Here is a 72,089-nt window from a genome sequence, read left to right on the forward strand (position 1 = left end):
TCGGCGAGTTAGGAGTCCAACTCGTCGAGTAGAGGAATTATTTATGGACGTGGGATCGGGACCTACTCGTCGAGTCGGAAGACCCGAATCAGCGAGTAGGAGCTGTAAAGGAAAACCCTAATTTGAGGGTTTGCACCCTATATAAGGATCATAATATGCCCCTCGTGTCCTCTTTTAGCACTTTACTACACAAAGAAAGTTGTTTTAGGCCATGAACTTACTTGATGTGTTGGAGAAGGAAGTTGGAAGAAGGAACAAAAAAAGGGAAGCAGTGGATCCGTTTTTGGGGAAAAATGGAGTCAAACTTGGATCTGGACCTATCACTAGGATATGGTTCCAGATTTGGACCCCTTTAGGTCCCTGATGGCATAAAGCTGCTCACTTTGTGTAATTTAGCCACTTTCCATGCACAAAAACCTTGAAAGGAGCCTAGTTTCGAAGATATAGCCTTGGGACACCTTGCATGCCTGTAAAGTTTGCAACTTTACGTGGTTTCTGCACTAGGAGAGCTTGGATTTGGAGTTTGGGACCTTAGATCCCACTGAAAAGGACCAAACATGAGAGAACTGAAGGAACTCATCGAGTTCCTTATCTTACTCGGCCAGTCAGGAGGGGTTTTCCCGTTTTCGGGATCCAGGGTGTTTTCGGTGGAGAACAGGGTTTTCGGCCATATGAGTTTTCGGCCCGAGTAGGGTTTTCGGCTGGATGGATTTTCGGTTCAGGGTTCATGAGTTTTCAGGGGACTCGGCGAGTTACCTAAGTAACTCGGTGAGTAGATGAAATACTTATAGAACTCGAAAAGTTGCTGGATGCACTCGACGAGTAGAGGTTAACATGGATTGTTGACCTTGACTGTTAACTGGGGTTGACCAGAGCTGACTTTGAGGGTGTCTACGGGATTCGACGAGTTATTCATATGATGATTATATGTGGTTGAATTGGATTAGCACGTGGGGATTATCTAATCTAAACCCGTCAAATTCTACATTCATGAGAGGCGAGTCTTCTCACCATACCAATGGGTCTAAGGCACCAAGGGCGCCCATATTATGATATGTGGATTGTCGTTTGACTATGCGTTATGTTAGTATGGCATTGTATGGAAGACCCCGGGGGATTCCCGTAACAATAGGCTAAAACCACGTAGGGGTTCCCGTGGCATTTGGTATAAGACCTTGGAGGGTTTTCTTGGCATCCTAGTGTATTTACATGATTGGTTGTATGATATATGCTTGGTAGGAAGACCATGTGGGGGTTCCCATGACAAAAAGACCATGTGGGGGTTCCCATGGTAGGAAGACCATGTGGGGGTTCCCATGGCAAGTAGTAAGACCACGTGGGGGTTCCAGTGGCATTATGTGTAAGACCTTAGAGGGTTTCCATGGCTTTCTTGCACGTTGTATGCATGGCTTATATGATATATGTAGCTTTATAGCTAATGTGATATATGTTATGTGAATTGTGTGTAGGGTATGCTCTGGGGAACTCACTAAGCATTAGCTTACAGTTTGTGGATTTATTTTAGGTACATTTCAGCCCAAGGGAAAGGGCAAGGCGTGATGGCGCGACGTGCACTCTTTTTATGACAATTGTTTGGATGGGACACTCTGATGTTTGTAATAAAATGTTAATGTTATGGATTTTGAAAACAACGATTTATATTACTACACATTTTATGGAAATAATTGGTTAATTAAAAATTAAAAATTTATTTGAAAATTTGGGATGTTACAGCTTCGGGCTTACAGTTTTGGATTTTGTTTCAGGTACTTCAGATGTTCGCGGGAAGACGAAGGCGTGATCATGCACCTCCTCACATTTTATAAATTTGATTTTTGGGATACTCTGATATGAAACTATTTTGAAAACACTTTGTAATAAATAATGGTTTTTGAATGGTTGAAAAAGTTTTAAATTTTCATGAGTTTTTGGATGTTACAGTAACTTTCGCATATGAACTCCGTTTTCATAACTTTGTCATCCAAGGTCCGTTTTTGACCGTCTTTATATCTTTGAGCTCCTATTAATGAGATTTTCAATTATCATTTAGGTGGTCTAGGCTAAAAATCGATCGATCTAAAATTCGATTTTCCGGGCTGTGTACTATTATGCTAAATCTTAGAATAACCACAACTTCCTCAAACGAAGTCAAATTTGGACGTTTTTTTATGTACGTTCTCAATTTAACGTATACTACGACTTTCATTTAGATTTATAAGGCTAAAATGTACTTTTTTCAAAAATTTACTTTTTACGATACGCGGAGTCGTGCCGGTTTTGTAGCAAAACTTCGACGAGTCATAACTTCTTCGTTATAAGTCAGATTTTAGCGTTCTTTATATGTACGGAATCATTGTGACATATACTATAATTTGGTTAAGATTATTTATTCTAAATAATCTTCAATCAAAAATTCATTTTTTACGCTTATTATCTCTAAATTAACTAGCCAGAATCTGCGGACATTACATAAACAATAAGAACTAGATGAGTCGGATCCACCTTTCGCAGCATAGCATCAGGGATGCAAGCCACTATCGGAAACACAACTAGATCATCTTCAACGGTTTTTGGATGTTGATAGATATTAAATGCTGCCCTTGGACCATCAGATGGAACCAAGATGCCTTCTTTCACATACACATCTTGTAGAATTAAGCTCCAATATCGCGCACAAGATACACCATTCGAAACATTTGTATGAGAAATACCCGTGCCAAACTCTTCCCACAACCATGTTACATAATCTACATTAAGAACATAATATAACCCAACAATCAAGACATATATCTCCAATTTGGCTTTGTCAAGACCAACACTTCGGCATGTGAGACAACGTAGAAAAATTCCAAACAAAAAATTTCAGATACAAGGTAGAGCAGACTTGCGAAAATGACTTATTCCGGTGAGTAGGGGTTGGTGACTCATCTCATTAAATGTATGAACTACCTGTTCATTGGTAACCTCGTAAAACGGAGCAATATAGGGAAGCTTCAAGATTTGTGCAAACTACTTCTTTATGAGTTTGTACTTATTGTCGTTCGTTAATTGGAACATCACCACCTTGGAAGTTTTGTTAAACACCGTTGTAGAACTAGCCAAAGATAACCAAGTCATAGGCACGTAGAAAGAAGCAATTATCACAGCTGAAAGAACTAAATGATTGAGAGCAATGATCAACATCTTCAATTCTTCAAGATACTTCGGGACATCAGGTTGAACTCGATAATTAGAGTTTTGAATCTTCAATAAGGGTTGTGATGTTGCAGCTTCAGTTGTATGAGTTTGATCAACATGATCAGGTTGTGCCGCCGTTGCTAGGGTTTTGAAGAATTGCTTTGAAGTAATGAGCAGAAGAAAATAAGATTTTGGGAAAAATTAAACTACATTGCGTAAAGGTTTAATTTTAGTTCACCAAATTCCTTTTATACTAAATGTCGAGTTTTGAATTTGAAACGGCCACCAATGAAAATTTGCCACGTGGAGTCTTAGATAGTGGACCAGTTGCCGTAAAAGTCGTCACATCTAAAAAGTAATGAACATTTTTTCCTGAAAAATCGTAAAGTAACTAAACCGTCACATCCAACAAACTGTTCGTTTGCCCCAAAAGGATAAGAGCCGCCATTTGACCTTCGTTTCGAGGCAGGCTTCATTCGCTTTTAGAATGAGAAGCAAATCATAGTCAAACTAATATTTATGATGAATCTAAATTAATAATTAATCGTAATAAATAATAGATTAAAACTTAATAATAATGATACTAGGTTTGTGGGATATGGAAGGGAAAGGTGGTTGAGATTTTTTTTTTTTTTTTTAATTAAATAGTTAAATAATAATAAAAAAGGAAAAAAGATAAAAAGAGAAAATCTGTCATTTTAAGAATTTTCCATTTTTTTAAACCAAACCCATAATAAAACTCATATTTTCGACTATTTGTGTTAGTTCAATTTGTTTTTTTTTTTTTCTAAATAAAAATAACAATTTTAAGCTAAACACATAGATTATTTTTACAATTATGTCTATATTTAATGGTGGTAAGTGGAAAAATACAAAATGGTCGTACTTGTCAAAAAAAAAAAAAAAAAACGGTATCGTAATAATGTACCCAGTACTTCTGAAAACCCCCCTTTAATCCTTGGTCGGTTTAACCGTTAATTCAAACGAGCTCTGCCGAAGGATGACTTCCGATTACAGGAACAGTTCCTTCATGAATTCAATATCGTTATCAGAATCAACTGTGGTTTGCATTTTCAAACTATGAACATAAAAAAATTCAGTTTGTTCGTTTTAGGGTTTGTTATCTGTATAATAACACGTACCGCCGGCGAATCCTCGACGTGCTTGGCGGTGTATAAAGAAGGCGGTGCGCCAGCAGTGTTCCGGTCGCCAAAATGCCCTCGATGGAGTTTGCCAAAACATGATCGTCGGAGGAAATCCACAGCTGGGAGATGTCAATCGGCTACACGTCAGGGCCGACGAAAATCTCTGGAAGATCGCACTTTCTGTACTCTGGACATCCGGATTCCTTTTCCAGGTAAGATGTATGTTTCATTTACGTGTCTGATTTGTACGCATCAAGTTTGATTTTGCAGTTTTGCTTGTATATGTACACGATGTCTGATAAATGGCTGAATATGCTTATGTGTACTTGATATTCCTGCCGGTTTACAACTGTGTCCTGATTGATTTCTACTGTTTAATTCAAATTTGATATGCATTCATATATTAAATCATACAAGGATCAGCACAAATAGGATTATAGGAAAAGAAAGTTCGTGTTAAACTTGTAAAATGATTAGTTAACTTTTGAATGGGAAGTGCCAATGAGTTATCTTATGAGAGGATTGTTGGTTTTTGTTGAGAATTCCAAAAGTCAGCTCGGTATCAAGCAAAATAGGTTCTCACTGAATTGCTTCTTCCCATCTTTCATGTTACATCCTGTACTTAGCAGAGTATTTTGTTTTTCTTCTTGTAGAAGGCACTCAAGCAGTCAAGCTTACTATGTAGGGTTACATCTGCCATTTTCTCTTTTGAAATTGTGGAAAAACAAACTAAATTATGGAATTAGGTTGAGAAAACATCAATGGTATAGTTAGCAGTTACCATAAGATAGTATATAGTTGCAGGCGTATGAGTCTCGTTGGCCCTTGAAGGGCATAGCTGTTTTAAAGATATGCAATAATTAAGTTCCGTGTTTCTCATAACCATGAAACTTGGGTTTTAATGGTTGATTTCTCATACTGTTGCAGACCCCAATGGCATTAGAGATACTTCAGTTGGCATTGTGGCAGTTTTTGATGGACATAATGGTGCAGAAGCAAGTGAGATGGCCTCAAAGCTGTTATTGGAGTATTTCACACTGCATACTTATTTTCTCCTTGATAATGCATTTTCCTTTTTGTCCAAGACATCAAGGGGAATGCTACCCAATAAGGGAGAACATGACCATGCTTCTCGGATGCTTAGTTGGGATGAGAAACTGGGTGAACATGTTCTGCATATTGGAAGGTCTCATTCTCTCTCCCTCTTGCTCTCTCGCATGGTTTATAATGTCACCTCCCTAATGTGCTTCACAACGAGCAATTCCAACATCAACTTCCTAACAAGAATCTTTTGACATATTTGTCACAGGATTAAGTTTACTTCATCAACCATCTTCAATGGAGCATTCCACTTGGAAATTCTGAAGGAAGCATTGCTGAGGGCAATTGATGATATTGATGCAGCATTCAGCAAGGTGAGTGGTAATCATAGTGATTTTGTATTTGTGTCTCTGTACTAAATTCTGGAGTTCATATTGGTAGTGACAAATTTATGGTTTGTTTATTGCTTTTTCTATAGGAGGCTTCTAGATACAGCTTCAACTCTGGCTCCACTGCAGCAGTTATATTAATAGCAGATCATCAAATTCTTGCTGCCAATGTTGGAGACTCAAAGGCTTTCCTATGCTCTGAGATGTTCCAGCCTCCTCCTGAAGCTAAAGGTTAGAAAAGGTGTTGATTGTGTACACATTTGGTCTTCGAAATGTTACATGCTTATTTGATTATGCAGTTCTGATGATGAAATCAGGAAAATTTGATAATTGATGAATTTTGTAAATGGCAGCTACTTTAGTGAGATTGTATAGGAAGAGAAAGCGTGATGGTACCTCTGTACGCATGAAAGACTATGGAAACTTTAAATTGGCAGCATCTGATGGTTTGACCCATTTTTCTGTCAAAGAGTTGACCAATGATCACCATCCAGACAGAGCAGATGAAAGGTCCAGGGTAGAATCTGCTGGAGGTCATGTCTTGGAGTGGGCAGGTGTATCCAGGGTCAATGGTCAACTTGCAGTTTCACGTGCTATTGGTGATGTGTCCTATAAAAAGTGAGCTTTGCATTTTATTGAAATCAGAAAAGGCTACTACTGATTGCTTATTTGAATAATGTTGTGTTTTTATCAGGTTTGGTGTTATATCTGTTCCAGAGGTGACAGATTGGCAACCTCTGACACCCAATGATAGTTATTTAGTAGCTGCATCTGATGGTGTTCTTGAAAAGCTGAGCTCACAGGATGTCTGTGATCTGTTCTGGCAACTACATACTGATGCTCCCCTGGAATTAATCAGCAGTTCCTCATGTTCATACTCGTTAGCTGATTGCATTGTTGATACTGCTCTTGAAAGAGGCAGTATGGATAATGTAGCAGCTGTTGTAGTTCCATTTGGAGTAGAAGCTCTGCCTAGTGAACGATCCAGTGATGTCAGATTGCAGAATTACATTGATGACCAATCTGGTAAGTTATTGGTATAGAGGTGGAGCAAACATTTGGAATGGGTTAAAGTTAAAACGATTTCTGTTTATTTCAGTATACTCAGAGATGTGAAAATGTATATTCTTGTTGCTCCACCACTAAAAGCATATTAGATATAAAAATGTGAATCTTCTAATAGGTTCATATCTCAATTTGGAAATTCAATTTTATTTTCTTCTTCCTTCTATTATGAAAGTGAAAATTGTTTGTGTGCGATTAATCCATGACAAGAATCTTGGACTTCAGATGGTGGTCCATATAAATTGGAACTTGGAAGTGTTAACCATGAATGAGTATATAAGTATAATTGCTTATATTGCCTTGTTTTACTTCATTACTGTTGTTCACTTATGGAAACATATTTGAACTTGTAGATTTGGAGAATGCTGATTCAGTTATTGACAAGTTTGGAAGGTTATTGGTGAGGTCAATCTCTATATTATTTGGTTTTGATTCCTTTTTCTGCAAAAGATGACATGATAGATTTGATATTTAGCAGGTCCATTACCCTTTCTATTCTCTGTTATTTACCATGATACCATCCCCCTTATAATGGCTATATTCTTGTGAATGATGTTGATCAGCATATGTTGATATAGTATAGGTTGTTGGAAACTGTGAATGATATTGGTTTTTATAGGTTGAAGGAAAACACAACACTTACAGATGTTTCTATCTATCCGAGAGCCTCAATGAAAAAGATGACTACACATTCTGGATTGCAAAAGATGATGATGACTCTATATATGGCTCACCAGCCTTACCTGACTTACCTGACCATAGTTATGGTTAGTAGAGTTCCACTTTTTTCTTTCTTTCTTTCTTTCTTTCTTCCACTTCATTTAATAGTTGATTTGTAATTTGTTTATGTAAATGCAGGGAGACCTTTGAATTTATACCGTGATCAGATGATGTGTTTGCACTATGGGAGGCCTAATGGTGGGGATAGAGATCAATGCATTAATCCTGAAGGCCTTGCAAGTTTTCTAGGGTTTCTAGAATCACTCCCTTCACATACCATTGAACCAAATCAAGAATCATACGAACCCACCTCTCCTAACACCAGGTACTGTTTTATTCTTATTTGGTTATCTTGTGGTTAATATTTTCATTTTTTATAATTATAGGTATATACTGAAGAAAAGATTTGACCGAGGATCATATGGAGAAGTCTGGGTTGCTTTTCACTGGAATTATCTCCAACAAAGAAATGATTCAAACAAAACATCCCAATTTTACACCACTCATCTTGGCTCCGAAAATGGAAGCACAACCCAAACGAACTTTACTTCTGTACCTCTCGATGCTGACATGTTCATTTTGAAGCGTATAATGGTAAATCAATTTTTAAAATTTTTTTTATGTTTGCACAAATAATGAAACGCTACAAACTGAAAACAGGTAGAAAAGGGGAACGCAGTATACCTAAGCGGTTTACGGGAGAAGTATTTTGGTGAAGTTTTTCTAAATGCCTCGGCGTCTCCTTCAAAAGAATCATATCCGTATATGTATAGTTTTATAAGAAGGAATGATTCAGAGGATCATCATCATCAGCCACCAGAACATATTTCCTCAACAAGGAAAAGACAGGTTTATGAAGAAGGAGTGAAGCATATTGCAAGATATATCGAGTCATTTGAGTCGAGGTCAAATGAGATATGGCTTGTATTCCGTCATGAAGGCGTATCATTATCAAAACTTTTGTACACAGCAGAAGATGTGGGAAGTAGTGATGACACAACAACAAATGTGAATGATGATCATATTAAGCATATACGGATACTGCATCCCTCAAACTGGTGGCACTGGTTGAAGACTACAAAAGCAGGCCAAGATGAAATGCGCAATCTTATATGGCAGTTGGTGTGTTTTGTTTGCTACTTGTTAAATTTATTTTTCTGTTATTATCAATAATCTAACATGTTACTTTTCTTTTTTCTGTTTTATCATAGTTAATGGCACTCAAGTCTTGTCATGATCGGAACATCACCCACAGAGATATTAAACCTGGTGAGAATACTACCTTCTTTTTCTAGTGTTTTTCTAAATAGGCATGATTTTTAATTTTCAATTTTTTTTTTGGAAGAGAACATGGTTATTTGCTTTGAAGATCGGGATACTGGAAGATGCCTGAAAGGAAGCCCAAGTGGAAATGCGAACTATACCACTAAAATGTATGTTCAGAGTAATTTACAAATCTTGTCATTTATAATCTCATGAAGATGTGTTTGCTTTGTTTTTTTTTTTTTTTAAGGCGCATTATTGACTTTGGGAGTGCAATAGATGAATTTACTATAAAGCATTTATATGGGTCTGCTGGACCTTCAAGGTGTTTCTTTTTTTATTTGTTTTATCCTTTTGTTTGCAGTAAATAGCTTAATGCTATGAATTTATGCTAGTTTCTTGTTGTATTTATGTCAGGAATGAACAAACTTATGAGTATATGCCTCCAGAAGCTTTTCTGAATGCTACTTGGTCTCAAGGGCCAGCAAGCATGAATACAAAGTATGTCTGTCATAAATCATAATGAATGAATGAATTAATCATCCCTTTTCCTTGGTAATTCGTATGAAGTAAAGTAAGTATATGTTGTATTTTGATTTGATAGGTATGATATGTGGAGTGTTGGGGTTGTGATGTTAGAGTTGATTATAGGATCACCAAATGTGTTCCAGATAAATGCGAGAACTCATGCCCTTTTAAATCAACACCTTGAAGGTTGGAATGAAGGATTAAAGGAGCTGGCTTATAAGTAAGTCCGGAAACATTAATCAATTAATTTTCAACTCTAATTAGGGCATCCACAATTATGGTTTCTACATTTATTTTCTTTTGATTCCAATACCATGCATAATTGAAACCCTAAATTATTTGATTCTCTTCTCTTCTCTGGTGTGGTGGCAGACTTAGGTCATTCATGGAATTATGCATTTTGCTCCCGGGGAGTTCCTCAAAAGGGAAGGTTAGTTCTCATCTTTCATGTTTTTTTTAATAAAAAAAAAAAGAGAAGGGTTTAGTAGTAATGAAGTTTTATAATTTGGATGTAGAGGACAGGGTCACCAGCTTCATGGAAATGCTCGGAGGAATTCTTTTCGAGTCAGATAAAGAGTAGAGATCCTCTTGGAATAGGGTTGGTTTTAATTATGTTTAATTATCATCTTCTTCAACTTTATTATATGGCTTGGCTTCTTACACTAATTATGTTTTTTTAAGCAGGTTTAGTGATGTTTGGGCTTTGAGATTAGTGCGCCAATTATTAGTTTGGGATCCCGTAAGTTCTTACGATAACATATGCACTTTGAGATTAGTGAATGCTGTGTAACTTGTTCTTTTTTTTTTTTTTTTTTTTTTTTTTTTTTAAATGCTGAACGTGATATGGTCACTAATGGAAATTGAACTACAGGAGGATCGATTAACTGTGGACGAGGCTTTGAGGCATCCTTATTTTTCAAACCATACAACAACTACAAGTCAATGAAATTAATTAGGTAGCTGTGAACTGTGATATATGAACATCCGTAGGTACTTTCTTATTTCCACTCCAGTCCTCACTGTTTTCTATATATTCAACATGACTGAGTTGGACGGGCTGGGTAATGAGTCAAGACAGGTTGATAGCTATTTTTACATGTATATATCAGGACAGTTTGTTAGCTTTTTAAATGTATATAAACTGTTATATGTAAAATGCCTAGTCAATGTTTTTTTTTAATGATTAAATTTATGATATGTAAGCAACTTATCAATAATCAAAAGGAAAATTGATGCTGTAGCACATTCATGTTTTCTTCTCGTCTTGGATTGGCCAATTATGTATTTTTTTTTTTTTGCTCATTAGACCATCTAACGTTTTGATTTACCTTTCAAATATGTCATTATATGATATGATGCGGGAAGAACACTTTCTTCATACACAAACATGTTTTCAGTAACCAAGAAGAAGATTACCTTGATTCATGTATGGTTGGTGGTGAAGGTGGAAATGAAGAAGACATTAGGAGTTTAATAAGGAAACAATGACTATGGACAGAAGAAAAGATGATGAGTCTTTGAATCAATTATGTATTGAAGGGGATGAAGGTGATAACAACAACAATGATGATTCTTATGAGATTGAGGTTGAATCTGAACCCAATACTCGAGTACACTCCATTTTCAATGAGGCTAACACATTGGAAAAACCAAAAGCTCATACTTTGAATAAATTGTGTATTGCCTATGCTGTTGCCAATGGGTGTCAACTTTGGTTTGAAAAAAATGATAGAAAAAGGTTGTTGGTTAGTGTTGCAGGGGTGAATGCACATTCAGGTTGTGGGCAACATGGATGAGTGATGAAGAAACCTTCCAGATCAAGTCTTTGAAGGGTGATCACAATTGTGCTAGGAACTATAAGTTACTTATGCTTTGTTGGGGAATCATTGTACAAAAGAAATAATACACAGATAAAATTAAGGCTACAAGTAATGAAGAAGTTTGGAATTTATGTGGGTCTAAGTCAATGCAGGAGAGCCAAAAAATATGCATTACAACTAATACAAGGAACTCTTGTTGAACACTATTCAAAGCTTTGGTCATATGAAGAAGAAATAAGATCAAATCAAGGTTTCACTAAGAAACTTGAAGTTACTATAATGACAGATGGAATAAACATCTTTTAGTAAGTTGTATGATTGTTTTGATGGATTGAAGAAGGGATGGAAGGAGGGTTGCAGAAAGATAATAGGACTTGCATGTTATTTCAAAGTTCTATAAAAATCTTCCAAAACTACCTGTAACCAGGAAAGAGTTGAATGCTATTTTAAAAATATTATTTCAATTGAAAAACTTAAAGAAATTTATAAATTTGTTGCTTAACAGGAAAAACTATCTGTGACGCAAAGTTGAAATAGACACAGAAAATACAGTAAAGAGTTCAATGCTTTTTTAAAACTTAACCCACCTATATTGCTATCTTTTCAGCATTTTACTTTCAATGCTGAAATACATAGAAATTAAATAATTAAAGTACATTGCTATTTCACGCACAGTTGCTGCCAGACACACACATAAATAGTACGCAACTATTTCACACGCATGAGAAAATAAAAGTACATTAGATAACCTAAGTGATCTAGGGGTTACTTGGGATACAAGGGTCCCACTAATATCCCCTCATCAGACACAGTTTTCCCCCAAATAACTGAAAATAATTATGTATTTATGAATTATCGCAAATCTGGTTTCATGATTATCCATGCAATAGGGTTGACAGATTTTGTAAAGCATTTTCACACACAATCCTTGAAATATCCAAGTTAGTAATTGATATTCGTTAACTTTTTTTCTAACATAAAATATGAAAAATCATATAAACGGTGAGGTTGCATATAATAATTGAAAAAGAAAAAAACAAAAATCACACAGACAAATGCTATAAGAAATATAAATTGTTAGGTTAAATATTATAATTTGTCATTGAAATCGAACAACTTCCAAACAACCTTCAACTAAAAATCATAAATAGATTAACCGGCTAACAACTAAAACAAGAAAATAACAATGAAAACAAAAGTTATATTGATAAAAACAAAACTTCTTGCTACTGTCGATTTACATTAATGCAAGATATCCTTCAGTGATCAACAAGCGATGCATCCCTCGAGTTATGAAACTAGGACAAATCACAGCAAAAGAGAAGAGAACCCATGTGGCATTAGCAACAACCCACAATGAGAAAACCACTGCCTTGTTCATTCCACTACACACTTTGCAAAACTGTAGAAAGACTGCGGTATAAAAGACAGTTAATGAGGTGATGATGATGGTAAGTGTAGGATAGAACATGTAATCGGGGATTTCCTGTATGTTTTTTGAGAAATCCATGACCGAATACAAGTCAAACATGATTGTAAGGCAAGCAAGAACAGAACCAATGATGAGTACTGACAGGGAAGGGTGAAGAAGGAGGGAAAGATCAAAGAGGCGTGATAAATAAAAACTTATGGTTTTCGTTGATTATCATCATCTCCCAAAAGTGTTTTCATACATACAATAAATTGTTTAAAAGGAAAGTAGAGATAGACTCAAATACATAAACATAAATCTAAATATGGTATGTAATTAATGAGAAATCAGTCTATTGAATTATAGTAACCATAACAAGTTTATGGTAATGTAACTTTTTTAATCCTAATAAAACTAGAATAGCGATTATTTTGAATATTTTAAGGTTAGTTATAAAAAATAATAAATTAAATAAAACCAAATATTCAAACAATTGAATCACACAAAATGGTTAGGTTACATCTAATCAAGTGACAACATTAGGGTTTTACCCCATAATTGAAAGAAAAAAACAAAATAAGAAACAATTTACAAAACATGACCATTAAGCAAACCGATTCGTCATTCTAATGCTTATCGATTGGATTCTTCAAATCTTCACTCCAAATTGTATCTCTACCTTCGAAATCGGCCCAAAAGGGTTTTTAGATATTTGGAATACCTTCTAACCTCATGGGAGAAGTTCCAAGGGTTACACACCAAATTAGAGTTTTAAAATTGTAACACTCGCAAATTCAGACTATTCAATCAAAATATAATAAGTGTTAAAAATAAATTCTTGATAAAAGATTATTTACGATAAATAATCTTAAACAAAGTATAGTATATGTTACAAAGATTCTGTACATATAAAGAACGCTGAAATCCGACTTCGTATGAAATAGTTATGCTTCTTCGAAGTTTTGCGATCAAACCGGCATGACTTTGTGTATCGTAAAAAGTAAAATTTTGATAAAGTGATCTAAACGAAATTTGTAGTAATTGTAAAACTAAGAGCGTGCATATATAGAACGTTCAAATCTGACTTTGTGAGAGGAAGTTCGGATTTTTCGAAGTTTCAGCGTAGAATTATACGTCGCAAAAACCGAAATTCAAATCGGTCGATTGTTAGGAAAAACAATCTAAACAAGAATTGAATATCTCGTTAATAGAAGTCTGTTAATATAAAGACAATTGAAAACATACGTCGGACGATAGGTTTATGAATTTTTAATTGACTTTAACAATCTAAGTCTGATAAAATATAGATTTAAAAATAAAGTGAGAATTAGTCGACGGGAACTAAACAAAAGTTGTAGATCTCTTCGATAGCTACGCATAGATGTAAAATGATTTGAAAACGGATCTCGTATGAAGAAGATATGAATATCCGAAGAAAATAAGATTTTCCGTGCGCAGCTACGCGCACGGACAACATGCGCGGTACGAAGGTATAACTCACCAAGAGAGTCGAGGAGTTTAGGACATTAGTACAATAAGTTAATGTATGGCCTATAATGATTATGTTTATGATTATTTTTTGTATCGGTTATAACATTCCAAGTTTTAATAGTCAACGAAAAACATTTTCTTCGAAAATATTTTTTATGGGACAAAATCCGCATTTATAAAGTTCACTTGGATTTTAAATAAGCATAAATAAAACAGTCTTTTCTGGCCAAGAAAAATGGGGATGTCACAAAAATCGCATATTTATAGACTCGGCAACATAGCCACACGATGGATAAGGCTTAGCATCATGAAGTAGGTATCTACGTTGTATACAAACACATTTTTTAAAGGAGCACGAAGAAATTTTGGGTAGTTTCCGCTTCTTTGTCATTTTACGTTCTTATTAGCTCCGGATCAGTTCCAATTTCTTCCACAAATTTTTTTATATTTATACAATTCAAAACATTTTAAATATCTTTTATCTTTAAATGTATATTAATTACGCTCTAAATATTATGATAAATACCTAAAAATACATGACAAAATAGGGCAATATCAACGACCTAAAGAGGAGGGAACGAAATCTAGAGTGTCTCTAGGGTTTCCTTGGGCTCTAAGGGTGTCTTGAATGCCTTAGGGAGGAAGTTAAGGGATTAGGGTTATCTTGGAGATACATGCCTTATCCAATACCTTCCTACCACCTATATAAACCCTCCTTAGGGTAGAATTTCATCTATAACTTCTTTCTAAGTGCCTTGGATGAAATTTTGGCTTCTTCCCTCTCTTTCTATAGTTTTCCTTGGTTTCTAGGGTTTGTTTGTGAATCATTAGAGGCGTGACACTTGTGGCGCTTGCTACCAAAGGTTTTCAAGGTGGAATTCAAGATTGTTTACAATAACAATCTTAAAGGTATGTCCACTATCTTATTTCATGAATTTCGAAAATAGTATATGCTTTTTAGGGTTTATCTTTTGATGTTTAATACTTGTATGTTCAATTAGAGAAAACATAGATCCAAAGCAAATTAGGGTTGCATGCACATATATGATTGCTTGTTATGATCAAATCTCATCAGTGGTATCTAAGCGTAGGATTGTTTTCTATTGAATATGATGCAATTGGTTGAACTTGAAAATTAGGGTTTATGGAAATTAAACCCATTGGAAATCGGGATTTCGCAATTTAGGGTTTCTTAACCCTAATTTCTAAAATTTGCCTAAGCGTTTTAATCATTTTCCTTTGGCCTCCTAAATCTCAAAATCTAGGGTTTCCTAACCCTAAGGATTTTCGAATATAAGGCAAGGATTGAAATCTTTGTCTTCCTCTCCAAGATTTGCCATATTATGGAAGTTAGAGATTTGGTGGGATTTATTTTATTTTTGGTAAGTATATTGTTCTTGTTTATTAAGATAATTGGAAGATTTTGTAAGATCCCTCCCATATTTTTGAGATCTAAGGGATATGGATTAAGTTAAATTAATTTAACTGGATAATCGTTAGATGATTTAATAAATTGATTAAAAGTTTTAATTAACAGATACTTATTAAATCAAAATTCTTTTAAATTTAATTAAAATTGCTTTTAATTTCGAAAATTTAAAAGATTAAAACCTTAGTATTTTGAAAAGTTTAAAATACATCCTTATGGATTTTAGTAATTTAATTAAGTGATTAATTAAAAGATAATTAATAAATCTATAAACTGGTTTAAAATTAATTAAATAAAAAAAATTAATTTATTAAAAGATTAAACCCTTGGAATTTTAAAATGTTTTAAAATTTACCTTATACTATATATATATATATATATATATATATATATATATATATATATATATATATATATATATATATATATATATAAAAGAGATTAATATATATTATACGTATAAGAAAAGTCAGTCGAATCGCTAGTACGCCTCATTCACGAAGCCATACTATAAGAGAAGTTTAAGGAAGCGACCTATTAAATGACCGTCATTGGGTATCCATTCTTACCAACCACTCTCTTGTATGGTGAAAGGTTGTTAGCCGAACGGGTTTGATAGGACAAAAGTAAATCTTATTAATAAGTATAATGCGATATAAAGTAACTAAACTATTTTCTAAAATCCCACTTTTAGTTACTTTAGGAAAAATGTGAATTTGATGCTAATCCATGAAAATTTGCACCTTATTGGTCGTTAGTGGAGTATATGTGGTTAACTGACACACTAATATGGACTAATATTATTGGTAATGGGTGTCTCGTAAATTATCATTGATTAATGGAGCGTGTGTGGTTAATTGGCACATTATTCACATCTTGTTTGTGATCCTTGACATCCCAGTCACAAAGTGAGAGCATAATCGAGATTAAACATGTCATTGAATAGTTCAATGAATCTCAAAAGATCTAGGAGTTTCATAAGATTGAAATTGGTAAATGCTTTACCTACTTAAAATAGATTCGAATTTGATTACGACATCCCTCTTCAAAGTTCGAATCGAAACTCCCCTATTGTAGTGATCAAGGTGTCAAGTTCATACAACAATGGTATTCCTCGCCCTTTTGGAAATGTTTTTCCTTCTCTATCTGAAGATAATCTTCCACATGTTGATCAAGGTGAAAGAATGTTCCCTTCTTCAAGCAATGGTGGAACTAGAAATCATGCTTCTCCAACTCTTCCTCCACCTCCTACAGTGACTCTCCCCAAGTCATGTTTCCTTCAAGCTGAAAAATACAAAGTTACTTAAAACTTGTTGGCATGTAAACATCAAGATGGAAAATCTGTGTGTGCACATGTTTTGAAAATGAAATCGTACATTGACAAATTGGGGATATTGGGTGTCATTTTCCCAAGGGAACTGGCTATTGACTTGGTTCTACTTTCGCTTCTTGAGTCATATAGTTAGTTCATTAAAGACTAATATATGACTGACCACGACGTGACCTTAATTGGTCCGACACACATGTTAATTGTTGCTGAAGCAGAAATGCTTAAGAGCACAAGTGAAGCAATAATGTTTGAAGGATTTGTCTCCTAAATTTCCGTGGACATTGACAATGGTAGTCCAAAAAAGGTTTCTCTTCCCAATGGAAAAGGATCGGCCAAGGTCAAACCGTTTGACCATATGGTAAAGAGAAAGGCTAGTTCTTAGATAGTTCCATGTGCTAATCCTAAAAGGTCCATATGTTTCTATTGCCAATTGGAGGGGCATTGGTTACGAAGCTGTACAGACTACCTGAAAGACCTTCGAGATGGTAAAGTGAAGTCATACGACTCCACTTCAGGTACATCCATTATCTAACTCCATTATAAGTTCTTATTCATAGATTCTTAATACATGATGTGATGATCACATTTTAATGTTTTGCAGGATCTAAGAGAAACAAGGAAGCTTAAGAAGAGTGAGCAGAATCTGATCGTGAGAGATGAATTTCGTTTACATGGTTCAATGATCAGATTTTGGAAGCTACTCGTAGGAGTTATGATAACTTAATAGATTGCTTAGGAAATATCTAGAGACATAGTTTTCATATATTTGCATTATAAGGACAATTTTTTCCGCTTATTATTAATAAAAGTGAAAATTTGATTTATTTACTTTATATTTTCTTACAATGACATTTATGAAAATTGGTGGTTATATTTCTATTATTAGCAATGTTGAACATGAATTTGATTCTTAATTATGCCGTTTGTGGAAATTTCATAATCAAGCAAGTGAAAAAGAGTTCTCATCTCCCAAGTTTCAATTGGACAGAAACTTGGAGTCATACAATTCGAATTGTGTGATGTATACGAATCTTGATCATTGGAAGATTATGACTAATTCGTTATAATAGAATAATAATATTCTAATGAATATATATATAAATAATAAAACATTAATATTCACATTATAATTATTTCAACAATACACATATATAACATTTATTGCAGAATAAAAACATAAACACAATGTTTTTACGTTTTCACACTATTTACTGTTTTTATTTGAACTTACTTATTTTCTCTCTCTCTCTCTCTCTCTCTATATATATATATATATATATATATATATATATATATATATATATATATCGAAAAGTGAATATGTGGCATGTATGTAACATCATACATACTTATAAAGCTAGCATTTTTTCTTGAATCTCATGCATTTGAAACCCCCTTGTTAACTTTCTCAAACCACATTCATTTAAAACCTCCTTTTTTAACTAATGCAACTCAAAAGTTTTCTTAATTATGATTTAACACACAAAAGTTTTATAACTTATATTATGTTTAATTAGCATTTAGTGAAAAGTTTACTATAAAAAGGCCAATCTTTTGTGTCTTTTGTGTTATATAAAATCTTACATGTAAGAAGTATTTGAAGATATTATGATTCAAAAGTTTTCATATAGTTGAAGCATTCACGATCCAAATATGATGATTTGAGTAAATGAGTTATGTCGCATCGATGGTAATTGTAATATGATTTTTTCTTTTAACCAAAACAAATGAAGCATTTCCATTCTTTCTTTATATTCAGTTTCTCATTTAATCCTTATATGTGATTTGTGTGTATTACTCAATCTTGAATGTGACTCTCCAAAGATCAATGTTTTTATTGGAATATCTTTCTGATTCTTCTTTTTCAAGAAAAATATTTTGAATGCAGGTTAGTGAAGAATTGTCATCAAGTTTCTATGGTTGAATAGTGTTAAATGAAGAAATAAGATTCATAAAATGGATATAGGTTTTTTTGTTTGAGCAAAGTTAACGAATGTCAGTTTTTCTTTTGATTTAAATGTATGTTTATGTAACATCTTTATTTATATATTCAACCACCAATTGGTCTTATTTATTTGATTGTATTTTTTCTATTTTGATTATGTTTATTTTTTTTGTTGGATTATCCTACACAACATATTTAAAAGATAACATAATTTTGAACATTTAATATGTAATTATGATAAACTTATTATGATATGTTCTTCATATGAAAGTAATTTATCCATATTACTACCATAAAAATTACATATGACATTTATGAATATATATATATATATATATATATATATATATATATATATATATATATATATATATAATATACAATTTATTTAACATGTATATGCACCTATGTATGTTATAAATTTATAATTAAATATCTTTATGTTTAATAATTAAATGGATTCAAATGATGCATCAAAACCAATTATTTAGAAAAATATAATAATAATAATAATAATAATAATAATAATAATAATAATAATAATAATAATAATAATAATAATAATAATAATAAATATAAATATACATTTCCAAGTACCGCATTCATTTGAAACTCACACTACAACTCAAGAGTTTTCTAATTTATGTATATTTATTAGTTAAAACTCAAGAGTTTTTAACTTATGATTATTAATTAGTATTCACTAATAACTTTTTATTTTCCTTTCTTTTATAAGGTTGTAAAGTTTTGCTCATTAAAAACATTAATGTATTTGAAAAGATTTATGATTTAAATATGAAAAGTTAATATAAATGTTATAATATATGTTTTAGTATTTTTATGTTATTAAAAGTTATAGTGTTTATTTTTCATATTTTTTTATTATTCGTTGTATATATATCTTTTTTAATACAAATGTTATAATAGATGTTTTTCTATTTTTATCTTACTAATAGTTGCAGTTCATATTTTTGTTCATACGTTTTGTTACCGGTTATATTATCATTCATTTGATATATAATTTACACAATTTTAAACGGTTTATAAAATTATCAAATAATTGTATATATCACAATGGTTTAAAAATTAAACTATAATGTTTAATAAAACTAATATGTTAACTATATGTTTGTTTTACTATTAACATTTTGTTTTAAAGTAGAAATATTAAATAATAATTTAGTAAAAGTTATTATTTTAACAATAAAATTCTATTCCCGTGCAACTCGCAGGGATGCACCTAGTTAAATATAGAACCATCAACATTAACTTCATTTTGACTAAAAAACATAATTTTATTTCTTTGTTAGCTTTTTCATGTGGCTTTTTAACTCATTTTATTTTTAATTTCGGGATTCATCTTCAAAATCTATGTATTTTGAATGTTTTTGTTTATTAGACATCTAATAAGCTTCATAACTTCCTCCAACACTTACTATATGTATACTTGAGTGGTTTGTTTCTAAAACTCCATAAAAATATATATAAAGCCTAACATAAGCTCTAATAGAGGATAAAAGAAAGATGGTAGAGAGATTTGATCGTATTTTGTAAAAACAATGTAGTTTTTGATGGTTCTATATATAGTATTAGATACATAACAGTCACATATTCCCCCATGCCCATATATATATATATATATATATATATATATATATATATATATATATATATATATATATATATATATATATGGGAGGGTTCATGCGAAAATGCAAATAATTTGCGAAAACACGAAAACAATAAAAACCTATGATATTATGTCACCTCAACATTATATTTTGGAAAATAATTCATCCAAACTTTGAAATACATGATGATAATCGATGATAGATGATAAACTGTTTCATATTAGCAAAGTATGATTTTTAACATTTTTATTATGAAAACATGAATTTAAAAATGATTAAAGATGTGAAAAAAATATAATTATAAAAACCGTCTTTAAATCTATATTACCATAACACCATCCAATTCAAACTTACTATCTTTAATTTATTGCTAATAAAATTACTTTTTTATAGTACATGTGTTTAATTTTCATAAGATAAAATCTGTTTTCGCGTTTTCGCAGGATATTTATATTTTCGCATGAACTTACTTCTATATATATATATATATATATATATATATATATATATATATATATATATATATATATATATATATATATATATATATATATATATATATATATATATATATATATATATATATATATATATATATGGAGAGAGAGAGAGAGAGAGAGAGAGAGAGAGAGGGGGGTAACATGCGAACAAAAAAGAAAAGTGAATGAAGCAAATGAAGAGTTGGATGATGGGAGTTGCAAGATAGGAGTGGTGGGAACACCATCATGGGAGTTCAGTAAAGAATGCAGGAAGAACGGGAAGGGGTGGGTAGAAACCATACCGTTCGACCTTCCATGTAACTATGAAAATAAGGATTTCAAGTTTTGTGGTCATTTGTTGAGTGGAAAACCGTTAACAATTACTGACTCAACTTCTCACCATGTTGGATTAGTGTCACAAACAACTAATTTAATTATACTAGTAATTATATATATATATATATATATATATATATATATATATATATATATATATATATATATATATATATATATATATATATATATATATATATATTATTAGTAACAAGCAAGTTTTGTGTTCATTTGTTGAGGGGAAAACCGTTAACAATTACTTACTCAACTTCTCACCATGTTGGATTAGTGTCACAAACAAATAATTTAATTATACTAGTAATTCTATATATAAATTTATTATTAGTAACAGGCAAGTTTTGTGATCATTTGTTGAGTGGAAAACCGTTAACAATTACTTACTCAACTTTTCACCATGTTGGATTAGTGTCACAAACAAATAACTTAATTATACTAGTAATTATGTATATAAATTTATTATTATTAGCAGGCAAAGAGCAATAATACATTCAATAAAAAATATATTTATATGTGACAAATACAATTATTATTATATAATAAAAATAGATAAATAAATAAAAATATTTATTTATTCATTTCCAAGCACATATGATATGACAAAAAGGTGTGGAGGTTAAAGATAAGGGTTGATGTAGTCTCTCCCATTGTATTGTTTTATTTTCTAATCTTTATTATTGATGTAGTCTCTCCCATTGTATTGTTTTATTTTCTAATCTTTATTATTGACGTAGTCTCTCATTGTATTGTTTTATTTTGTAATCTTTATTATTCATACATGCTTTTTGCTTATATGTCTATATTTTGATTTAATCATGTCTTATTTTTGTGCTCATATTTTATTATTTTACTTATTCCTTTTGTTTTGTCTCATTTGTAGGTTATTGGATGCATATGTTTGTTTTATTATTTACCTATTTTTATGTCTTATCGTTCTTGTTTTACTCTTATTTTGTTTGTCTGATTTTCATGTTATCATTTTACGTGATGAATATCAGTGACACAATTGCTCTTTATTCCCACGTATCGTGACCCCATTTAATGGAATTATTGGTATGTTGTTGTCATGATATGTTGTCGTCATTGTTGTTGTTGTGTCCATGATGATAATATATGGAAAAGATTCAAAAGAAAGAAGAAAAACATGGAAGACTTAGGGTGCGTTTAGTTGCGGAAAAATGAGCCGTTTTCCGGAAAAAATTTCCAAGAAAAATGAGAATTTTGAAAACGCGTTTAGTTCGTCTATTTTTCTAAATTTTTCACGGAAAATGAAAATTTTCCGTTTTCTAAAAGTACAAATAAGTTGGAAAATTTTGGAAAACTGATAATCATTGTTTTCCATATTTTTCTAATTCCAAAATTTTTCTATAAACACACACCCACTTCACCTCATCCACTTCTACCTACCCCTACCTTAACACCCCTCACCCACACACACATACATACCCACCCCCACACACACACATCAACCCACAAACACACACACATACACACACACCAACCCCCACACACACATACATACCCACCCACACACACACCCACCCGCACACACACACACACACACCAACCCACACACACACATACATACCCATCCACACACACACACCCACAAACACACACACATACATACCTACCCACACACACCCACCAACATACACATGCACACACCAACCCACACACACACACACCTACAAACACACACACTTACACATACATACCCACCCACCCCCACACACACACATACACATACATACACACCCACCCACACACACACACACCCACCCACCCACCCACACACACACACACACACACACCAACCCACAAACACACACACATACATACCCACCCATACACACACGTACATACCCACACACCCACACACACACCCACACCTACCCCCACCCTCACAGACACACACACCCACACACACACACAAACCTACACCACCACCACTAACCCGTCACTAGCACCACCACCATCACCACCACTGATAAAATTGACGCCGCCACCACCATTGCCTGTCATCACCACCACCGCTGCCGACCCGCTACCGTCACCGCCCCCACCCACACCCTACTACCACTACCGTTTTTTAAAAATGAAAACCGATAGAAAAATAGACATTTAAACACGTTTTCTAATTTTCTAAAACTGAAAATGAAAAATGAATAAGTTTAACTAAACACGTTCTCTAAATTTTTCAATGAAAAATGAAAACGGAAAACGAAAATCGAAAAGGGAAAACAAAAAACGGAAAATGAAAATTGTTTTTCCGTAACTAAACGCAACCTTAGAATTCAAACGGGATCATCTTCATCCACGTAAGTCTGTTGTCTAACTTCACTGCATCCATGACTAGGCTGAGTTTTTAGTCCAAATGGAACTATAACAACTGCCACGTTATCCATACTGCCTCTTCCAATAGCAGTATCAACAATAGAATCAGCTAACGAATATGAACATGAAGAAGAAGAAGAAGTGGTTCTTAATTCCATTAACAGATCACAAACATCCTGAGGGCTCTGCTTTTCAAAAACACCATCAGAAGCAACTACCAAATAACTATCATTACGTGTCATAGGTTGCCAATCTGTCACCTCTGGAACAGATATAACACCAAACCTGATAATAGAAATACAACATACATGATTTAATAAGTTAGTAATTAGTAAAACAAAGACACAAATCGAAATGCAAATCTCACTTTTTATAGGACACGTCACCAATAGCACGTGAAACTGCGAGTTGACCATTGACCCTGGATACACCGGCCCACTCCAAGACATGACCTCCAGCAGATTCTACCCTGGACCTTTCGTCTGCCCTGTCTGGATGGTGATCATTAGTAAACTCTTTGGCAGAAAAATGGGTCAAAGTCGAACCAAAGTCTTTTATGCGTACTGAGACACCATCTTGTCTTTTCTTCTTGTACAATCTCATTAAAGTAGCTGTTGACATAAATAATTTACGAAATCCATGGTAAATCTCATTAAAACATCTCCCATGATAGCTCAAAAATAGTCACTTTTATTATTTTATTTTTATCGACCTCTAATTAAACTGTTGCTCAGATGGTTAAATTTTTTTATGACTTTTTTTTTTTTAATTTAACTATTTTATTTTTATCTGTCTAAAATATTATATAAAACCCCCTCGTTTAACTAATCGTTTTATAAATACATCGTATTTTAATATAAAGATTCATTCACTTACAAAAGATTTGCATATTATTATAATTTATATTTATGTATTGTATATTAGTTTATCTATAAATTTTAGATAAATAATAAATAAATCAAAGTAAATCAAAGATAGAAAATGAAATAGTTTTAAAGAGCAAGAGGTTGATTGTTCAAATCTTTAAATTATATTGACCACTAAATATATATTGATTGATCAATAAAAATAAGCAAATAAGCAAATAAAAATAAAAATAAGCAAATAAGTTGTACATTCCAATGGTGTTTAATTATTTTGACCACTTAAACAAATAGTAATAAGCGATAAAAAAAACTGACCATTGAAGATGCTCTTAGTTATCAAGCTTAATTTCGGATTTTATTATAAAATAATGGCTATATTTCTAACCTTTGGCTTCCGAAGGTGACTGGAATGTCTGAGAGCATAGGAAAGCCTTTGAATCTCCAACGTTGGCAACAAGAATTTGACCATCTGCCATTAATACAACTGTTGCAGTGGATCCAGAAGTGAAGTTGTATCTAGAAGCCTCCTGCAATTAAAAAAAATAATAAATTATATATATATATATATATATATATATATATATATATATATATATATATATATATATATATATATATATATATATATATATATATATTCCAGAATTTAGTAGACACAAAAAAATGGAAATGGATATATACCATACAACCATCACTTACCTCACTGAATGCTGAATCAATATCAACAATTGCTCCCACCAATGATTCCTTCAGAATTTCCAACTGGAAAGCTCCATCTCCATCAAACATGGTTGACAATGTAACCATATTCCTGTGACAAAAATGTTAAATGCTTATTAAGAGGGTACTGTTTGGGATTATTTATTTAAAATAGTGTTTTTTTTTTTTTTTTACAAAAGTGTCTATTAATTAGCTTGTGTGGTATCAAAACACAGTTCATGAAAAAAAAGCGTTAGGATTAGCTAATTATATGGCACCAAAATACAGAATATATAAATGAAAAACTGATGACTAACTCCTATGTATGCTCACTCCTCTCTCTTGCTTCTAATTAAAAGGAATTATTCTAACAGATTTTTCCTCCCATTTCTGGACAGTTAACTAACAACTTTGACTCATTTAACTCTTGACTTTCCCTCTTCAGTATGTGAAAATTATATTGATAAATGAAGAAGAAAATTAAAGGGAATGCAGCTAGATATAATTGGATCTATAAGTTGGAGGGTGTATGAAAAACAGAAGAGTACTGATATTACAGTTAAAATAAGGATAAAAGTGTATTTTGGTTTCACCTGTACTATAAGCACTCTAAAATAAGTTAGAAGCAAACAATTTATTAGAAGTGTTTTTTAGCGGGACCAAACTGCAATAAGCTAATAACCATTTTAATTGACATTGTTTATGATTCCTCGTATAAGAATCCAATAGTGGGGTTTACAGAAGAAACACTTATTGTCTAACAAATCCTTGTTAATTCCATCATTTTATTTGTTTCTAACTAACTTCCAAAACATGTCGTGCAGAAAAAACCTTTGAGAAGCTCATTCGCCTGTAATTCTCAGGAATGTCCCAAATCAATCCAAATGCTCAAGAGAAGAGTCCAACTGCAAATAACAGATGTGACCCATATATATAATCATAACACTCACCACGAATGTTGCATTATATTGGATCAGGCATAAATCAATGCTAAAGAGATGATGATGATGATATATACCTTCCATTATGAGAATTAGCATTGTCATGTTCTACTTCTCCCATATCTTGTAACATTCCCATTGATGTTGATGTGTTGGACAAAAAAGAGAGTGCATGATTCATGAAATACTTCAACAACAGATTTGAGGCCATCTCACTAGCTTCAGCACCATTATGTCCATCAAAAACTGCAACAATGCCAACTGGGGTATCCCTAGTGCCATTGTGGTCTACATAAGAACGAGAAGCCAACCATTAATGTTAATTTGGATATGCAGGAAGCTAGTAACATACATGAAGAAATTCAAAAAAACCCCCAAGAAATAACTACATTATTTTCTGAAAAAAAAATAATTGAAACATGCATGTTAATTAACGTACGTGGAAAAGGAATCCGAATGTCGAGAGTACAGAAAGTGCGATCTTCCATGTATTTTCGTCGGCCCTGACGTGTAGCCGATTGACATCTTGTTGACTGGTTGACCGCCGCTGGTGCACCGCCTTCTTTATACACTGCCAAGCACGTCGACGCTTCGCCGGCGGTGGGACATGATAATGATAGGATCCATATAAAAACCCTTAAAACGACTGCTAAGATGAATGCTTTTCTGTTCATTGCTTCGATATGTAAACACAAATTGATTCGTTTCGAGATAGAATTGATCAGAAGTACTTCTTAGTTGATGATCACATTAATCGCAAAGTAATCGACTAGAGTTGTTACCAAAGATCGATCAATGTTTTTATGCTATCTGAAACCAAACATGCAGAAAAAACACGAACACGCAGAATGAAGTAAGACGCAGACAAGCTGTTGAAGAACAGGCGAAACGATAGAAAAATAGTTGAAGACGACGGAAGGCGGTTGGACGGCGAGAGGAGGGTGGCAGGCGGCGAGAGGGCAACGCGTGAGGAGTACGGCAACACCAGCAATGCGTTTTCTTAGGTAAAAAAAACCTCCTGTTGCAGTTTCTATATAAATCTTGTTTAGTATTTATTTACAATCGCAAATAAAAATCTTGTTTATTTATTTACAATCCCAATTAATTGTAAATAAATTTCATCACATGCATGTAACTTCATGGAAATCACAATATTCGTAAATATTAAGATAATCATTTTCACGATGCAAATTCAAACACAGCCTTAAATAATAATAATACGAAAATAACCATTGGGTTTTTTTTAGTAACTACTTTTTTTATTTTCTGAAAAAAAAAAATGACCAGTTATTTCCCAATGCTTCATTCCGGATTTGGTTCTTTTTTGATTTTTTCTATTTTTTCTAAAGAAATCTCTTTGTTCATATTCGAAATGTCTATTTGGAAGTTATTAATATCATCTTTACATGGGTTTGTTTAACTTTTTATTAAATTTTAGGGAAAAAATAATTTTTTTCTCTAAATTCTAAAATTGTTCATCGGATTTCGAATTTGTTCTTGAAATTCCAAAGTTTTTTTTTTCAAACTCCCAAATTTCAATCTAGAATCCGGAACATTGGTTCGGAATTCTGGATTGTCAGTCCAAAATATTACTTTTTCGTCAAAAGAAAATGTTTTTTCTCCATTGATGTGTATTCTGGACTTGGTTATTTTTACAAAAAGATTTTTTTTTTTTCTTCAAATACACATTAAATTATGATTAAATTACTTATTTTCCCTATTTTATTTATCACTCTATATACAGATTGATTAATATGTATGGATATAATTATAGACCAGTCACTTGTAATTTTGAAGATGTCGAGATCGATCCATGATGTAACAAAATCTTATGTTGAATTTAGATTTAGCCTATCTTATTTTGTATGACTTGATCTATTTTTATAGCATATTGACACATGTTTTTGGGTTTTTGTGGTACAATATATATTGCCACAAAGTATGTAACTTCGCAGCTTAACAAAAAGAAGTATTAACCCTTAATCCTATAAATTATAATTTCACAATCATAATACTTATTATAATACCACATGAATTAAAATAGCAACCAACATTCCATCACAACAACGAGAAGCACAAAGACAGAGACATCGAAACAAGCTTTCTAAGCACAAAACATAACAAACAACAATCCATGACAACAAGAAGCATATAATCTGTCTAAAAGTTTTAATAAACAACATTCCACCATTTTAGATCAAAATCCCAAACAGCAGAATTGTGGTCCAATTGAGAAAGAAACCTGAATTTACAACAACCCAAAAACAAACCACATTCACCATCATCTTCTTCTTCTTCTTCTTCTTCTTCTTCTTCTTCTTCTAACGAGGATTGAAAGCAGCACCATCTGTTTGACCCACAAGCAACTCCTAGATAATAACATCAAACAAACATCACATCAGTTTCCAGAATCTTCTAGAAGCCACAAAACACAACCACCCAAAAATATATATATATATATATATATCTACCATTTTCTTCGCAGTCACAGACTGCTGAAGCCTTGCTTGCTTCTCCCTTTTGCACTCCCCACACCAGTTCACAAACTCCTTTTGATGCTTCTTCAGCTCCCTAAACACAGAACTGAAACAAAAGAAAAAAGTTATAATTAATTAAAATTAAAATTAGGTCACATATAAAAAAGTTGAAAATTTGAATACCTTCTGCACCACAGCAGTAAATTAAGTCTATGGCCAGATGTGGTGGCTCTGGCACCATGTCGATGGCGCCCACGATGAATAATCGCACGTCCAGGCAGATGCGCATGATCATAAATTTCCTGTAAATTTAAATAAAACATCAAAATGAATTCAACTCTATATTTATATTATTATTATTATTATTATTATTAGATTACAATTAAAATTTTAAACTGATAAACATACCTCAGGATGAGTTTCAGTATTCACATGTTTCTCACAGCGAACGCCTCTAAAAAACAACTCCCCACCAGTAAAGTGCTTTCCCAAACACACATTCAAAGTCACCTCAGAGTCATCCACATGGAAACCTACAAATAAAGATATATCAAAATCATATAAAAACCATTACAATGTTAATGAAACAAAAATGTTAGATAGCATACCCAGTTCAACATCTCTATCCATTCCATATTCAACCACAAATCCATGGTGGGAATCAAGAGAATACCCTCCAACATCAAGGAAGAAAACTGCATAAATTTTCAAAACCAGAAATGGCATTTAAACTTTGAAGGATTTTGAAACATTTCTACATCTTTTTAGTAAAACTTACTTTTTGAGATGTGGCGTATGAAGTCTTCCATCAGCTTCTCAAGCATGGATTCCATGCCAAAGTCATCAAGAACAGCACCATACTTGTTCATGGTATTTGGACGCATGATTCTGAATTTTGTTTCATGGACCCATTTTTCAAAATTTTCTACCTAAGCAATCAGAACCTGATAAGAAAATGTAAAAACTAAACTACACGAAAGAAAAGTTAGTTCCCCAATGACAGGATTATGATTAACGAATTAATACCTCATTTAGCAACATATCACAGAAACGTGGCTGAAGCATATCGAATGTATAGATTCCTGGAGCAGGTTCAGACATTATGCTTCTGATACTTTCATCTCTGTTCTTATCATTGGCACTGAATGCCTTTGAAAATGATTGGACAAAAAAGGTTGAAGGATTCAATGTGTATAGTTCTCTGTACAGAGGCTGAGAAGAAAATCAAAATGTCACAGATCAGATGTGTAAACAAGAACCTTCCGATTCCACTCAACATAACACCTTCAAATTTACCTGATAATTGGATATGATCTTTTGCCTGTACTCTCTGTGCTTCTGGTCCTGTTGAAAATGGAGCAATGGAAAAGATGAGTAACAATTCCTTCCGATCGTCTAAAATATGCAAGAAAAATGCAAAATTCAAGCATCGCCATAAGTACATATATATTTAAAAAAAAAATCAGTCTTAAGAACAATGCAGATTTGCAGAATTCAAACTTTTTTCCACTTCATCGCTCGTCATACACGCAAAATTCAAACATATGCAACAAAAAGGGATTCATAAAGCAATGTTTATGCAGAATGTAGATGCTTACTCGAGTACGCTCTCCTTCAGTCGAATAACGACGCAGGATGTCCCTCATGTATTTATACTTTGCGTCTCGAGAAACATTCAAGAGATTTGGAGGCAAGTATCGCTCCAGAGAGCTGAAAAGCAGGGGAGTGAACTCCAAACCTAGATCGTCATAGTTTTCCGCCTTGTGGTCTTGATTAGGGTTCAATCGGAGACGGTAGCTGGCGTTAGACGGCGCTGATCCAGTTCCGTTGCCATTCCCGTTGGTCTCGGCCACAAGTGCCGTCGACATAGGGGGAAACGATGTGTCCTTTCCCCTTTCAACCGCCTTATCAAGAGACATGGTGAGTTTTGATTTTGTGCAGATAGAAGGGAATTTTTAGGGTTTGAAAAGTAGGAACTTTCTTGGTGCATATTAGGGTTTGATGGTGGCCAAATTATAATGTGTTTAATGTTTTAAAACCCGAACCATTTAATCGAATCCGGATTCAATTTGATGAACCGATACACGGTGGAACCATGTGTGATCCGTTGATTGGGTATGATCCAGTGGTGATGAAACTCGAGTGCGATTATTGGTTATTAATGATGGTTCGATGTACACGCTACTAACATGTGATTGTGTTATTATTGAACCCTAACATTATTAACTTCTCGTTCGTATGATCACGATCATAGTAAGTCTGTGTGTTGTTATTAGGGAAAATGACTCAGAATGATAATCAAGTGTTGATTTTGTTCACATTTGATCTTTTTTTGTACGCAATATATCATCTAACTTACTTTTTGTGTTCATCATAACCCTTTTGACCGGCTATCATCGGTTATTATAGGTTTCCATGTCTTTGACCTCTCCGATGACTCTCCTGTCATCTTCTCCCGTGAAACATGAATATTCCGGCGAGTTCTTGGTAAATCAGATGTTTATTGAGGAGCATATCCTTAAACTTTTATTTATTCCATCAAAATATTGTTTGACCAGAACCCAGTGTCATTTTCATATAATGTCATCATGAATATTACGACAAACTCTATGAAATCTGGAGCAAATGAAGCTTCGATTTGCGATTTTCAATTTTGCAGGTGAATTAGGGTTTAGAGTTTTAAGAACTTACAATATAAATGAAGCTTTTATTTGGGATTTTCGGTTTCGATACTGGATTTTGAAGCTCGATTTTGTATATGGAATGTGTTCTTCGTGTGTGTTCTTCAAATCTGGAAAGAACTTCGTTAAGTTCGATTTTGTCATCCTGTACAAACGATTTATGGAAAATGCTCTTTAAATCTGGAAAGTTCTTCAAATCTGATGAATGATTTTTGGAACCCTTCATCTTCGTTCGAGTTTAACCCATGAATCTGGAATCATTCGAGTTTAAACCCATGAATCTGGAACTCTTCAAACCCACGAATTTCGAACCTTTCAAACTCGTTGGTTTCAGATGTGTGTTCCAGAAAACTGCCATAGATGAACTCGAAATCTACCATTGATGACCGGAATTGTAATGCATGGATCTTGAGGTACTCTATTTGTAATTAAATTATCATTTGGATGATTGCCACGACGTGGTGGAGGCACCACCATGACGTGGCAAGGCGAGAAGGGTTCGCGTGTTTTATTTAAGACACCACGACGTGGCAGTATTGTCCACGACATGGTGGACGGCCGACGTGAAAACCCTATTTTTTGGTTTGCTTCCTATTTAAAGGAATGAAGAGGCTAGGGTTAGCTCATCCTTAGCCTCCATCATCCCCCTCAAGCCCTAAATAAAGCCTTAATCACTTCCCTCTATTATTAAGCTAGTTTTGGTGTTCCTTCAAGCTAAAGAAGGAAGAAGGAAGCAAAGATCAAGCAAGAAAGTCTCCATTCTTCACCTTAGCACTCTTTTGGACCTTTGTAAGTGTACAGGACTCAATTTTTATAATGCTAGGTTGCTAGATCTTAAGTTTAGTCCCATAAACTTCTTGTTTTTGGTTGTTGGATTGGTGAAATCTCTTAAAGTTTGCAACTTTATGAATCTTTGGAGCATTTGGTGTAATTTGTGCCTTGGATCTGGAGTTTGGTTGGGTTTTCAATCCATGCATGTGATTTAGGTCAAAACCCCTCATTTTAACCTAATATGGGTTCAAGACATGCATTGGACATGCATATCTATAGAGCACCAACTTTTAGGTTAGTTTTGGTGCAAGAATCACTTCTGGAAAGGATAGACTTCAGACCTTATGGAATAAGTGCTTATTGGTTAAGCTTTGCATTTTTAAGCCTTTTGAGGCTTAGAGATTTGGGTTTTGGACCTTTTGGGTGGTCCTAGTGGATAAAGTTTTGTAGCCATTGGAATCAAAGAAAACAACTTAATGCATTAAGCTCTTGGAACCTCGGCTACCACGACGTGGTGGCTGGGATTTTCCCAACTGTTTGGTCGTATGCGGGTCATGATATGGCCAAGGAAGACCACGTCGTGGCAGTCGGCTGGAGTCAACATTGACTGTTAACTTTGATCGTTGACCTTGAGGGTCGACCTTTGACTTGTGGATTTTTGTTCAGTTGTTAATAGGTAGATTGTAAATCGAGGTCCTAGTACGTATTTTAATTAAAGTAAACTCATGTTTTTCTCTGGGACTCGACGAGTTGGAGGCTCAACTCGTCGAGTAGACTCGACTTTGGTTCAGCAAGATAAGTGACCTACTCGACGAGTCGGGAGACCGACCCAACGAATAGGACTGTCTGGATGAAACCCTAATATTTGGGGTTTGCACCCTATTTAAACAACTTATAACGCCCCAACCCAGCCTCCATTGTTCCTCCCATCCCATAGAAAGCCCTAACTCAAACCCTAAGCCTCTTTTGAGTGTTCTTGAGCTTTTTGGTGACTTTTGTGTGCATTTAAAGTTGGAAGAGAAGGAAGAAGATTGGGAGTTCAAGTGGAAGTTAGTAGATCCAGAGGTTTTGCTTCATTCTCAGTTCATTCAAGGTAAAAAGCTTGAACCTTGACCATCTAACTCTTAGATCTTGTTTTGGGGCTATTTTCTACCCCTTTTTATGAGTTTTTGAAGTTATAATCGGATTTTGTGAGCGTGCTTGGGGTTACACTTCAAATGTGGAACCATTGAGGGTTCCCATGGCATAAAGGTGCCAACTTTATGGCCATGGGAGACCCATGCATCATACAAACCTATTTTTATGGCTTTTTGAGCCAAAATCCCCATGCATGGACGCCAAGATTGGAACTTTACGCATAAAATGAACCCTAGGAGGTCAGATCTATGGTTTTGATGCATTAAGACCCATTATAATCGACTAAATAGTTTTGGACAAAGAGGGACTCGGCGAGTCAAGTCACATTTTTCCCCGAATGTATTCTGTAAATGGTCTTTGGTTGAGTGGACGGAACACTCAGCCTATTAGGGGTTTGTTATGGACTTGAAGATCAAAGGACTCGACGAGTTCAAGGAGGAACTCGGCGAGTTCCAGGCGATGTCCCAACCATATGAAGATGGACTCGACGAGTTTGAGGATGAACTCAGCGAGTCATAGACTAAACACCTTCGTACGACTGAAGATGAAATCGACGAGTTCAACGACGAACTCGGCGAGTCAGTTGAAGATAGTCCTATATGTGTTTTGTTTTGAATTTCACCGAGCCATTTAATCGGAAATTGCAAAAATGTCTCTGATGGAGCTTACGGCCGTAAGCTCCGGTCGTAAACTCCGTTTGGCTTTGAATTGAATTTATTTTATTGCAATTAATTCCTACGTTGGCATATATCAAAGCATTATCCTTCAATTTGTCGTATAGATATGTTTTTCTTTAATTTCTCAAAGTGATATTCATCGGCCGTAAACTCTTGTTTACGGCCCAAGAACCTTGTTTTTACTGCCTTTGAAAATGATTTAAATACATATACGATTTCGATGCTATGAGTTTGCAAAAAGATTCTTAGGCCGTAAACTTCGAGTTTACGGCCCAAGAACAAAATGTTTACTGCCGGTTTTAAAAATTTAAAATTCGAGATTTGTTGTTTACTTTGGCCGTAAACTTGTTTCCACAACTCAATTTTATTTATAATAAATTTGTTTTGATCATATTTTTACTAAAAAAATATTTTTGGTCAAAATAAAATTTTATTTTTTTCTTACAGTTCGTGTTTGAGTGCAGAAAATGGCGAATTTGAAATTTGCAGACATACACAACTTTGCAATCGTGCTTGCAGACCCTCCAGCAATTCACTCCGATATGCGCTCGATGATACATCGGTTGCGGGAATGTTGTTTAGCAAACGCGATCACGGTTAATCCAGTTGTGTATCAAAATTTGATTCGCGAGTTTTGGGCGACCGCTAAAACGAACATGGATGATGATGGCAACTTTACTGTGAAAGCCAAAGTTCAGGGACGGGAGATTGTGATTGATGAAGGTTTCATTCGCGAGGCGCTGCTCATTGACGATCAACCCAATTTCCCAACGGAAATCGGAATTGAAGACGCTCAACGAATTCTACGCAGAATGAGCTATGAGGGAACTTTTCCGCCAACACTGAAGAAGATACTGCATCCATACTAGAGGTTCTTAGCGCACGTTTTTGTTAGTTGCATTTCGGGCAGAAGGTCTGGAGCCAATGAGATTTCGCAACGCACAACTGGTGCACTGGTATCCCTTGATGCTGGCGTAAGATTCAACTTCTCGAAGTTCATCTTGGATGAATTTGTCATTAACATCAGAGCCTCTACCCGAGATACTTTTCTGTTGTATCCTCGCTTTATCCAAATGTTCATCAACATTCAGTTTCCTAATGTAAAGAAGGAGGGATAAACTCTAGATATGAAGTCCTTGGATCCCCACACGGTGGGACTCATCAAACAAAATCGTAAAGGCAAGGTTATCTTTCAAGGACTGTATCCTCTAAAGAAGTTTGGAAAGTTTACAGAGTTGGATGAACCGACGGAGTCATACGATTCGTCTGAACAAACCTCGTCAGAGCAGGCATCTGTAGAAAAATCGACTCTGAATAACATTGTTATTGATATATCAGAGGATGAAGGAACTGAAAAGGATAACACACCAAATCTTGACGCTCAAATCGCCTCAGAACTTGAAAAGGATTTGAGCCATGATCAAGATGGTGCGGAAATGCATGTCGGTGAAGAAAGAAACGATTCATTCAGTGATCTTGATTTAACAGGTTTTGATCGTGATGAGATTGCGGCTTCCTAAGCCAGCAGTGAAAATGTTGTGTCGCATGAAAACCTTGACACGATTTTCAACAATGTCGATGACGTTGTTCTGCAAACAACCGAGACTAGGAAGTCAAGTGAAACGTTTGAAACTCAAACTCCAACATCAAAACAAATGGTGTCCGCTTCAATTCCTATGGAGGAAGTTATAGGATGTTCCCCTTCTATATCCGCTTCTCCTACTACAGAACCATTTATGAGTGTATTTACCCTAGATTCTGACCAACCTCAGTCTAAGAGACAAAGACTAGACGTGAGGCAGTCTGAGCTAATTTCAAACTTGATTAGCGGTCTTCCTACCCCTCCTGTCACTACTGCTACCACTAGACTCACAACCACCAAGATGTTTCCAACAGGTCCGAGCTCAACATTTACTGTTGGTGGTCCCTCTGCACTGCCTGGTTTCTCAGTTCCAAGGTATAATTGAGATGCTGCTTCTGAAAGGTTGGTGTTGCACATGGCTGAAGAAAAACTTCTATCGCCAGACCCTCGAGGAAAAGGTGTTTCCATTGAAGAAGGTGGTGCTAGGGATGAAAATCTCACTCTTTCTGGTTTGCAAAAGGAGATTTCAGTTCTAAGCCAGAAGAATATTAAGTTAGATATTCAGGTAGCGGAACTTCGTGCTGAGAATGTCAACCTTAGGATTCAGGTCTCTAAGTTGCAATCAGATAAATCTAATCTTGGAGTACAAGTGGCCGAGCTCAAAAAGGATAAAAAGCTGAAGACTAAGCAGATTTCCGACTTGCAAGATCCTTTCAATCTACTAACTTCAAGCTACTTTGAACCGAAGAAGAAACTTGAAGTAGACTTTGGAGACAAATATCAAACGTCTGTTGAAGAACAGAGGATCAATCTTCACGTGCAAGCTTTCCCAATTGACCTACCAGTCGGTCAGTCTTTTGGTATTGTTAATCGTAGGGTTGATGAACCTCCTTTGGCTCCACATATTACAGAAATCATTCATCGTGGTCAAGAAGAAGAAGTGAAGAAATGACAGTTGTTGTTCAAGAGGAACACTAATTTAAATGCTTCTCAGGGCAAACCGTTAATCACAGTTACTGATCTTAAAGTGGTTCAGTTCCGAGATACGTTTGGAGACAGATTGGGAGTTGCTTCTTGGGGATTCCATGAACCCCTTAAGATGTGGATGGTCATTCGCAGGAGCGGTAATTCTGAGTTGTACAAGAATAGCCATGATTTTAGCTCGTTCACGAGGATTGATTTGGCAGAGCTGTCTCAAGCTCCCTTCATCACCTTAATGAATAATCCACAAGTTACTCAATTCAAGCACTTCCTTGATGATCAAGTCAAAAAGGGGTTTCCGTATATGCCAACAGCAGAATTTGTCATATTTGAACATTCAGATGTTTTGGAACCGTCCACCGACAAGCCGTTGCAGGTAGTGATGTGGCCCGCAACGAAACAAGTCAAGTAGTTTTTAGTGCTTCAAGGCTATTCAGATGGGTCTCTTAGTTCATTGGAGTGCTGGGTTTTTGATGAAACTACTTCTGGTGTCGTCATTAAGCTTAAAGATGGGTGCATCAGGCTCTATGATCGCAAAGACTTGTTACAGTTCAGGAAGTGGGATATTCACTATCTCAACAACTTTCATATTAAGGTTGTTGAAGATATATATGAAGAAGGTGCTAAAGTGTACACGACAATGGTGGTTGAAATTTTAAGCAAGCGTATGTGGAACGGAGCCATGGGAAAAATGGACATTATGATTTTCAACACGGGGTGACCTTGGGCTAGTCCAAACCAAGGGGGAGATTGAAGGGCCTTAAATAATGGTTTGGTCTAGGTATAAGATTCAGTGATACGGGTGTGTGTATGAAACACGTTTTTGTTTAAGTTTGTGGTTGTAATATATTTTACGACCGTAAACTCCTTACGGCCGTAAACTCCTCACGGTCCTAAGGTCTATATATAGAGAATTGTGTCAGATGTTTTAGGTTGTTGATACCTTTCGTATTTTCCAGTTCCACCAAGTTGTATCAGATGTTTTAAGGCTACAATGCGTATGCAAGCTTGGTTTGTTATTTCTTTGCTTATTATTTCGTATTGTGTGGTTGTTATTTGCTTTTGATCATTGGTAGATCCGATTTTGGACTTTACACCCCTCCTAGGTGACATAGTACCCCAAGAGCTGCTCCTCCTCCACTCCAAAGGTGCACTTCCCCAAGTTTAGTTTCATTCTAACCTTTTCTAGAGTCTTGAGCATCTCTTCCACATCTTCCAACAACCCTTCTTCACCTAGGATTTTGACGACCATGTCATCTATGTATACATCGATGTTCCTACCGATTTTCTTTGCAAACAACGAGTCGACGAGTCGTTAATAGGTTGCCCCTACATTTTTTTAACCGAACGACATTTTCTAGTAGCAAAACGAGCCATGATCTATGTAAAAAGCAGTATTCTCCTCGTATTGCTTGCTCATTAGAATTTGGTGGTATCCCTTATACACGTCTTGCAGGAATTTGAGTTTGAACCCTTGCAGGGACTCCACTTTTTGGTTGATTTATGGTATGGAACAGCAATCCTTGGGGCATGATTTATTTAAATCGACGTAATCAATACACATATGCCATGTGCCATCATGCTTCTTGACCATGACCGGGTTGGTAATCCATGTTGGGAAAATCGCTTCGCGGAGTATTCCTGCCCTGGTCAACTTGGCTACTTCGACATTGATCACTCTGTTCATGTCTCTTCCTTGGATACACTTGTTCTGTTTCACCTCCTTAGTCCCAGGCCTTATCATTAGCTTGTGCTCTATGATTTCTTTATTCACCCCAACCATGTTTGTAGACATCCAAGAGAAGTCATGCTTATATTTTCTCAACAAGTTAATTAGCTCCTGTATCATTGTCGGGGAAAGGTTGATACCTATACTGACTGGTTGGGTTATGCGTTGATGACCACTCTGCCGCTAGGTAATACTTATAGTAGCTTCCTGGCTTCTTTTGTGATTTCCTTCGGTTACATGATCTCACAGCATCGTAATTCTTGTGGTGGTGTGGCTAAGATTGTCCCCGACCCTTCTGTCGTGTCGAATTTTACTATTGCGTGTATGGTGGACGATATTGCTCCGAGCCGGAATAGGGTTGTTCATCCCAGTATGATGTTGTGTTCCGTTGGGTGTCATATGACGATGAAACCAATGAGAGCCGTTTTCCGCCTTACTTTTTCGTGACTGGTTAGTGTGAACCAGTGTGACATCCCCAATTTCACGGCCAAAAAAGACCGGTTTTGTTTATGCTTTGTTTGAAAATCAGAGTAATATTTTTACATAAAAGTGATGTGGAATTTGTTTCCAAAACAAGATATGATAAGAATTTATCAAAACATTTCTTTAAAGAAATGTATTTTCATTAAATAACAAACTCTAGGGATGTCATGTTCCGTTACAGACAAAAAGCATAAATAATATAAAATAGACCTTATAACAGTTATTTATAACTACTGATCTATAATCTAAAATCTCACGTCAAGTCCACCAACTTATACTCTTGTGTCATTACCTATAATGCAAAGAAAACTGAGTGGGTCAGGCTTGGGAGCCTGGTGAGCATATAGGGTTTTCAACCCACAATAATATAATTATTATATTCAATCATCAAACAATCAACCCAGTTACCCATCCCCATTATCTTCTTTATTTTCTTAAGGTTTTACCCTAAGAATCGACTATCCTTCCTTCATTCGTTCCTAAGGATTGACCTAAGGAATTGACACAAAATCCATTACTGTCTGGGGTTCATCTACACAGTACTAAATCCATAGCTACCAAGGTTCATCTACATAGTACTAAATCCATAGCTACCATCGTTCATTTACACAATACTAAATACATAGCTACCAAGGTTCATCTATACAATACTAAATACATAGCTACCAAAGTTCATCTACATTGTACTAAATCCATAGCTACCATCATTTCATTATAAGGAACTAAATCTATAGCTACCATGGTTTTTAGAGTACACTGGTGAACATCAAGTCCACAGCACCTACAATTTGCGAGCTTGCTAGTGTTCCACTGGACTGTCTAGAATAGTTAGTGGTTGTCATCCCTACTCTGCTGAATGACAGGGGCCATCGTTTGGGTAAAGGTTTCACTCATTTTTCACTTGTCACCCTCATCTTATGATCTATATCATCTTTCGTCTCATCCTTAAACTCATCTTTCATCACACACCAACTGTTTCGTCTACCCATGTTCTACCCAACATATTTGTAAATATAAATTACATATACATTTTAAATCATTTAAAAATCTGTATAAAACATCCATTCAACATCCATCTCAAGTAAACAAACAATATATAAACACATAGCACGTATCTTATAGCAAATACATCATATCTATGTGTTAGAAGAAAGTAAGTACACACTTACTTGGTTAGACGATGCTCGGACAGCACTACGACTCTTCAAGTAGAAGTTCTTCTATGAAACCGGGATATCTTTAGACACCGGGCTTCTCGTGGGCAGAGCTTCGGCTTGAAACTCTTTTCTCCTCGGGATCTTTGGGGTTTCGGGACTTGCTTCAGGTGTCGGGATGATACTGGGGCTTTGGGGTGCTTCAAAAGGGCTAGAGAGGGTACCGAGAGTGAGAGAGTGAAGGAATTAGAAACTATGGCCGACTGCCCTTCGATTTCTATTTATAGGGTCATTTTTATGGATTCACGTCGTGAATCTCAAATATTCACGTCGTGAGTTCAGTAGTCATCAGGTGCGTCATCGCAACTAGCATCTGTCAGGCTCCAAAAGTCATAAATACTGAGTTCACGTCATGAACATTGTGTTCACGTCGTGAACTCTGACACAATGTCAGGGTTCGCACCCCAAACTTCAGAAATTCATATCTTTCGCATACAATTTTCGTTTTCGACATTATTATATGCACGTGTAGGTGAGACTATGCTCTACAACTCTCGTTTAGACTCCGTTGGCTAACTTTGACTTTAATTTTTATTATATTATTTTTAGTAGGCCAAGACAGAAAAACTCCGTTATAAACTCATAACTTCTTCATCCGACGTCCGTTTTCATCTGTTTTTTTACCATTGAACTACTATCGACGAGATATTCGATTCTCGTTTAGATTGTTTCGGCTAGAAATCTGTCAATCTCATATTCGAACTTCGGGCTGCATACTGTTAAGCTGAAACTTAGAAAAATCATAACTTCTTCATACAAAGTCAGATTTGGACGTTCTTTTTATGCACTCTTTCGGTTTAATATATTCTACGACTTTCATTTAGATCGCTAAGGCCAAATATCGCTCTAACGTAAATTCACTATTTACGTTGCGTTGTGTCGTGTGGGTTCTGTCGCGAAACTTCGACAGGTCCTTATAAGGGGTGTGGATCGATTCCAGGTCAAAAATTAGTGGTTTCCTGTAAATATTAAGCATGGGGGGGTAGTTACTTACTGAAAGAGGCTTGGGATAAGGTTTTTAGCCACCAAACACTAGTGTGTGTTCTTGGTGAGTGAGAATATCTAGCAAAGATGAAATTATATGGAATGAAAACATGGATTCATCACTTAGAAGGGATTAAAACACAAGGAAGGTAATGAATCACTTACATTCTTGATGGTTCTTGATCAAACTCGGAATTGTAAAGAGAATGAAAACATGTGTTCGACAGGGACGTCGAACCCTATAATGGGGGGTGAAAGTGGGTTAGATCTGATCCCACATCGGCTGGGAAGGAGAACTAAGCATTCCTTATAAAGGGTGTGGATACCTTCCCTATCACAACGCGTTTTAAAGCCGTGAGGGCAGCAGATCCCATAAGAACTCTGCAGTTAAGCGTGCTCGGGCGGGAGTAGTACCGGGATGGGTGACCCCCTGGGAAGTCCTCGTGCCGAGTGGCCCAAAGCGGACAATATTGTGATACGTGCCAGAGGGGGGTGTTACAAATGGTATCAGAGCCAGGGCACGGGTCGATGTGTTCGACGGGGACGTCGAACCCTATAATGGGGGGTGAAGGTGGGTTGCACCTGATCCTACATCGGCTTGGAAGGAGAACAAAACATCTCCTTATAAGGGGTGTGGATACCTTCCTTGTTACAACGCGTTTTAAAGCCGTGAAGGCAGCAGATCCCATAAGAACTCTGCAGTTAAGCGTGCTCGGGCGGGAGTAGTACCGGGATGGGTGACCCCCTGGGAAGTCCTCGTGCCGAGTGGCCCAAAGCGGACAATATTGTGATACGTGCCAGAGGGGGGTGTTACACGTACACCCTTCAATGGCCGTAAACTCCATTTTAGGTTGAATATTCATCTTTAAACCCTACTTTGAGCTTTGCACGAGGCTTAGAATAATTCCAAGAGGCTATAAAGGACCCTAAAACACCGAAAATCACACATCTCGTCCAGTGTTTACGGCCGTAAACCCATGGACCGCAAACCCAGTTCACGACCGTAAACTCCCTTTACGGCCGTAAACAGCTCATTCGTGGGAAAAAGTCTGTTTTCCTTGATCAAACCAATTCCCTATGACATTCCTTAACCAAAACCAAGTGTTTATATAACACTTATCTAACGAAATCGCTAATTTGACTACACATATGTATTCATTTGATATTAGGATTTCCATTAAGTGCAACATACACAAGAATCGTCCAGTTCATTCTTCTGCATCCAACCAACCGTGAGTTCATACCCCTACACTTTTTCGAGTTTTTCATGTTTTCAGGGGAGGAATACAAGCTAAACATAAAAGTTTACATAACTTAAAGACTGATGCAATTACAACGGTTTTCCATCAAACATTTAGATATAATTACCCCTTTTGTAATATGCGGAGCATAAGGGATGTTTTCAAATCATAATTGCATAGTTTTCAAAACAGTTCTTGAGCGCAACAAACCATTCAAACTATAATGGGTATAGTTTGGGATTTCAATATCAGTCTTACAGATTCAAACATATAAACTATTTCAGATCTAGTTTATCCATTTCTACGAATACAAACCTAGAGTATCTTGTTAAATAATTATTTCTATGTATAATTATTTATACTCTACACCGTTACAAACGATTTCGAACTCGAGTAACAACCGAACAACACATAAACTAGTTAATACAAAATTGTGAGACTATCTTCGTTATGCCCCTCGGGGTACCAATAAATCCTGACCGGTAGTATAACCATAGTCTCCTGGAGGGAGAACGTGGAATTTGTGAATAGATCTATTCGAGACCGACAATCCCACACCTGAACTGTTAGCTACAGTTAGGCGGGCACGCCTGGGGTGACAAATTTTGTAATCGTACGACACCTGAAGAATGTCAAGAAGGTCATCGGTCATATTAGTATGGTTATACGACTCACAATAAGTATAAACTAACCTTTGTTTATGGGATTTCTTTCTTCTATAGTTTTATTTTAAGTAATAAAACTACTTATCTACTTACTGGAGGGTATTCCAGAGACACAATCTTTGGTTTTATTTTAAGTAATAAAACTACCATACATACTGGTGGTAGCTAGGGTTTTCGAACAACACTTACCTTACATACTGGTGGTAGCTAGGGTTTTCAAACAGAACATAATTTTCATACAGAAAACAACAAACATGTTAGAAAATATTGGATTTTCTTGGCAAGCATGCATACGTATTTTAGAACTTGATAACAATGCATTTTGATATAATCGACACTTTACTTATAATGGAAAGGAACTATTTATACAAACTCAGTGACTAGTTTTCAACACAAAAACATGCTTATGAACTCACCAACTTTATGCTGATACGTTTTCAAAATCGTTTGTATTCTCAGGACAACGATAGACAGGTACCTTGATGTCTTTTGGAGAAGACGGAGCATTTTGGAGTCTCGTATTTATCTTTTGTTTATATCGATGTATACAAACTATGTTTTCAAACAGATATAAATATTCTTATTGTAATGTAATGGTTGTGTTTAATTTGATTGATATGTTACGATTGTTGTGATACTACGCATGACGTCGCCGCTCCCGGACGTTTCCGTCGTTGTTTTTCTGACGGTTCGGGGGTGTGACACCAGTGTCTACATACACACGATGTATGATGGTATTTCTTGTAGATCCTTATATTATCAATGGGTTATCCCTTCGCCACCATACAGGGCGTGATTCAATCGCTGAGAAAGTTAAGACTTGTGTGGATCTTACGATATGATCTACTCTGTCGTCGCTCCCCAACTTTTCTCTTTTTGTTCGTATGGTCAAATTTTCATGGGGCGGGTCATTCACTTTCATTCCATCCTTGGCGTTCTCTGCGTCAAATTTGGCGCAGAGGCTTCGTGCTATCTCTATCAAGTTCCCTTTTAGTTGTTTTTTTTTTCCATTTGTCGCTTTAGCACCAAGCAGTTGACAATATCATGGGTCTTGTTTTTATGGTATTCGCAATAGCATCCCTTCACCCCCTTTACCGCTTTCCTATCGGCGAAGACGTAGATGTCCGATCGTCGCCCTCTTCTTTCGTCCCGTGGGAATGGTCTGAAACGCCTCTTAAGGCTCATCGCTCGCCCAAAGTTTCTGCTTCCACCCTGGCGCTCTTGGTGGTGGGTAGACTGGTGGTAGTGTTTCGTGGTCGAGGCAATCATGGCGTTGAGGTATGCTTGTTGTGCCGTTTCACCTTTTTATTGTCTTAGGTAACATTCTACCTTCTCTTTCAACTCGGTTCACGTTTGGGGTTTCTTTCCCATGAGCTTATGGGATAATGGCCCGAGAAGGAGGCTCCACGTGAAAGCTCCTGCTATTATCCCTTCATCGTGTCATGGGACATCTAAGGTAACGTTGGTGAATCTTGTGAAATATTCTCCTACCGTCTCTTCCTCCTTTTGTTTACAACCAATAATAAAGTGTGAGTCCCCTTTCTATTTCTGTGATTTCATGAAGTTTGTCAGCAAGAGATACTTCAATTGGGCAAAGTTGTAAATGCTTCCTGGACGGAGAGTTTTAAACCACATTCTTGTGTTTCCATCTAGCGTTGTTGGGAAGTACATGCACCAAAACCGTTCATCTAGATTTAGGGAGGTCATAATCCACTAATACGTGTCAATATGGCTATTTGGGTCTGTAGTTCCATTGTAAGTCTTAAGGTGTGGCAACATTGCAGTATTCAATATTTTGTAGTCTAAAAGTTCTTTTGCAAAGGGTGATGTTATACTTGTTAAAAATCAGTCTTGGTTTGGGATTTGGAGGATGTGACTAGGGTGGAACTGTTGGGTAGCGAGATACGGTTGTACCAACATATTGTTGTATGCTGAAAAAGGCGCCAGAGTCAGTCCATAGAAACTTTGGGGTTGAAACGGGAAGGTGAGCAATGTATTTTTCGTGAATGGTTGGTTCATTGGTAGCATCTGGTTGGCCAAGGGCAGTTGATTCGTTGTCAACGACAAAGGTTGTTGTAACAACGAATAGAGTAGTGTGGTTGTTGTGAATGGAGTTGCATGGAGAGTGGCAACCTCCATTCATCCATACCGATTGAATGGAGAAAGAAGAGGCAGTGATGCTATTAATTCTGATTTGGGGTATCGAAAACGGTGTTGGTTAATTTCTTGCTAACCTCCATTCATCCACACCAATGTTCAGACATGAATCCCCTCTAGATGAGTTTTGTTGATACTAGTGTTCTTATGAGTAAAGATGGGTGAGTTTGATTTTAGCCTTATTTCAAAACAATATGATATCCTTTGTTAGGAATCACCAAGAGGGTTAATGGAGTACCAATTCTAGAAGAGAATTGAGTCGACGAGGTAGCATTTTCACATGAATTGCTCATACTCATACATGTCATCATCAAAGAATCTCCATTGTGATTATGAGTCTTCATTGTAGATCGATGTTGAAGAAACTGTCGACAATAAAACCGAAACTCTTCCGTAGAATCCTGCAAAAGCAGGCAACATTTGTGTGTGTGTGCGTGTGTGTGTGTGTGAGAGAGAGAGAGAGAGAGAGAGTGAGTGAAGGGATTAATATAAATATACAAAATGGAAAAGGAAAAGAAATTAAAAAAAAAAAAAAAAAAGAATCATTGAAAGGGTATATCAATAATTTTAGGTTGTATGTGGACTAAATTTGCAGATAATAGAGTTTGAGAAGATCAATTCTACGAAAAAATTGCAGTTGTCTTTTTTTTTTCTTCCTTCTCTAATATTCCTTCCAAATCTACTAAAAAGTTTGAGAAGACCAAATGTCTAATTGAAACTATCCATGAAAGTCGAAAGATTTTGAATCCTATCTAAATTTTTTACAAACCACAAAAACCAAATTTGCAGTTGTCTTTTTTTTTTTTCCTCTAATATTCCTTCCAAAAAAATAATAGATAACTTTTATTTTCTTTCCAGTTTTTTTTTTTTACTTCATTTCTCTTCTCGGCTGTAGTTCTCTTTGGGAACAAGACTCGACGGATTAGTCATAACGGGAAAAAGATAAAAAGTACAACATGGTGTTATATTGGATAAAGAAAATATAATATTAAAAATTTCAAATGCATTGGCCCCATAAATCAACCAAATGAATCCGTGAATTCTAGACCCAATACGAGACTTCTTACAACTTGTATGAATTGGGCCCTACGTCTTCTCCATTCTCCATATTGTTGGTTAATTACACTTAATTGTGTCCTTTCTGGAAATATTCATACAGAAAGCAGTTAGTTGTGTATATTTTTAATTTAATAGTATACAAAAACTGATTTTGAACCATTTTTTAATCGTCCGAATGAGTTTGTGAGACAGTTGTATAAAATATCGTTTTGGAGATCAATATTCGTCATAGTAATTAATCAATAATCAGTATGGAATTATGGAAAGGAACAAAATCGAGTTAACAAAAAAAAAAAAAAAAAAAAAAAAAAAAAAAAAACTTAGAGATTGAAGAAGGTTCTCAAAATGGTATCTAGAACCTTCCGATATGGTCAAAAACACTCTTATATTTTAATTATTGCCCCCAATATTTGGTCATATATTACGGAAACACCACCAACTTGTCAAAGTGGACTTTCCCAAAGGAGAAAGCCTAGCACCGAAATATAGATTTTTCTGACACTTGTCAAAACCTTTCCTCAAATGTTGTTCTTGTCCTTCAAATTCCATAAATTTCATCTGCTTTCAACGCCAATCATCCTTAAAATCCGAGTTTTAAAGCTAGATTCTCTCATCCTTTTGTCATGCAATCCATCTGTTTGATCTTGTGTGTCACTGAATTTTCTTGATATTCTTCTTTTCCGATTCTTGGTTTTAATGTGTGCTTCACTGCAAAACGTGATAAACCCTATTCTAGATTTCAGAAAAAATCGCGACCCATCAAAAAAATATTGGTTGAGTATATAATTATTTCTCGTTTGGATCTTATAAAGCTGGTTTCGTTTTGGGGATTTACCTCGAAATCTGATGAACCCATTTGAGATTCGATTGAAAAGATTGCAACCCATCAATTACTTTCGTTGATTTTAGAGAGCTATATTAATCATGGATCCTTTCTTGTCGGTTATTAAGGAGGAATACCCATCAGGTGGATCAAGTGCTAGCGATTCGACCCAAGAAAAGCAACCGATGCCACAGCCAATAGAGGGTCTTCATGATTCTGGACCCCCACCTTTCTTGACTAAAGTTTATGACATGGTGGATCACCCAGATTTAGATCGCATTTTGTCTTGGAGTAGAGGAGGTCAAAGCTTTGTGGTTTGGGATCCACAAGCTTTCTCCACTAATCTCCTTCCAAGATACTTCAAGCACAATAATTTCTCCAGCTTCATCAGACAGCTCAATACCTATGTAAGTTCATCTCTCTCTCTCTCTCTCTCTCTCTCTCTCTCTCTCTCTCTCTCAATTAAGTTTGTAGTCAACTTATAAATTTGTCTTTTTCTGAATCCACTAGTAGTCTGTTGCGAATTTGATATTGTCATTGAATTTGCTTGAGTTATATGATGCTAATCCAACTATGAGAAAGGAAATTAGTGGGGTTGAGTTGATTTAGTGGTGCAAACAATCTTTCTTTATATTATGCATTTATTCATGCAGTTGACAGACTGATTGGTATCGTGTGTATGCATCCATACATGTTTTCGGGGTGTGTGCTAACTGCTAAATGAAAGTGCGGTTAGTTACTAGATATTTTTTACAATTTTTTTTTGAACGGAATGATTATTATTTAGAGGTACTTTCCACACACAATGAGTCAATGAATAACAAGCTAGTGTAATGATGGTGAAAAAAACGAAAATTATGAATACGATGTACATCAATTAGCAACTTTGTCCACAAAAAAAATCATGTAGCAAAACCCCTAAAGAGAAACACCCGTTTAACACATATTCATACCCAGATACACATATATAGATGTATGAGCAATAAGAGACGAATTGTTAAAACTGCAAATATAAGTATTATACAACTAAGCGTTTGGTAAGCAACTCACCCCACTAAGTTTAATATAAAGTTAATTAACTAATTTTGGACAAAACTTCATATAAGTTATGATTTATATAGAAGTTTATTTCTTTATATCTTTTCGGGCATACGTACGTTTGGGTACTATGTAAAAGACACTACTTTTTTAGGCTTACGTTTAGGTATCATCTTTAATTAGGCATACTCCAGTTTGTTATATATGCTTGATACTTCATATGTATGACTCCTAATTAAATCCTGATGCAAGTCTGAAAACCTTGAAACCTAATCAAGTAATCATACACTTCCTTGGTATTAGCTTCAGGAATTTATATTTCGGTTAATGCATGCAGGGTTTTAGAAAGATCGATCCTGATATATGGGAGTTTGCTAACGAAGCGTTCATGAGGGGCCAAAGGCATATATTGAAGAACATTAAAAGACGAAAGGCCCCTTCTCATACTCCTCCACAACAACAACCTAATAATCCTTGTGTCGAGGTTGGAAGATTCGGATTAAATGGAGAAGTTGAACGTTTACAACGCGATAAACAAGTTCTTATGATGGAATTAGTGAAGCTCAGACAACAACAGCAAAACACCAGAGCCCATCTTCAAGAAATGGAGCACAGACTACTAGGAACTGAAAAAAAGCAGCAAAAAATGATGAGTTTCTTGGCAAAAGCGTTGCAGAATCCCGACTTCCTTCAAAAGCTATCCCGGCATGGCAAAAAAAACGAACTTGAAGAAGCCATGATCAAGAAACGAAGAAGACCAATCGATCAAGGGCCTAGTTGTGTTATAAGTGGAGAATCATCCAAAAAAGGTGAAGAGTTTTCGGATTTTCAAGTGTCTGAGCTTGAAGAACTCGCTTTGGAAATGCAAGGTATTGGTAGAGCAAAAAGAACGCAAGTGGAAGAACATAAAGAGATTGGAGAAGGGAATGATTTTGAAGAGGAATTCTGGGAAGAGTTATTTAGTGAACGATTTGACATGACTGGAGGTGAAGGTGGCCAGGCCAATGGGTTGGATTTCTTGGGTTTGGGTGCAAAGTGAAAAAAGAATGCAGTTAATTTCTCCATTGCTAATAGTCGTTAAGACATTACTAACCATTTTCTTGATATCCATTGGTAATTTAATTACTTGTTCGTTCTTGATCTTTGTAGTTAGGTACACGGGATCACCACAAGAACCATTGTGATGATGGTCAAGTATTGATGGTTATGGAATTCATTGCACTGTGGATGATCTTATATGGTTTGTTGATATCAATCTGATTCGGTATAATGCCACTGTGCTTCTTATGAATTGAACTTCATCTAGATTTGGATTTTCTTGCCATCAATCAAAAGGATACAGAATCCCAAAAAGCATAACTTGTTCCCATTGTTCTCATCTCTTGTTTTATTTATTCTTTGTTTGAGTTGATTAATATCCTCTCATATATCATCCTTTCTTGATCATCAGATTGGAATCATTTCCTTACCCAGAAGATATAATTTGAAGATTCCTTGGCTGCAACTTCGGACTCGTCTAAATCTGTAACTAATTTTGTTGTCAAAACTTTCGAAGTTTTAGTTTATGAATATGACGAGGAAGACTTTTAACACTTCTACCACAAGGGTGTTGCAAAATGGTTATTTGTAATAAATAAGCTATAGGTTATGGTGTTTAGATGTGTTTTTGTGGTGAAATTTTAACAATATAATTTGATAAGTTGTTTGAATTTTTGATAATGTGATCGATTGAGAGGAAAAATTGGAATGAATGATTCTCCACAACCCTAAAGAGAAAGGGAAAACAAAACAAAGAATAAATATGTCTATAGATTTTACGTACGTAACACCTTCCTCAAACTCGAGATGGTTGATGTATGACCAAACTAATCTGGTAGAAAAGCTCTTGGGTGATAAGCTTCGTTGAAGATATGAGCATGATGATTGGTAAAGGAAATGAGAGAAAGACTAATGGTATCCCCAAGGACATGCATGCATGTTTTAAAAACCGGTTCGAACTGGTCGGACTGAAAACTAGAGATGAGGATGGTTCAACAACGATCGATTTTATACCCATTTTCAGACTGGATCGAACGACACAATTTCTTTAAAAATCGGGTTGAGCCAGTATGATAGGACCGGTAAAAAAACATGTGAACCAGTTTATTGGACTTGGATGGTTGAATTTCACGTAGTCCATGAAGAAAAACAATATATTTCAAAAGAAAATTTAATAGCTCAATCGATTATGTTATTCGGAGTATACATAACTCAAAGGCTGATGCACACCACTACCAAATGTAGGCGGACGGTTCAACCGATTGAACCAGAAATCGATCATCAGACAAGTTCAACTAAAAAACCGGTTTTTAAAGCATTGCACATAGTTTCGACTATGTGCATGACATGGTGATGATGGGGCGCCCCATAACGATGCAGAACTCTACCCCGGGGTGGCATGGTACGAGTGCTAGTGGTCGAGTCCACACAGAGATGTGAGAAAACGTATTAACGGAGAATTCATCGTTGAACACTATTTTTTTTCCAATTAGTTTATTCAATATCATTTTCACACTATTTTTGGTGATTTTAGTGTTATCAACATATTTTAGTATAGTTATTATTAATACTGAGATAGGTTGAGCTCCATTTACTCACTGGAACAGGAGGTTCGGGGTGCACACTCGAAACAATAAATGTAAACTCGAGAATACGTGGGTCCGAGGGAAGCGCCCCTAGGTACAGAGTTCCAAGGGACATCACCTGGTCTAGGTGCAGCACCCCTTGCAGGTTCAAGGGACAAAACTCTTGGCAATGGTTCCGCCAAAAACAAATGGTAACATCATTATAGTGAAATAATTGGCTGTCTTATAACCATATTTCTGTAGTGATCCTGATTATGATGACGAATACAGAATATGAAATGATTTAGTGAATCATGCAAGAATCATGAACATGAAGAACACAAGGATGTAAATAATCTCGTTTTAAGCCCTCATTAGTCTAGAAAGTATTACAAAGTGGGTCATGCAATATTTCTTTCAGTAGACTAATCTCTCACAAGTTCTTACATAAAATAAGTGTCACTCAATTCCTATTTGCAGGAAAGACAACTCATTACACACAAACAAAAGGGTAAGCACACATAACATCCATGAATGACTTTGCACCCTAACATTATCCCCTTTAAAGTTAGGATTAGATGTCCTGACTTCAATATCCAACGAGCTTGTGCAATCAAGACCAACTCTCCCTCGAAGTAATATCGGTCTTCAAATCCACAAATAAATACCCGATAAGCTTCGAATACCCACTCTACATTCTCCCCATTTTATAATCAACAAGTGGTTATAACACTCACTAAGGTTGAGAAGCGCCAATGAATAAAATTCATAAATTGCCCCCTCGATGTGTGCCAAAAATGAAACCACGAAAATTTTGCATGAAAAACAATCACGAAAAAGTCATGAAAAATTTCCAATTTTTGTGAAAATTTTCAACTTTTAGGTAAGAGTTGCAAGAATTTCGAAAATCCAGGTAAAATTGTCAATATTAGAATTCTACAGGGGCTCGTTGCGCCAAAAATAGCTTTAAATGCAAAACTTTACCCCTGTTGCGAAATTGGGCATAAAATAGCAATTCGCATAAACTATAGGGACCTGCTATGTAAATTCCTCCATTTCTCATAATTTTCAGCCCAATTGCGAAACTAGGTAAATTCTACTAATTTTACGAAACTTTAGGGATTCGAAATTAAAATCCTGCATTCTTCACAAATTTTGTCTCTATTTCGAATGTGGATAACTTTTTTTGCTTCTTAGAAAGTTCAGGGATTCGAATCGATAGGTTTTGTTTCTTCTTCATCTGCACTTCAAATCAGATGCGATCATACAAGAATGTTAATATCCACAACGAAACCTTCAAAATCACACCTTCTCATACGCCATACTCAATTGACCCATTTCGAACCTTCAGAGTTTCATTCCATTAACCACCTCCAGTGACATCGAGTGTCGATTATGTGCCCCAAACCTTCGATCTCCATTAAAACACCCTCGACCTCGATCCTAAACTGTCGATTGTTGACATAACCATTCAACAAATTCGACCTCAAGACGTCATTAGATGCAACGATATCCAACATTCGCATATCAAGGCTTCCCATAACTCAATTGTGAGGCTTCACCATCGAATATCCTAGTAGCAAATTTCAATAACAGATCCTATCCATACATCGAATGACTCAACACATCAAATTCAGTTCGATCATTAACACCAAAACACATTCGATGTCGACTTGATCCATTTACCTCCAACGTCGACATAACCATTTGATATCACAACATGTTTCCAGTTCATTTCGACTTGGACTCAACTACTATCACGATTGAAATCAGTTTCGAATCATACCATTCGAATTTGAAATTGAACACTCGACTCGAACATCAACATCAAAATTGAACCAGTTGAAATCAAATTCAACTCTGAGTGTGTACAATTTCGACTCGAATTCATCTTCTTGATACTTCAATCTTTTAATCCCAAGACATTTTCATTCGATTCCAAGTAATAATTTCCAGTAGAATTGAATGAACATATACCAGTCGAATGCTATTTTGACTTCAATTGACTTCAAATCGAACTTGATTTAGATTCTATATTTTCTTTTGACTTTCAGTTTTCAACCAACATTGTTCGATTTTCAACTAACATCATTGACTCACGATACGATTTCCAAACAATCCATTCTCAAATCATCGACATCAAATTTTGACTTTTCAATCATTCGTTCTTCGTTTGTATGAACAATAAGCAACTTCAAATTGAATCAATTCGATTTCTGAACAACATCAAGTCATACTAGTCGAAATCAAAATAGATTTTGACTTTAAGAACAAACATCGGTTGAATCCAAACTTTTGATTCGAACTAACAACTAAAATCAACGACATCAACTTTGACTCAGATTCAATCAACAAATTTTATCAAAATCAAGTTTGATTTTAGGCTTTATTGACTCCAACCAAGTTTGATTTAGTCAAAATTAATTCCACAAGAGTTTCGATTTAGGAATTGCAGTTGACTATGATTGAGAATATCAAGATACTCGATTATGCGAGTTATAAGATATTGAAAAACAAATGTAACTGGATCAATTTTTGAACAGTGTATGAATGGACATTGGGCTCAATTAAGAACTAATTCCATGAACACTAATGTTCATAATGAACTCATAATTTTTAGGCTTCAAAGATTGAATTGATGAACAATAAAATTGATTTTATTTTGGGCTTGATCTAAATAAAAATTTAGTTGGACCAACAATGAGGTTTGAAACGAAATACATTCAACGAATCAAAACGATAAAAAATGAAAAACGAAACGCACGATTAAAAATATTGATTAAATTCGAGTTTTGAGAAAAAACTTGATCGTTCATCGTCGATCTCAACATGAATTTTTCGGAATCCACTTGAAAATTTGCGACACCTTCTTAACGATTATTTTTCCGTTTGCAACACACGAATCAATCATTGATGATCTTGGTTCTTTTGTTGGAACAAGAAAATCACCAATCTTCATATTGTACCACCCACGATGAGTGTTGTACAAATTGTTCTTCGTGTTCTTCAACGATCTAACACCATCTTCATATGAACCATCAAAAAAATTGAATTTTGAATTCAAATTCATTGCAACACTTGGTGATTGTTGCTTTGGAACCATATTTGCTTCATAGATTTCGGTTTCACAACAACATTTGAAGTCTTTTTGTGAAGAAACCCATTTGTTCTTGCTTTTGATCTTCTTCTTTTTCTTCTTCTTCTTCTTCTTCTTTTTGATCTTTTTGGGTCTAGATGAATTGAATTCAAGAACAAACTCACTTTCTACAACTTCAACTTGACAAGTTTGGATCATATATTTTGGAGTTTGATACTTTTGAATTTCTTGGATTGAAGGCTTTTGATAAGGAATCATTCCTTTAAACGAATCACAAGAACATAAAATATCATGGTTTGAACTCCAATCGAACAATTTTTTTTATTCAGGAAAATCAACTTGAATCTTCTTATCTTGAACTTCAAGAACATCATGAACATGATGATCTTCTTCAAGAATATCCGGGTAAGAAGTAAGAATATTATCACCATATATGCATTCATCAAGACAAATTCCTTCAATTACTTCATCATCTTTCTTCTTCTTTCTTCTTTCATGATAAGTTGTTACCAAATGATTAAGCAACACCTTATGATGATCAAGATCAAGAGGATAACCATTGACCTTTCCACATTTACATTTCATATTAGAAATGAGTGAATTTGTTTAAAATACCCGGTAACAAAACAATTGAGAAGTCCTTCAAAACTGAATGACCATGGATAATCATCCACAAACCAATCTTCACAAATTGTTTCTTCCATTTCGAATCAAGGATAAAAGAATCACAAGAGCTTGAATTTTTCTAGAGAGAGAAAGTGATTTTGAATGGGTTTTTAGAGCGAGAATGCAAAAATCACTTGAGTTCTAGTGAAGAAAATCGAATTATGAATCAAATAAACGAACAATTCGATTTCTAGAATCCAAAAACTTTCTAACACGAAGATCAAATCACAATTAAGAATCACCAAATCAAAAATGTCATCATGGATCAATTCTTGAGAGATTCAAGAACACCCGCTATGATACCAATTGTAGTGATCCTGATTATGATGATGAATGTGGAATATGAAATGATTTAGTGAATCATGCAAGAATCATGAACATGAAGAACACAAGGATGTAAATAATCTCGTTTTAAGCTCGTATTAGTCTAGAAAGTATTACAAAATGAGTCATGCAATTTTTCCCTCAATAAACTAATCTCTCACAAGTTCTTACATAAAATAAGTGTTACTTACTTCCTATTTATAGGAGAGACAACTCATTACACACAAACAAAAGGGTAAGCACACATGACATGCAAGAATAACTTTGCAACCTAAAAAATTCCAACCACCATTTTTGTGCCAAAATGCATATAACCACCATTAACTAATTTCTCTCATGTATAAGAACATAGTTGATGTTCCAAAAAAAAGGGTTGGGTTTTTCTCATATTCGAATTTAATCATCAGATTCTCTCTAGCTCTTAAAAAACACAAAACAACAAGGTATATTTGTGTTTCAAATTTGGAAGTGGCATGACTTCTAAATTGTCTTTCTTGGATTATCCTAAATCATATTTCGTGATGCCCCAAACATAAGGTTGGAGATTACAAATATTAAAAGTGATTGCAATCACGATCCTAAAAATTAACCAAGGCTATATTGATATTCTTAAGACCCAAAATCTAACAGTGCTATCTTTTTTTTTTTTTTTTGTATTCTCTTTATTTCATTATCTATTAAGCAAACCATATAACAATAGACAAACACCACACACCCTATTTTTATTCAACCCAAGTCTTCAAGAATTTGTTGCGAGGGATATTAATTCAAGAAAAACCTTTTTTCCAACAACATTGATATACTTAATCAAAATAAACCTTAACAAAAATAATATATTACAATAACTAAACCGCATGTAATAAATATTAGAATGCAAGTGATATGTTTGGATGAACCATACAATCAGATCGTTACAATGTTATGAAAGCCAATCACAAATGAGAGGGTTTTAGAATGAACTAATGAATATATATATATATATATATATATATATATATATATATATATATATATATATATATATATATATATATATATATATATATATATATATATGTTGCTGCTGCCCTGACGGTTTTCCCAAACTAACAATTACCAACACAATATCCAATTAGCAACTAAGTTCTAAACCATGAACCATAATCCAAATCTTGGGGTAAAATGACCATTTTACCCCTTGCCCAACAAGACCATAACTAAGGTCCAAAACTATATAGTCCATAAAAACCCATCAATGGCCTAATTTTCCAAATTAGGCCCAAACCCTTACATGGGCCTTTCCCTAAAGCCCATTTACTTCTCTGAACCAATGATTTTTCTGATGACCTAAAGGCCCAAGCCCATTGGGCCCAATCAAGGCCTAACTACATTAGGCTCACTAAGGCCCAATTTATCATCTAAGGCCCATTTGGGAAAACTAGCAAGGCAAGCCTAACCAGAAGTCAATTACTCTACAATCCTTAGTCCATTATTAGCCCAAACCAATGGACATGTTCAATACCAAGCTAGCCCACAATCAAAGAGTCCAAAACTTGCTCAGGGGCTGCTCACGTCGTGAGCACCTTATGCTCACATTGTGAGGTCACGATTACTATCTGGAAACTTCCTCAAAACGTTCTCACATTGTGAGGCTTCCTCCCTCACGTCGTGAGTACAGATCTGACCAAAAATGAGAATTAAGCTCCTAATCCATTAAGTCTTAACATGGGACAGTCTGGATGGTCTTCCTTGACCCCAAGGACCATAAAAATCGAAGCTTTTCAGTCATATATGTCCAATACATGACTTAAACACCAACTTGATCAAAATGGAGGAAAAAAGGCCAAGACTCAAACTTGGAGTCCAAAACCATGACCAAAGTCTAGATCTAGAACATATAAGACTTAGATGCCATCATAATCCATAAAGTTACCAAATTTATGGATTCCATGCATGCTAACCAACATTACAAGCCATAAAATGTATGGAAACTTAGATCTAGCAAGCAAGGAAAGGAAATGCATGAGCTTGAGGACTTACAAAGGTCCAAAAGCTCCTCAACTATCTGATGAAGCAACCAAGATGTCAAAAAATGCACCACCAATGATCTTATTCTCCTAAATGAGCTTCAAAGCCTCAAAAATCTCTGGAATAATACCAAAATGACCAAGAACTTCAATGGGGCTCAGATTAGGGTTTTTAGAGGTCTTGGGAGTGAAAGAGGTTGAGGAGGAGCAACCCTAATCATATCATACCTTTAAATACCCGAAAATTAGGGTTTTAGTGCATCAGACACTCCTCTTGTCTTGAGCACTCCTTGTTCACATCGTGAGCCTTAAATGAGCTCGGTCAACAAGTCAACGATCAACCACCCAAACCACTCCAACTTTAAACGACCATAACCTCTTCGTTTCAACTTCGTTTTTGATGTTCTTTATATCCACGGAAAGGTGGCAAGAATCTCTACACATCTATCAAATTATCCTCACCTCAAAACCTTCTGAACGAAAATCCAAAACTCATAAGGAGCTCGAACTGCCACTTTACTGATTTACCCCTTAGCTCTAGGCACAATCCAAACTCCCGGATCACCTCAATTACTTCGTCCATACCTAAATGGGTCTAGATCTCTCTCTTTTACAAAGGCCCTAAGCCTTATGATAACCCATCTTCAGGCCACAGTCCCGAATTAGAAAAGAGTTTTAGAACAGGGCGTTACAATAATGAAAATACATTTCTTCGAAAATGTTTTGATAAATTCTTTATCCTATTTTGGGGAACAAATTCCGCAACATATTTCTTTAAAAGTATACTCTGATTTTCAAATAAAGCATAAACAAATAGGTCTTTTCTAGCCGTGAAATTGGTGATGTCATAGTTTCTATTCCGAGGGGTCAAATGTTGGATTTTCTTCGTGTCTTTTGAAAGACAGAGCTTGATATTGGTGGGAGGAGGTAGACTTCTCTTTGGGAGGCGAAGCCCTGGAGACGATGACTTAGGATGAGTTGTGACCCAATTTAGGGCAAAGTTTGCACCAAATTTTGAGGTGCATCAGTTGGTGAGGGAGTTCAGGACCTTTGCCAGACGAATGAGACTGTAGCATAGATCACTTCCAAGTTTCGGGAGAGTACTTTGTTGGTCCTGTTATATGTGGTGGGTGAGGAGGTGAGAAAGGTAAGGTATAATGATATGCTGAGGGATGACATCAAGGAGCTTGTGAGTTTGTGAGGGTGCGAGACCCTGGATAATATGATTGCTAGAGCCCGGGGCTGGGAGATCGGTTTGGAGCACCTCAGAAGAGGAGGCCAGAGCAGATTCAGGTCGCAGAAGGCCATCAAAGAGGCCTAAGACTCAGGATTCATGTTTAGGAAGCCATCAGGGTCGGGGCCGTTATGCAAAGTGTGGGAGGACCTATGAGGGGAAAACTATCAGGAGATAGGTCGGGGATGTTACATTCTGTTCTTATAGTGTCTTAATGTGTATGTATGTGTTTTGGAATAAAGTACTAGTATGTGCAAGCACTATCAGGGTTTAGTTTCTTTTTTTGCTTGGGTTATACTATCAAGGACTGTTATACGCCAATTTTGCATACCGAGAGTTATGAGCGAGACATATCTTTTTGAGCTAGACTTAGTTTGTCCGGTGGTTGTTTCAGGTAAATAGTGGAAATAATTTATGGATACCGCTTAGGAGATCATCAGTTGGATGAAAGTGATTTGTTTAATTATCAGGTCATGGTTCATAAGTATTGTGTGGTGTAATAGGGATGATAGGTGTCTATGAAAGGACTTTGGGATCCGATCACTACCGTTACTAAGGAAGGGGCGGTAGCAAGTGGGTAATGATATATGTCATGTGGGTTGTTCAGATGCCAGAAAAACATAAAGATTTGGTTCAGTCATGAGTGTAAGATTAGTAGTTTTGAGTTCACACCTTCAAGGCGAGGTCGGTTGCAAGTTGTATGGGAATTTGTCACACCCCCAACGGAAATGCCGAGGTGTGTGACATAAATCAGTAATCGCAGTTATCGAACATACATTAAACAATACAAATATAATCTTATATTATTACCGAAATAGAAATTACATTGACAAGACCATTACTAAATCGACACACACACACACCTAACAATTCGACATTTACAAGGGTACAATAAAAATAACGGAGAGCCTTCGGAGCGTACACTTCCGACATGCTAAATAACCTGAGAAGATATGCATTTAAAATACGTTAACAAAATTGTTGGTGAGTTTTACAAGTTTTGACACAAGTATTTTTATAACCGAAAGTGTTTTATAAAATTTATCTAGTTAACCAGTTTTTATAAATACATACTTTTCTATAAAAAGTATAAAGTCATGGAGTTCTAAAAATGTTTTTGGACTCATTTATAAATATGGTTTGTTCAAATCCAAAAGCACAAAATTTGGTGAATTTATAAATAAATTAAAATTATATTGACTTTTCATGATTACCAAGACCAAAATGCTTTATATATAATGATTTTGAATAATAATTTATATAAAATAAAGTCATGTCACTCTTTGTGAGAACATAATAGCCAACTCTGCTCTTCAAACATTGTACAAGCATTTTGTATACTTTATATGAAAAACTCAGAAGTCTTGAATTTATAAACTTTATAAAATCGTGTCGTGTGAATAATTAAGTGTTACTTGACTTTATTGGGGAACCGACACTTGACCGGTGAGGCAAACTCCTCCCATGTAAATATTGTGTTTTCGAATAAAAACAAATGGTTTATATAAATAACTTGTTTTATGTAAGCTAATAAACCTCGTTGAGTCATGTCATGATATTAATTAAGTGTTGTATGACTTAATTTTTGGTATAGACATTTATCGTTTTGAGTCACAAACTATCCCACTAAATACCGTTTCATTCAACTAGTATAAGTGTACATAAACCTTGTATAAACTCAATATCGATTCTATACGGTAAAGAAACAAAACTAAGATTTTGAACCGAACTCATGACACTCGTCATTGTTTTATTGTATGAAAATAATGTAGAATGGTTGTATGTGTTGTTGATGACAATTGTTTTTTTCTTAAAATAAAATGCATTCTACCATGATTTGTAATTCCTCTTTATTTTAGTTTTTAAACAAACAATTTAACTTGGATGAATAGTTTCTTGTGGTTCACCATTTTTGTTCTATTTCATGTCCATCACACTAGTGTCATTGTGCGTCTTAGTCTGATTAAGAAGGTAAAGTTTTGGAATAGAGACATTATAATATGCAATCAAGTATCTCATAGTTATGAAAGCTATTTTGAAACTGCCTACATACTCACAATACATAATTATCCAATGATATGAAATAGATTTTGTATACCCAGTTATCTAAACAAATTGAATCTGGGTATGAAATATTTTTTATATTATAAAATCCATGATAAATTGGTAATTGAGTAGGTAAATTGAACCACATCAAATTAACGTTTAATCTTTTAATTACTGCGTAGTATTTTCAATAATTTTTTGTTTTATTTTGGCTCATTTTATGTGGGATGTTGGTTATCTTTTATATAAATATTTTAGTATTTATTGGTCTATGGTTCCTAATTTTAATAGTCTCTGTAAAAGTAATGGTAATATTTTTAGTTTAATAAAAAATAGAAATAAATTGATAAATCCCTCATGAGGTTGTATCCGTTTCCACACAAGATGAAACTTTCCTTAAAAGGATAATTTTGATTTTTGACCTACCTTCTTATAAAAAGCATGTGAGATATCACATTCTAAATATTCAGTAGCTTATGATTAATAATCATGGTCTTAACACACACACACATATATATATATATATATATATATATATATATATATATATATATATATATATATATATATATATATTGTATCACCTTTTTATATCTTTATATGTATTTTTTTATGTGTTCTTCGGATAATAATCCAGTCAATGTATTAATACAAAATAATCTAATCTAATGTAAATAACTACGATAATAAAATCGATGATAAATAATATTATTTGAATTTCCAAAAATAAGAAACAAAAAAAAAAAAAAAAAAAAAAAAAGAGGAGACACCAAAGGCGCCGTCACTCCCTCCTACTCCTACAGCCGGCCATTTGTGAATGTGATGCGCTACTGCTCTTTTTGATCGCTGCGTTTTTCCCAACTCCACACAAACAAATGGGTGATACTCAAATTAGATTGGGCTGCTGGAAATCAGAATGGGCTACCAAAATTTGATGCTGGCAGCTTTCTGCCCAGCTGTTCAACAGACCAAAACTTGTCCGGATACATTCTTTCTGGTGACATTGAATATCAATGAGTTGGGAACCGCTCGTAAAATTTTAGCTAAATCGGACAACTTTTACCCCTCCATTTGATCGCATGAAGAAAGTCATGCAAAGCTGTTAAGAATCCAAAAATTAATTTATACCACTTTGTTTTTTCTTGTCTCTCGCAAATTTTGCTACGAGATTTTATTCGTGATTGCAAGAAATTCAATGTGGCTTTAACGATGCTCCAAAATATCATCTTGCTCGTACTAATCTACACAAAAATAGTTTAAACGAGTAAAAATATTCAAAACAATAAATCTAACGATGTAATGCAAAAAGAATATTAAATTGCTAAAAGTAAAAGAAAACGACTTCTAAAATATAAACAAATAATCAAGTTATCAAAATCCCTCAAGCTTAATATTTCTTTGTTGTCAAGAAAAACAATACGGAAAGTCAAACCGAAGAAAAACAACAAAAATAAAAATACGTCAAATGCAAATTTATCAAGACTAATAAAAAATCTATATATATATATATATATATATATATATATATATATATATATATATATATATATATATATATATATATTTAACTTTGTTATAAAAATAACTTCACCAAGATTATGTAAGTTGTAATTAACACACCGGTTTAACAAACCCAAGTTAGACCTAAGTTTTGAAAAAAAAAAACATAAATTAAAATTTTCAATAAAATGGGGACAAACAACATAATCACTAAGTCTAACATTTCAATTAAACAAAAAATAAACTAGTTAAATAAAAATAAACTACCATCAAAACACAAATTATCATGCTAATACAATAGGAGAATGCTAAAAAAAAAGTGTTACTTATTTATTTATTTATTTGACTTAAAAGCATGAAATTAACTGCCCTAAATTTAAAAAAAATAAAAATAAATAAACTACTCTAAATGAAAAAAAAAATAGTAATAAAAATAAAAACATCATCCCCAAGGTTGAAATAATGACAATACAAAACTTTTCGATATAACATTAAATATCGAGACATCTAGATTTTCAATTTACAAAATAATAACATAATTAGATAGATTCTAAAATATAAACATAAGACAATAGTAAATGGGTAGCTGTCGTTTGTTTGTTTTTTTAGGGCTCACTTTTTTGGTTTACAAAGGAGCTTTACAAATGCAATATCAAATAAAAATATAATGTACAACTATATACAAGCTACAACTAGCAAAACTAACTAACAAAGCTAAGCAAAAAAGCTAAGTAAAAACTAAATTGAGATCAAATAGAAAAAATGTTTAGACCATCAAGTAAGGTAATGTTTGTTTTTTGTCTGCAGATCTGCGAGATGTCTTCTGTCTGCGCCGCGCAGACCACGCGCAGACATTAGTCTTCGCATACTGTTTGTTTTTTTGAAGACTGCAGACCTAAAAATGTCTGCGCGCCCTCTTCTTGGCGCAGATGTGGACCAGAGTCTTCTAACATCTTCAGACATCTTCTAGCTTAAAAAAACATATATATCTTTATTTTTTTTAAGTTTTTTTTTTTAATTTATATTTTTTCCAACTTTATTAATGATAAACAATATGAAAAAAAAATTACAAAACTTAAAAAAAAAAAACATTTGACGATACAAACATGATATTTTTAACAAATTTATAAATAAAAATTTATTATAATAATAGTCGTTGAAGTTGTTTATATAAATATGAAAAAAAAATCATAATATATTCTTATATTTTTTTGCCAAAATTTTGTAAAACTTTATTTAATAGAGTATCATCAATTTCTCGAGAAAATATTTATCGTACGTTTTTAATAGATTTATTTGAAAAAATCGAAGTTTATTTCCATCTATTTATGTATCAAATTCTTTGATCACTAATTATAATGTTTAGTTATAACTTTATAATCAAAGTTGTTGGTTTTTATCAAATATGTATATGAATTAATACCATTTTTATTTTTATTTTTTATATAATAATACATAAAAGTTGATCTAGATTCGTTATATATTTATAAGAAAGTCGTAAAAATATATAAAAAATTCGCTTTGAAGTTTTAAAAAATCAGTTTATTTAGATTTCAGTTTATTTTAATAGCCCGTAGATGTTAAAAAAACAAACAGTCTTCTTTTTTCAGACTGCAGACGTTTGGTCCACCTCTTCTACTGCAGAGGTCTACAGATGTGGTCCGCAGACTGCAGACATTTTGCCTCAGAAAAAACAAACAGCACCTAAGATGACATGAAATATAATAACTAGACATAAAAGACCTCACAATAGCAGATTCTAGTTATTGTTTCCATCTTTGGAATATCGGTATACTTAATAAGTAATATGCTCGTGGGGGACGACTTCTAAAACTTTAGGGCTAATTTGTCTGGCGCGTCATATCATACTTGCAATAACTTGTACTACATCTTATGTGTGTTATAAGAAGATGTGACAAATGAAGGACCCTATAAACAATTCTATTATTTTAAAAAGATTTGCATATTTTGTGTATTAAGACTTGCAATTAAAAATGTCCAGGCTGAAAATAAAGAGACAACAAAAATGCATAAGAATAAACCTAAACCAAATGTTATGCTATAAAAAAATTGAAAAGAAGAAACAAAAATCTTTTTGGATTTTAGATAAAAATGAGAAAAAAACTACAAGCAAAACTTAAGATAAATGCAATGCTAAAATGAAAACTCTAAAAATAATAAACTTGTTTTTTTTTTTTTTTTTTGAAATTTTTGATAGAATATGATCTACAATGCAAACTAAAAATGTGACTATATATGCAACCTAAAAGTACATGAGAACCAAAGCAAAAAAAAAAAAAAAAAAAAAAAAAAAAAAAAAAAAAAAAAAAGATAGAAAAAAATACACATATAAAATCTTGAGCATAGAAAAAAAAAATCATCAATAACCAGTCCTCGACAACGGCGTTAAAAATTTGGTGGATGTTGAAACTATCAAATAAAAAAACCTAAAATACGATGTAATATAAAAACAAATTGTAGTAGCGGTAATGAGGATTGAATCCACAAAGATTGGTTCGAATGAAATCTATGCATTCAGTTTCTATAAAATAAAAATATAAAATGAAAGGTGAGGTTTTTCTAAATATTGAATGCGATAAAAACTAATTTATATAAAAAAAACTAAAATAACAAAATATAAAATCTGTAACAAAATGTTCCAATGTCGGGATAAATCACAAGTTCAACTAGTTGACTACTCATTATAATTTTGTGGAGTAATGAGTTTGATGGATCCTAATTTGGCTATAACAATCTATGAAACTTGGGTTTACCTAGACTTTTCTTAGTTAATACAATGGTTAGAGAAGCTCATAACACATTTCTTAGTTAAAGTCACAATTTCCATGAAACATGTAATAATGAAACTTAACTAGCATTAAGATTTAAAAGTCATCAAATCCAAGAGAGGTGAAAATGTTTTCACTACCATGTTGGATAAAATAGTTTTATGATTGTGTGAAAAGAAACTAACACAAGAACTATTTGTTGCTTGTTAATTTGAAGATCTATTGCGTAATCAAAAAATTAACCAACTAATTAAACATTCGCATATCTAAACTCGCGATTAAAGACACATGAACATAAATAGATGCTTTATTATAAAATATTTGCATAGGATATCATCAAAACCCACACAAAATTGCTCTTAATCAATTAATTGTTCTATAGATTCACCCAACATTGGAAATAAAAACTAACTACTTATAATAATTATAACAATAAAAGGATATTAAATGATACCAATAACCGTTGTCAAACGGAGATGACCATAGCTTCTTGAAATCATAACTTCTTGTTGCTCCAAAAACTCCATCAATAATCAATGTATTAATAAAAAAATTAATCTAACCTAATATAATGTAAATAACTATGATAATAAAATCAATGATAAATAATCTTATTATTCTATATTAATTGATATCAGTGTTTAATACATATTGACGGAAGGTAAATAGGCAACAAGCTGTGTCGCTAGCCCTTTCTGGATGACAAAACTAATTCTTTTGAAAACAACATCTGTCGATCTAGGAGATATAACATTAGAATGCATGACCCGTTGGACTCTATTGAGTAGTTCCACTGCCTGGTGCAAAAAAACCAAAGGTATAAACACATGTTGATTTTCTACGCATGCGTTCTCTTGCTTTGCCACTTTTCACACAACGACTTTCAAAGCAGCATGCCCTGTTGGGAAACCCCCGCTTCTTAAACCGACGAGAGGGGAGACCCCAGTAAGATCCACACAAACGTGCTTCCTTCCTACCCATCCAAAGAGCAAAATGTCAGCCGACCTGAGTGCGGATCTTCCATCCAACGGGTCCGTTAAAAAGTTCACTGGCGCTTCTTTCTTCACGGATATACCAGCACGCCAACAAGCATCAAAGAAAACATGTCTAACCACATCATGTCGGTACTGCTCCTAAGGCACCGCCACTCCCTCCTATTCCCACATCCAAAAATAAGAAAGAAAAGAAAAGAAGAGACACTAAAGACACTGTCACTCCCTCTTACTCCTACAGCCTTCCAAATGAGAATGAGATGCCCTACTGCTCTTTTTGATTGCTGCATTTTTTCCAAATCCAAACAAACAAATGGGTAATACTCAAATTAGATTGAGTTGCTAGAAATAGTGTAGTATGGGCTGCTATATGGGCTGCCAAAATTTGATGCTGGTAGCATAGGCCAAAAACCCGACCAAAACTTGTTCGAATCCATTTCTTTTTGCTGACATTGAATATCAATGAGTTGGGAACCTAATTGTAAAATTTCAGCTGAATCGGATAACGTTTTCCCCTCCATATGATCGCTTGAAGAACGTCATGTAAAGTTGTCAAGAATCCGAAAATTAATTTATACCACTTTGTTTTTCTTGTCGCTCATGGATTTTGCTACGAGACTTCAATCGTGGTTGCAAGAAATTTGTAACACCGTAAAATTTAAGACAATTTTTTTCATTTAAAACACATTTCCAAACACATTCATTAATAAAATCTCATTGTATCATATCATTGTTCACAAAACATTTCCCAAGATCAAATCATAATAAACTTTGTGGATGTGTGTACAGATCATGCCGACGCCTTCCCGCGATCATCACTGGTACCTGAAACACATAACACATAACACTGTAAGCATAAAGATTATTGAGTTCCCCAAAATACTACACATAACACATACTAGCCACTCGAGGCTATAACTCTGTGGGCCCTTGGACCCTAACTCTGTGGACCCTCTGGTCCTAGCTCTGTGAACCTTCACATAAATCACATATAAATAATGCAGTGCAACACATCACATAAATAGCATACAATAACTCTATCACATAACTCTAATTACCACTCAAGGTAAAGTATAGTGAGAAGAGTCACCTCAGATGTCTCGGTAAATCCCTGACTCGGTAGCAGTATAGTCTAGCCTTCGCCTAATAACATAAAGTAAGATACGCTCATAAATATAACTCTCGAGACTAGACCCAACCCTCTCTTATCATCCTCAGATGGGTAAAAGACCATTTTACCCATATCTTGACTCAAAGACCCCATTGTTGACCAATCCCTAAAAGTCAACAAAGTCAACGGTCAAACTTTGACCTGACTCGTCGAGTGCACTTGGGCGACTCAGCGAGTCTACACGTGAACTCTACTCCTTTGATTCTCTTTTGACTCACCAAGTCACTCACTTAACTCGACAGGTCACTCTCTAGATTCACAGTCTTGGGACAACTCGACTCGACTCGTCGAGTCTGTTCATGGACTCGGTGAGTCCAAACCATGCTCACTTCCAATGGCTTCCTGAGGTCAGATCTGAAGCTCTACTCAATAGATCTATCCTTTCTAGTCCCAATAATTACGTAAAGTTCGAAGCTTGATGCCTATGTAAAGGGTCCAAGGTTCTATTTGAAGAAATGACCTCTAATATGGCATCCTAAGTTCATATTCACCATCAATCCACATAAAGCTCAAAGGAGTAAGGTCTCTAGACCTCTATGGATCCAGATCCAAGACCATAATACGAAAAGGAACCAATACTCAATCAAAACCATCTACCAAAGGGTCTAGAAAACCCTAACTCTATAAACAATCACCAAAACAGAAGATGGATCGAGATTATACCTCAAATAAGCACTCCTGAGCTTAGAATTCCTTCAAATAGCACCTCCTTCAGCCTCCTCTTGATCTTGATCACCTTCTTCTTGCTAAACCAATGATAGAAAGATCAAATATGGCCTCTCCTACTCACAAACGATTTAGCTCACTTAGGGTTTCTCTCAAGGGACTGGTAGCCGCAATGGGAGGCTATGAGTGCCCTTAAATAGGCTCCCAAACCCGGGATTTAGGGTTTCAATTGCCAGCGCAGACTCGGTGAGTCATATAACCGACTCGTCGAGTGTAGTCGCGAAGATTCGCAGAAACTTCCTCACCTACTCGACGAGTCGTGGCACCAACTCGTCGAGTCCGTCCTTTTCCTTGAATAAATAAATACAATTAAATCATACCCGAAACTCTGGATGTTACAAAATTCAATGTGGCTTTAACGATTGTAACACCCCGTTTATTTAAATAAATTAATAAATGTAAGTCCCGGACTAGTCTGTGAAGAATTTTGAAAGTCGAGGGTTAAAAGTGTATGTACGGGACTTAAATTGAAAAGATTTGAAGGTTTAAGGGTTTATTAGTGATTTATGGATCTATTATGAAAGAAATTTATGAGATCAGGGTTTAAAAAGTAAGTTTTGGATTCAGTTTGTAAAGATTTCTGAGGGCAGGGTCTATTTGATATGTTTTGTATTTAGTTTGAAAACGAATTAGGATGGGGGGCTGAAGTTGAATAATTTGATCAAATGTTTGAAATGGATCACGAGATATACCCGTATCCCTTCCCCACATCGCATCCCAGGGACTAGACTTGCCAAGTTTTAGAACTTCATTGTCTTTTTCTGGTTAACCATTGCAGGAGCGCAACATGATGTTCTTTCCCATTTTCTCTCTTGGACCTGTAAGAACTCGACCCGAAAGGCATTCGAATCAACCAAAGTTATCGATATAAATCTAGCATTTAAGGCATTATGGTTTGGGGAAAGTGAGAGAGGGAGCCGCAAGGGTATGTTGAATGTTTTGTGTGTGTGTCAACTCCGATTCCCTCAAGTTTTCTGATAAGATTCTCCATGGTTTCTGATGACATCAGTTAATGGTGTGAGCAGTGAGATAGAGGGATACGCGATCGAAAGTAGTCGACGGGGGGAATGGACGACCCATCGTGGATGGTCTCTGGGCAGTAGCAGCAAACGATAGGAGATTTCAACGAAGACCAACGTTTTGTGCTTCTTTGTTCCGACTTTGCTTGCGATTTTATCAGAGTGTAAGGATACATTCGATGGGATGTTTTTCTGCGAGAAGGATAATGGTTAAGAAGGCGGGCATCGTCATTGAAGGAGGCTTGAAGTGCCTCGTTTTGGAGGTCTCGTGGCTCCATCCGATTTCTGGAACAAAAAGAAAGGTATAAGCTTTTGACTAATTTTGACTTTGGTGGTCTTCATTTAGAATTAGGGCGTGATGTGGTGGGCTTGCAAATGGTATAACATTACTATTAAGTTCATGGGCTATTTTCTATCTTGGGCTGAAGTTTATTGATTCAAGAATTGTACCCAAATTTAATTAAACAATGAGTTAATTTTATTAAAATCAATTTAAATACATTTATCGAGTCTTGCAATGGTGTGGCATATAATTTTATTAGAGATGGATTTTACCTTCAAAAGCCATAATTTATATGGTACGATTCATCATAAGTCGAGAATTTATATATATATATATATATATATATATATATATATATATATATATATATATAATGAAGTGGTAAGAGTTTGAACATAAAATGGTAATTAACCCTAATTGTCATTCTATGAGAAACCCCTAATCTTGCTTGGTCCTTAAGTTGGGTCTTCCTATTGGGTTTTGGTAATTGGGCCAATAATGGGCCATCCAAGAATAATCATATGGACTAGAATATTAGGATGGACTTTTGGGTAAGGTCCATATGAGGGGTTGGGCCCAATTTGGAAAATTGGGCCATATGTTGGGCTTTGACTCATAGTTGATTTTTGGGCCTTCGGATTGGGCCTTGGGCTTTAATCAAGCCATGTTAGGGGTAAAATAATATTTTAACCCCAATATGGATTTATGGATATATGATGGAACCTAATTATTAATTGGGCGATGTTTTGATATTGACAGATTGGGAATCTATCATCGAGCAGCTATGGTTCTATCAGCGGGACTTCAGCAGTGTGAGGTGAGTTTTCCTTCTAGTAGGAACAGGTCTACGGCCACAATGCCGGCCCGTCTAGTTAGCAGTAGTTCCGAACTTTGGTCTGATGCAGTAGTTTAGTGTGCTTGAGGTCTTTGTGATTCAAGCATGTCTTTGTGTTATGTGTTCCGGACTTCGGTCCGATGCAGTATGCAGTATATATGTTTATGCTAGTTGATATGTTTATGCTATGCTATGTTATGCTCAATCAGTTCCGGACTTCGGTCTGATGCAGGGGACAAGGTCCCAGTCAGTTCCGAAGTTCGATCCAATGTATTTAGTTCCGGACTTCGGTCCGATGCAGGGGACAAGGTCCCAGTCAGTTCTGGACTTTGGTCTGATGCAGTTTCCGCACATCGGTCCGATGCAGAGGGCAAGGCCCTGGTTAATTCCAGAATTCGGTCTGATGCAGTTTCCGGACTTCGGTCCGATGCAGAGGGCAAGGCCCTGGTTAGTTCTGGACTTCAGTTCGATGCAGTTTTCGGACTTTGTCCTGATGTAGTGGGTAAGGCCCAGTAGTTGTTTTATATGTTATTGTATTGTATGTGGTAGTTTTGGGGGAGCTCATTAAGCTTCGTGCTTACAGTTTCAGTTTTGGTTTCATGTACTCAGTTTCAAAAGAGGAGCTCGGGAAGATTGTAGTGCACACACTATCTGTTCAGCCCGGGATGTTTATACTCTGATATTTTGACGATTGTTACGATATCTTGAGATACACTATTTATGATTTTTATATGATGTTCGATGACTATGGTTTATTATTAAATTAAAACGAAATTTTTAGACTATTTTTGGGATGCTACAATGATGCTCCAAAATACCATCTTGCTCGTACCAATCTACACAAAAATAGCTTAAACGAGTAAAAATGTTCAGAACAATAAATCTAATGATTTAATGCAAAAAGAATATTAAAAATGCTAAAAGTAAAAGAAAAGATTGCTAAAATATATACAAATAATCAAGTTATCAAAACTCGCCTCACAGACTGAACAATAGCTGATGAGGTTTCAATTCCGAATCTCAGCCCAAATTGTCACCTATCCAACCAAATGACCAATCATAATCACAATCCCAAAATACCCAAAGTACCCTTAAGTCAAACTTGGTCAAACCCACTAAGTCAAATGAGTGAACCCAACAGAGTCACCTCAGAATGAGTATGTGGGGCGTACTCCGAAGGTATGCTGGGCATACTTGCATCCTCGCATGTTGACCACCAACGGGGTGGTTGATCTCGTACGCAGGGCGTACTCCGAGTATGCAGGGTGTACATAAGCTTCAAAACTCATTAAGTGTTTAATGGCTTAAGAACTCACGTCCATATTTTAGATTTATGGCTAAAATACACTCAAGAGTTATAAAGTTTCCAACTTTATGACTTTTCATGACCATTAAGTGCTTAAATCAACCTCTTAATCCATTAAGACATTGTACAAGATGCATGGAGCAAAACCAACCATTTGAAACCCATTTTTATGACTCAAGACCCTCCCGAGGGTCTGAAATGACAGCTTAATGGGTCAAAGAATATGCTTTGTTCATGAAACACCACATTTGGGACAGAAAGAACCTAAAACTACACCCAAAACAAGATCTACAAGAAACTACACCAAGTTTACAACTTGATACCTCAAAATGGTGCCAATGGGTGGTGTGATCCTAGATCTAGAGAGCTTCACTCCTTCAAGGTGGTATCCTCTTCATTACTTCTTCTTCAAGAGTACAAAACACATACACTCAAGCTTAGAAATGTTCCACAAGATGGATTAGGGTTGCAAAAACGTATCAAGAGGATAGAAGCTGATAATGTGAGGGAAAATGAGGTTATAATGGAGTTTAAATATGAGCAAAACCCTAAGAATTAGGGCTTGCATGCCTGGTATATACGCCCTGCATACTAAGGCGTGCCTTAGTACACTAAGTGGTGGTTGTCGAGGCCAACACAAATAATAACCCTAAATATTACACACTAAAATAGTGTATAGTGGTATAGGGATCGAATCCACGGAGACTGGTTCAATTTGATAACTCTATGAAAAATCTCTTTGTAAAATACTTGGAATATGACAATAAATTAAAAATGGGGGTTTTGATGTTTTGAAATACTTGAAACAAACTAGAATTAACTATGATTTAAATAGACAATTGCAACAAAAATAAGAATTTGATGTAAAATCAATAAGGGAAAGATGGTTGACTTAAAGTTTTCTCACTTTGACTTTTGATGAACATATCATTAGAATTCAATGGTGCAATACTTGTTTTTAATCCTCAATTTGGCTATAGTAATCCAAGGAGCTTGAGATTACCTAGACTTTTCTTAATTGTTGAAATGGCTAGAGAAGCTCATAACAATTTCCTTAGTCAAAGTCACTAATTCCAAATAGCATGTAATTAGTGAAAGTCAACTAGCATTAAGAACCAAAAAGTCACCAAATCCAAGAGGGGTCAAATGCTTTCACCACCATGTTGGAGGAAATGTTTTTATGATTGTGTGAAGCAAAAACAACACAAAGATCATTTGTTGCTTGCTAATTTGAGGATCCTTTACTTAATCAAGAAATTAGCCAACTAATCACCACAAACACATTTAAACTCATGAACTAAAACATACAAGTAATGATAAGATGTTAAAACACAAAACATTTCCATAAAGATTCAAGAACATGTTCATGGATTCTTCAACATTCAACAAAAGTTCAAATGATTAACCAAAAGTCAACCAAGATTAGCTTAGCCAAGCATGGCTAAACCCAAAGAAACAAAGTTAGAGAAATTTGTACCAAACATTAAGCAAGAATCAAGAGGTAAAAATATGATGTTCTTCAAGGGTTCTTGGCCTTCAAAAGTCTCCAAAACTCCAGAGAGAATCTTCAAAAATCGGATGTCCAAGAGTATGCAAAAGATGGGCACCAACCTTCCTCAAATAGCTCAAAAGAAGAATTTCCAAAATTGCCCCTGCAGGAGGTTGCGCGACCCGCGTGCTCTTGCGCGGGTGGTCCCTGGATGTAGCATCTTTGAGGTTTTGGGCCTCCATA

General features: G+C 35.0%; 4 protein-coding genes, 1 long non-coding RNA gene and 1 pseudogene across 8 annotated transcripts; 4 read left to right on the forward strand and 2 right to left on the reverse strand.

Moving 5' to 3' along the window:
• The first annotated feature begins 4,116 nt into the window (after window positions 1-4,116).
• On the forward strand, window positions 4,117-10,571 carry LOC145014689 (kinase superfamily protein). Of its 2 annotated transcripts, XM_078973123.1 has the most exons (20): window positions 4,117-4,534; window positions 5,250-5,508; window positions 5,632-5,737; window positions 5,842-5,983; window positions 6,106-6,370; window positions 6,447-6,778; window positions 7,171-7,217; window positions 7,437-7,584; window positions 7,676-7,862; window positions 7,924-8,131; window positions 8,198-8,659; window positions 8,749-8,806; window positions 8,883-8,970; window positions 9,051-9,125; window positions 9,218-9,301; window positions 9,405-9,548; window positions 9,701-9,758; window positions 9,844-9,926; window positions 10,013-10,067; window positions 10,200-10,571. In XM_078973123.1, the coding sequence occupies exons 1-20, from the start codon at window positions 4,258-4,260 to the stop codon at window positions 10,272-10,274; spliced, it is 3,153 nt and encodes a 1,050-aa protein (XP_078829249.1). In that variant the 5' UTR covers window positions 4,117-4,257; the 3' UTR covers window positions 10,275-10,571. The 2 variants fall into 2 exon arrangements, with proteins under 2 accessions (XP_078829249.1, XP_078829250.1); XM_078973124.1 differs by lacking the exons at window positions 4,117-4,534; window positions 5,250-5,508 and having other exon boundaries at window positions 5,842-5,993.
• Window positions 10,572-23,496: 12,925 nt separating this feature from the next.
• On the reverse strand, window positions 23,497-26,890 carry LOC145015952 (putative protein phosphatase 2C 51). The gene is made up of 6 exons (XM_078974417.1): window positions 26,501-26,890; window positions 26,139-26,349; window positions 25,121-25,232; window positions 24,807-24,948; window positions 23,923-24,166; window positions 23,497-23,840 (listed from the first exon to the last, which is right to left on the reverse strand). The coding sequence occupies exons 1-6, from the start codon at window positions 26,733-26,735 to the stop codon at window positions 23,516-23,518; spliced, it is 1,269 nt and encodes a 422-aa protein (XP_078830543.1). The 5' UTR covers window positions 26,736-26,890; the 3' UTR covers window positions 23,497-23,515.
• A 1,257-nt stretch (window positions 26,891-28,147) lies between these two features.
• On the reverse strand, window positions 28,148-30,509 carry LOC145017797 (2-oxoglutarate and iron-dependent oxygenase domain-containing protein CP2-like). Its single transcript, XM_078975749.1, has 9 exons — window positions 30,137-30,509; window positions 29,835-29,882; window positions 29,565-29,750; window positions 29,317-29,467; window positions 29,147-29,233; window positions 28,947-29,071; window positions 28,722-28,840; window positions 28,533-28,644; window positions 28,148-28,430 (listed from the first exon to the last, which is right to left on the reverse strand). Exons 1-9 carry the CDS (start codon window positions 30,455-30,457, stop codon window positions 28,383-28,385), a joined length of 1,197 nt encoding a protein of 398 aa, XP_078831875.1. The 5' UTR covers window positions 30,458-30,509; the 3' UTR covers window positions 28,148-28,382.
• Window positions 30,510-41,429: 10,920 nt separating this feature from the next.
• LOC145018942 (5S ribosomal RNA) lies at window positions 41,430-41,547 on the forward strand (annotated as a pseudogene).
• Window positions 41,548-46,338: 4,791 nt separating this feature from the next.
• LOC145018792 (heat stress transcription factor A-7a-like) lies at window positions 46,339-49,364 on the forward strand. 3 transcript variants are annotated; one of them, XR_013667164.1, is made up of 3 exons: window positions 46,339-47,129; window positions 48,098-49,024; window positions 49,211-49,364. XR_013667164.1 is itself a non-coding variant. In XM_078976637.1 (3 exons), exons 1-2 carry the CDS (start codon window positions 46,824-46,826, stop codon window positions 48,797-48,799), a joined length of 1,008 nt encoding a protein of 335 aa, XP_078832763.1. In that variant the 5' UTR covers window positions 46,339-46,823; the 3' UTR covers window positions 48,800-48,811; window positions 48,910-49,364. The 3 variants fall into 3 exon arrangements, 2 of the variants coding, with proteins under 2 accessions (XP_078832763.1, XP_078832762.1); XM_078976637.1 differs by having other exon boundaries at window positions 48,098-48,811; window positions 48,910-49,364; XM_078976636.1 differs by having other exon boundaries at window positions 48,098-49,364.
• Window positions 49,365-68,119: 18,755 nt separating this feature from the next.
• Window positions 68,120-69,782, forward strand: LOC145018001 (uncharacterized). Its single transcript, XR_013666767.1, has 3 exons — window positions 68,120-68,235; window positions 68,976-69,553; window positions 69,661-69,782. It is a non-coding gene; the product is annotated as an uncharacterized LOC145018001 (long non-coding RNA).
• Window positions 69,783-72,089: the final 2,307 nt, after the last annotated feature.

This window comes from Lactuca saligna, chromosome 9 (assembly GCF_052625555.1).
Source record: "Lactuca saligna cultivar CGN05327 chromosome 9, ASM5262555v1, whole genome shotgun sequence".
NCBI classification, from domain to species: Eukaryota; Viridiplantae; Streptophyta; class Magnoliopsida; order Asterales; family Asteraceae; genus Lactuca; species Lactuca saligna.

Coding starts and splice junctions, on each gene's coding strand:
- LOC145014689 (XM_078973123.1), top strand. CDS start 4,258: ATGAACATAAAAAAATTCAGTTTGTTCGTTTTAGGGTTTGTTATCTGT. Junction 5,984..6,105: donor GCCTCCTCCTGAAGCTAAAG/GTTAGAAAAGGT, acceptor TGTAAATGGCAG/CTACTTTAGTGAGATTGTAT. Junction 7,585..7,675: donor CTTACCTGACCATAGTTATG/GTTAGTAGAGTT, acceptor ATGTAAATGCAG/GGAGACCTTTGAATTTATAC.
- LOC145015952 (XM_078974417.1), bottom strand. CDS start 26,735: ATGAACAGAAAAGCATTCATCTTAGCAGTCGTTTTAAGGGTTTTTATA. Junction 24,167..24,806: donor GTCACCTTCGGAAGCCAAAG/GTTAGAAATATA, acceptor TTATGTCAACAG/CTACTTTAATGAGATTGTAC. Junction 23,841..23,922: donor GGTGACGTGTCCTATAAAAA/GTGAGATTTGCA, acceptor TTCTATTATCAG/GTTTGGTGTTATATCTGTTC.
- LOC145017797 (XM_078975749.1), bottom strand. CDS start 30,457: ATGTCTCTTGATAAGGCGGTTGAAAGGGGAAAGGACACATCGTTTCCC. Junction 29,072..29,146: donor GGATAGAGATGTTGAACTGG/GTATGCTATCTA, acceptor CTTTATTTGTAG/GTTTCCATGTGGATGACTCT. Junction 28,645..28,721: donor TTACTGCTGTGGTGCAGAAG/GTATTCAAATTT, acceptor CTTTTGTTTCAG/TTCTGTGTTTAGGGAGCTGA.
- LOC145018792 (XM_078976636.1), top strand. CDS start 46,824: ATGGATCCTTTCTTGTCGGTTATTAAGGAGGAATACCCATCAGGTGGA. Junction 47,130..48,097: donor TCAGACAGCTCAATACCTAT/GTAAGTTCATCT, acceptor TAATGCATGCAG/GGTTTTAGAAAGATCGATCC.